This window comes from Oncorhynchus mykiss, chromosome 10 (assembly GCF_013265735.2).
Source record: "Oncorhynchus mykiss isolate Arlee chromosome 10, USDA_OmykA_1.1, whole genome shotgun sequence".
In the NCBI taxonomy this organism is placed as follows: domain Eukaryota; kingdom Metazoa; phylum Chordata; class Actinopteri; order Salmoniformes; family Salmonidae; genus Oncorhynchus; species Oncorhynchus mykiss.
The window spans coordinates 78,691,826-78,763,914 of record NC_048574.1 but is presented as its reverse complement, the minus strand read 5'-3'; the positions used below and the strand labels follow the sequence as shown (position 1 = coordinate 78,763,914).

At 42.8% G+C, this 72,089-nt stretch overlaps 1 protein-coding gene, 2 long non-coding RNA genes and 1 other non-coding gene across 7 annotated transcripts; 2 read left to right on the top strand and 2 right to left on the bottom strand.

Moving 5' to 3' along the window:
• The first annotated feature begins 7,174 nt into the window (after positions 1-7,174).
• On the top strand, positions 7,175-8,055 carry LOC118936785. Its single transcript, XR_005034238.1, has 2 exons — positions 7,175-7,374; positions 7,668-8,055. It is a non-coding gene; the product is annotated as an uncharacterized LOC118936785 (long non-coding RNA).
• A 4,941-nt stretch (positions 8,056-12,996) lies between these two features.
• LOC110497244 (C-type lectin domain family 4 member E) lies at positions 12,997-67,511 on the top strand. 4 transcript variants are annotated; one of them, XM_036934082.1, is made up of 6 exons: positions 12,997-13,454; positions 56,529-56,624; positions 60,896-61,312; positions 61,433-61,575; positions 61,676-61,779; positions 66,760-67,511. In XM_036934082.1, the coding sequence occupies exons 1-6, from the start codon at positions 13,352-13,354 to the stop codon at positions 66,917-66,919; spliced, it is 1,023 nt and encodes a 340-aa protein (XP_036789977.1). In that variant the 5' UTR covers positions 12,997-13,351; the 3' UTR covers positions 66,920-67,511. The 4 variants fall into 4 exon arrangements, with proteins under 4 accessions (XP_036789977.1, XP_036789979.1, XP_036789978.1 ...); XM_036934084.1 differs by lacking the exons at positions 56,529-56,624; positions 60,896-61,312; positions 61,433-61,575; positions 61,676-61,779; positions 66,760-67,511 and adding exons at positions 14,631-14,726; positions 21,951-22,073; positions 22,175-22,317; positions 22,455-22,555; positions 24,864-26,184 and having other exon boundaries at positions 13,016-13,454; XM_036934083.1 differs by lacking the exons at positions 56,529-56,624; positions 60,896-61,312; positions 61,433-61,575; positions 61,676-61,779; positions 66,760-67,511 and adding exons at positions 14,631-14,726; positions 21,951-22,073; positions 22,175-22,317; positions 22,452-22,555; positions 24,864-26,184 and having other exon boundaries at positions 13,022-13,454.
• Positions 33,755-36,916, bottom strand: LOC110497250. The gene is made up of 3 exons (XR_005034239.1): positions 36,881-36,916; positions 36,621-36,724; positions 33,755-34,085 (listed from the first exon to the last, which is right to left on the bottom strand). It is a non-coding gene; the product is annotated as an uncharacterized LOC110497250 (transcript).
• LOC110534505 lies at positions 36,913-39,857 on the bottom strand. Its single transcript, XR_005034240.1, has 3 exons — positions 39,783-39,857; positions 37,144-37,308; positions 36,913-37,026 (listed from the first exon to the last, which is right to left on the bottom strand). It is a non-coding gene; the product is annotated as an uncharacterized LOC110534505 (long non-coding RNA).
• Positions 67,512-72,089: the final 4,578 nt, after the last annotated feature.

Below are 72,089 nucleotides of genomic sequence, written 5' to 3'. Positions count from 1 at the left end.
GCTCTAGGAGAACCCATTCGGTTCCAGGTTGAAACCTTCTGGGTTCCCTGTACAACCCTTTCCACAAAGGGTTCTACATGGAACCCAGAATAATTCTACCTGGAACCTAAAAGGCTCTCATATGAGGACAGCAGCAGAACCCTTTTGGAACCCTTTTGTAATTTTTGGTGCACTTTTAACCCATTTTTTCTCCCCAATTTCGTGAGATCCAATTGGTAGTTACAGTCTTGTCCCATCGCTGAAACTCCCATATGGACTCAGTATAGGCGAAGGTCGAGAGCCATGCGTCCTCTGAAACACAACCCTTCCTAGCCTCACTGCTTCTTGACACACTGCTCGCTTAACCTGGAAGCCAGCTGCACCAATGTGTCGGAGGATACACAGTACAGCTGGCGACTGAAGTCAGTGTGCTTGCGACCGGCCTGTCACAAGGAGTCTCTAGTGAGCGATGGGACAAGGACATATCGGTCGGCGAAACCCTCCCCTAATCTGGAAGACACTGGGCCAATTGTGTGCCGCCTCATGGGTCTCGGACGGCTGCGACACAGCCCGGAATCGAACCCGGATCTGTAGTGACACATCTAGCACGCCTCTAGCACCTTAGACCGCAGCGCCAATCGGGAGGCCCCAGAACCCTTATTTCTTAGAGTGTAGGTTTGAGAAGTAGGATAGGAGATAGGTCAGGATTCTAGGACAGACCGATTGAGATGGAGCCTTGGTGTCACATGGAATGACGCTGGAGAGACGAAGCAGGTACAGGGAGTGGAAGGAGCCGGACATGGAATGAGACAACGTCAGCAAACTAATACAAAAGACAAAAACAATACAATGCAGAAGCCGGGAATAGCGCTAGGGAACTGACAAATATAGGGGAGGAAATAAACAGATGATAAGTGAGTCAAGGTGATTACAATTTCGCTCTTGTGCGTGATGAGTGACGCCAGGTGTGCATGATGGACTGCAGGAGTGTGTGATGCAGGGCAACCTGGCAACCTCAAGCGCCAGGGGCAGGGAAGAGTGGGAGCAGACGTGACACTTAGTGTCAGAGAGAACCGTAGAGGAGGAAGAAGACAACTGGAGAATGAGAAAGAGAGAAAAATTAAAGAAATAATGATGTTTAGATTTAGAGAAGAGTATGGAGACATACAGTACTGGAAATATATCAATCACTTAACAGCAACATGTCATGTGGTTTGCCATAGGCAAATGCTCAGCTAAATTATTTTCTTGCTTTTTTCATGGTTAATTATTAGCAAAAAAATCACTTTGTTCTTCTTCTTATTAAAGACACATAATAATAAATAAAGGAACAATGTCTACCAGCTTCCTGATTGAATGTGATTGGATATTAACCTCTTGAAGCTAGGGGGCACTATTTTTATGTTTGGAAAAATAATATTCCCAAAGTAAATGGCCTATTTCTCAGGACCAGATGCTAGAATATGCATATAATTGTCAGATTAGGATAGAAAACACTCTAAAGTTTCCAAAACTCTCAAAATATTGTCTGTGAGTATAACAGAACTGATATTGCAGGTGAAACCCTGAGGAAAATCCAATCAGGAAGTGCCTCTTATTTTGAAACCCTTCTGTTCCTATGCATGCCTATCCTCCATTTAAAGGGATATCAACCAGATTCCTTTTCTCTGGTTTCCCTAAGGTGTAAACAGTCTTTAGACATAGGTTCAGGCTTTTATTTTGAAAAATTAGCGTGAAAGGTCACATTGCGTAAGTGGATAGGTGGGGGCTCTCAGAGTGAGTTTTTGCGCTACAGAGTAAAGCTGCCGTTGTTCCTCCCGCTGTTATTGAAAAACCTACACACACGGTTGATATATTATCGAATATATATTTTTAAAACTACCTGAGGCATGATCATAAAAAACGTTTGACATGTTTCTGTGGACTATTTGGAATTTCCGTCTTCTAAAAACATGATTTCACTTCGTCACTGTGGGCCATTGTGTGGGTGGGCTATTGTGTGGGTGGGCTATTGTGTGGGTGGGCTATTGTGTGGGTGGGCTATTGTGTGGGTGGGCTATTGTGTGGGTGGGCCATTGTATGGGTGGGCTATTGTGTGGGTGGGCTATTGTGTGAGTGGGCTATTGTGTGGGTGGGCTATTGTGTGGGTGGGCTATTGTGTGGGTGGGCCATTGTGTGGGTGAGAGAAAAATAAATTCAATCCATTTTCAATTCAGGCTGTAAGTATAAATACTTTCTCTGTCCTCATCTCCTTCTCAAAACACATTGAAGAATACAAGCCTTGAATACACCTTTACATACTGGGTCATAATAGTTTGTAGGTCACACCATTCGGACACTACAGACGTTTTCATGGGAAGACCGATTTTCAGGATGTCTCATGGTCTGACAAACAATTCTTTAGCTCTGCCACCTTCCACCACAGATGCGGAAGGGGCAGATGTGGTGGATTGAGATGCAGCCAATGCAAAAATGTATGGATTTTGATGTTTTTTTTTATTATTATGTTGCTTAGATTGATGCACTGGTTCATAAATAGACTCTCAGGCTTTCTGTCTGTCACCCAGCGTAATTCTCTCTCTCTCTCTCTGGGTGATGTTGCCACCTAGTGGTTAAAGTGAGAGATGAACTCACCATAGAGGTATTACAGACATGCCCATGGGCTTTTCTCAACTCATCCTTCCTTGATTCCTCCTTGCATCCTCATGGTCTCTTCGCTTCCTTCTAAAAACACATTGTATAATATTGGCCAATTTGAAGGAATCTGGACTTTTTCCTCTATTAGGGAGAAGATGGGAGTAGAAGAGAGGAGACAGGAGAAAATGAGACAGGAGACCGGAGGAGAGGAGAGGAGACAGGAGGAGACAGGAGACGGGAAAAAAGGAGATGGGAGGAGAGGAGACAGGAGACGGGAGAAGAGGAGATGGGAGGTGAGGAGAAAGGAGCCTTAGTGTCAGAGAGAGACAGAGGAGGAAAAATACAATTAAGAGAATATCGGAAGAGAGAAAAAACAAGACACGTGATTGTTGTGTTTAGATTTAGAGGAGAGTATGTAGACAAACTGTACTCTGGAAAATGATTCTTCATTCTTTTTTAGCAACATGTCATGTGATTTGCCATAGGCTTATGCTTGGTAAAAAAAAGAAAAGGTGGGAGCAATTATTAACCTATGCTTATTTATCACTTCAATAAGAATAACAAAGTCACAGATGAATAAATAAAGGAACAAAGTCCTTCAACAAGGTCTACCAGCTTCCTGATTGAACGTTATTAGATAGTGAAAATCGTGTCACCTGCAGTTGGACACAGAAAGGGCAGAACAGACCTGAGAGGACATATGCATGCAGACACACACACACACACACACACACACGCACACGCACATGCACGCGCACGCGCACACGTAACGTTCCCCTTTTAAACCTCTTATAAAGATGCAGACATGGATTTCCCCCACCACCTCTGAATAACTCTTCACACTGATGTTACAGACAGAAAACATAGATAGAAAGAAAGGACCTTATATGGCCATCGATGGCCGGTCACAGAGTACAAGCCATAACTTCCTTATGAATGATACCCAAAAGTGATAGGCTGAAAGGCTGCACTCGTCACGACTTGTTGTCATGCAACTATCCTGTTATATCGCTGTGTTTAGATTATCCTGTCAGGTCTACCAACTTCCTGCTTAAAGGTGATTGGATACTTAAAACCTTCTATCAACTGCAGTGGATAACAGAGAGGTAAGTGGTGGAGACGCATATCAGACCAACTACTTGTCAGAGAAGTTCGAAATATAATAGATATTACCGTTAGGAGTCACTTGGAAAGGTAACTAACTATACAGTTAGTTAAGATGGATGACTACATCAATGAAGAGGTTATTGAAGAAAAAAAAGTTATTGTGCAAAATAAGAACAGAGCAAAGAAAAGAACAAAGACTGAAACCCATCGCTCAGGTAAAAACTAGGGAAGCTCTCTATCACACACATACCGTACACAGACAAAGACTTAAACACATGAACTAAAGCACAAGAAAAATGCTAACTGATAGCAACTTATAGTATTAACTGTGTTTTGAGGCTTCACATACAGTTTTTTTTACAATATTGTTTAGAAACAAGTAATTTAAAAGGGCATTTGTTGGGTTCTGATGGGGAATGACTGTTGACCTAAGATCATGAGGCTTTCATAAGTTACCATTTTTAAGAATGGATTGTTAGACTTTATGCCATAAAACAGCTGTGAGAAACAGTCCTATTGTGACTGATTATGCAACACCCACACCCTCTTAGACGTGTGTGTGTGTGTGTGTGTGTGTGTGTGTGTGTGTGTGTGTGTTCTCACATCAGTGTGTATCTCCTCAGGACCTGGGGATTCAGGGAGAAGACTCTACAGGATGGTTGCTGTGAGCTTTGGGATTCTGTGTGCTCTACAAGTCACTCTCAACATCTCCCTGAGACTAGTCTGTGAGTGTATTCTTGTCTAATCATCACACTATATCAGACTTTCACAAGGTCACAACTTCCCTAAGTTCATCCTCTGTTAAACATGTTTAAGGAACTTGCAATCCACAACCAAGATATTGCTGTATTTTTTCAGCAGACTATATAGACCAGTGTTTCTCAATACTGGTCAAGGGGAACCAAAAGGAAGCACATTTTTATTTTTGTCATAGCAGCACACAGCTGATTCAAGCTATCGACTCATCATACTGTTTTGAGGATTTGAATTAGGTGTCAAGGTCAAAAAACAAAAATGTGCACCGCTTCTATAATGGGACCCCCAGCTGTTCCATGTGTATTTCAGGGCTAGCACCTGATTCCAATTGTCAAGTAGTCATAAAGCCTTTGAATAGGTGAAATTACCTAGTTTAGAGCTACAACAACATGTAGAAATGTCTGGTGGTCCCCGAGGACTGTGTGTTTTTAATGCCTGTCACTTACAGTAGCCGTAACAAATAATGTTTTCACCAGTAGCTATATGTATCCATCCTTTCCAGATGACATAAGTATCGGAGACTCTACAAATAAGCATATCTCTCTTCATAAAATGAATATGACTAAAGAGAGAGACCAGCTGCAGATGAGTTACAACGGGCTAACTAAAGAGAGAGACCAGCTACAGACGAGTTACAACGGGCTGACTAAAGAGAGAGACCAGTTAGAAAGGGAGAGAGACAACTTTCAGAAGAAGTTTGAAGGCAAGTGAACTGAACTGGTATTCCTTTTGATGTCAATCCTCATCAAAATGGCAATCCTAAAGCCTTGAGAAACTGAAACAGGTTTTCTTCAATCATGTCAACAGTATAATACCTTTGGGTAAAACTTTTTGGATAGCCCCAAGTAATTGTATTTATTTATTGTGTTGTATTTTTCAACAGAGAAAACCTGTTGCTCTAATGGATGGATGAGGTTTGAAGGCAGCTGTTACTACATCTCTACTTTCTACATCTCCACTGTGAAGAACACCTGGGATTACGCCAGACAGGACTGTCTGAGCAGAGGAGCAGATCTGGTGATCATAGAGAGCAAAGATGAACAGGTAAAACAGAGAGATAGAGACTTTTGACTTGTTGTCAAAATGTCCTGTACTGCAGTACTGCATACATGTTCCATACTCACCTTGCCCTCTACAGCACATTACAAAACAACATCACACATCACACATCACAATAACCAAAACATCACCATTTCTACAACCATACATCCAACCGATCTTCCCCAGCTGTACAGACAGCACCCCCAACACACCATATAGTCTGAAACATCTCCACACTTTGTATCATTTTATAGAACTCAAATTCCACCCTAAGGCGCGCAGAGACCATCCCATTGAATAATAGTAAAGGGTCTGTTTCCCCCACCTTTGACCTTGTTCCTCCTTGTTAGCCAAATAGCCAACTTTTCCTGGGCAAACAGTTCAATTCAACAACACACATTTGGCCTTCTCCTTATTTAAATAACTGTACCCCATTATAAACATCCCAACAGTAAAACCCACCCACAACCTCTCACACAGACATTCCAACAGAGATCCCTGCAGTCTCCTGCATAGCAGGCCCAAAAAAGGCTCCATGGCTAGTGTATATAACTTCCCAGGTAGAGGACATTCTTGTCTAATACCCCAGCTCACCCAGACTGGCCTACTGAGCCCTCCTCACACCTTGACCATACATTATGCTCCAGCTTACAACATCCTCACACAGGCCGAAAACGTTGACCCAAACCCAAACACAGACATCACATTAAACAGATACTCATGGCCCACTCTATCAAAAACCTTCTCTTGATCTAGATAGACCAATTCAAAGTTCACATCAGAACCTCTCGATAAGTCCAACAATAACACGTTGTCCGTGACTGAGCGTGCACGGTGCACATTATGTCTGGTCCTTGTGTACTACAGAGTCCAGATAGGACTTCAGTCTTTTAGAGAGGACCTTGGCAAATATATTGTAGTCTGCACAGAGCAATGCCACAGGCCTTCAGTTCTTAAGTTCACACAAGTCCCCTTTTAGGGCAGGAGAGTCAGAGCCACCTGACGCCAGCTCACCAGTGTCTCCTCAGGCGCTACCTGTGAGAGTTCCTGTTTAACACCCCCAAATAGAAACATCCTCTCTCTCCCTGTGTTCGGCGCATACACATTTATAAAGACAAAACCCATGTTGTTAATTTCTGCTTTTACTACAAGCAGCCTACCTCTACATACCTACTTTGAGGAGCATATTTTTAGAGAAATACCAGGTACAAAAAGGACTGCTACCCCTGTAAAAAAAAAAGCCCAAAGTTTTGTCCATTCTGGAAAAATTATGTATAATTTCTGCTCCTACCTTTTCGCTGACCTCAAGCAGAACCTCCTCCACCTTAATTCCATTCTCAGGAACACAGCTGAATCGATGCCGTAATGACAGCGTCCCCTCCGCGCTAGGCTGTGAAGCCATCGCGCACACCCCACCGTTCAAACCCAGGAAAATAAAACTCTGTCCTATGCTACCCTAACTTTAAGAGAAAAAAAACTGTGGGCACTGCTAAAACAAACAGTGCATTAACCTTCCACCATAGGAAAGAAACATTTAAAGAAAAGACCAAGGAAATATTCAAGAAAAAAGTTAGGACAGAGCCCTCCACACCAAACACTCAAACTCCCAAAAATTGCCAGCATGCAAGAGAGGGAAAGAGAGACAGAGAGACAGACAGAGAGAGAGAGAGAGAGAGAGAGAGAGAGAGAGAGAATAGTGGTGGAGATATTGTATTAGCAATGTTGTTTTCTGTCACAATAACAGACGTTCATCAATGGGCTTAAATCAGTCAGTCATGTCTGGATTGGTCTGACTGACTCTGTTACTGAGGGGACCTGGAAATGGGTGAACGGAACCCCACTGACCACCCCAAGGTAAGAGACTACTGCTCTAATAACACTGACCACCCCAAGGTAAGAGACTACTGCTCTATAATAACACTGACCACCCCAAGGTAAGAGAATACTGCTCTAATAACACTGACCACAGTGGAAGAAGTAGGACTGATTCTCTGTGTTGTTCATACTCTAGGTTCTGAGAGAGTGGCCAGTCTAACTCTGTGTTGTTCATACTCTAGGTTCTGAGAGAGTGGTCAGTCTAACTCTGTGTTGTTCATACTCTGGGTTCTGAGAGAGTGACCAGTATATTTCTGTTGTTTCTACTGCAGGTATTGGAGGAGTGGAGAGCCTAATGGTGGTGGCGTGGAGAACTGTGTGGTGGTACCTTACTGGTCATCAGGCCAAGGAGATTGGTGGGACTATCAGTGTTCTAATCGAGAGTACTGGATCTGTGAAAAAGGCCTGTTGTAGGTACTGCTGTTTAAAGAACTCTGAAGACTGATTATAGATTTTGGGAAAATGGCACTATGAACAAGACGTTGGAGAGAGAGAGGCACGTACACACACACACACACACACACACACACACACACACACACACACACACGGAAGCATTCACACACAGAAAACAAATTAGGTATTTACACTACCAGTCAAACTTTTGGACACACCTAATCATTCCAGGTTTTTTTTTTATTCTACATTGTAGATTAATAGTGAAGACATCAAAACTATGAAATAACACATATGGAAACATGTAGCAACCAAATAAGTGTTAAACAAATCGAAATATATGTAATATTTCAGATTCTTCCAAGTAGCCACCTTTCGCCTTGATGACAGCTTTGCACACCCTTGACATTCTCTCAACCAGCTTCATGAGGTAGTCACCTGGAATGCATTTGTTAAAAGTGAATTTGTGGAATTTCTTTAGCCAATAGTTGTGTTGTGACAAAGTAGGGGTGGTATAAAGAAGATAGTCTTTTACCAAATAGGGTTAAGTCCATATTATGGCAAGAACAGCTAAAATAACAAAGAAAAATGGCAGACCATCATTACTTTAATACATGAAGGTGAGTCAATCCGGAACATTTCAAGAACTTTGAAAGTTTCTTCAAGTGCAGTCACAAAAACCATCAAGCGCTATGATGAAACTGGCTCTCATGAGGACTGCCACAGGAAAGGAAGACCCAAAGTTACCTCTGCTGCAGAGGAAAAGTTCATTAGAGTTAATTACACCTCAGATTGGAGCCTAAATAAATGCTTCCTAAGTAAATTAGTTCAAGTAACAGACACATCCCAACATCAACTGTTCAGAGGAGACTGTGTGAATCAGGCCTTCATGGTCGAATTGCTGCAAAAAAAACACTACTAAATGACACCAATAATAATAAGAGACTTGCTTGGGCCAAGAAATACGAGCAATTAATAATAGAATGTGGAAATCTGTCCTTTGGTCTGATGAGTCCAAATTTGAGATTTCTGGTTCCAACCGCAGTCTTTGTGAGATGCAGAATAGGTGAACGGATGATCTCTACATGTGTGGTTCCCATCGTGAAGCATGGAGGAGGAGGTGTGATGGTGTGTGGGTGCTTTGTTGGTGACACGGTCAGTGATTTATTTAGAATTCAAGGCACACTTAACCAGCATGGCTACCACAGCATTCTGGAGCAATACGCTATCCCATATGGTTTATGCCTAGTGGGACAATAATTTATTTTTTATTTTTTAATGTATGTTTTTTAAGGGGTGGATCAGCTTAATAATATTGCGGAAAGATTGTTGCTTCCATCAATGTAATTTTCTGCATCGTTTCCAATCCCCCATATATTTTTGGGGTAATTATATATACCACTGCTCAAAAAAAATAAAGGGAACACTAAAATAACACATCCTAGATCTGAATGAATGAAGTATTCTTATTAAATACTTTTTTCTTTACATAGTTGAATGTGCTGACAACAAAATCACACAAAAATGATCAATGGAAATCAAATTTATCAACCCATGGAGGTCTGGATTTGGAGTTACACTCAAAATCAAAGTGGAAAACCACACTACAGGCTGATCCAACTTTGATGTAATGTCCTTAAAACAAGTCAAAATGAGGCTCAGTAGTGTGTGTGGCCTCCACGTGCCTGTATGACCTCCCTACAACACCTGGGCATGCTCCTGATGAGGTGGTGGATGGTCTCCTGAGGGATCTCCTCCCAGACCTGGACTAAAGCATTCGCCAACTCCTGGACAGTCTGTGGTGCAACGTGGCGTTGGTGGATGGGGCGAGACATGATGTCCCAGATGTGCTCAATTGGATTCAGGTCTGGGGAACGGGCAGGCCAGTCCAAAGCATCAATGCCTTCCTCTTGCAGGAACTGCTGACACACTCCAGCCACATGAGATCTAGCATTGTCTTTCAGTAGGAGGAACCCAGGGCCAACCACACCACCATATGGTCTTACAAGGGGTCTGAGGATCTCATCTCGGTACCTAATGGCAGTCAGGCTACCTCTGGCGAGCACATGGAGGGCTGTGCGGCCCCCCAAAGAAATGTCACCCCACACCATGACTGACCCACCGCCAAACTGGTCATGCTGGAGGATGTTGCAGGCAGCAGAACGTTCTCCACGGCGTCTCCAGACTGTCACGTCCGTCACATGTGCTCAGTGTGAACCTGCTTTCATCTGTGAAGAGCAAAGGGCGCCAGTGGCGAATTTGCCAATCTTGGTGTTCTCTGGCAAATGCCAAACGTCCTGCACGGTGTTGGGCTGTAAGCACAACCCCCACCTGTGGACGTCGGACCCTCATACCACCCTCATGGAGTCTATTTCTGACCGTTTGAGCAGACACATGCACATTTGTGGCCTGCAGGAGGTCATTTTGCAGGGCTCTGGCAGTGCTCCTCCTTGCACAAAGGCGGAGGTAGCGGTCCTGCTGCTGGGTTGTTGCCCTCCTACGGCCTCCTCCACATCTCCTGATGTACTGGCCTGTCTCCTGGTAGCGCCTCCATGCTCTGGACACTACGCTGACAGACACAGCAAACCTTCTTGCCACATCTCGCATTGATGTGCCATCCTGGATGAGCTGAACTACCTGAGCCACTTGTGTGGGTTGTAGACTCCGTCTCATGCTACCACTAGATTGAAAGCACCGCCAGCATTCAAAAGTGACCAAAACATCAGCCAGGAAGCATAGGAACTGAGAAGTGGTCTGTGGTCACCACCTGCAGAACCACTCCTTTATTAGGGGTGTCTTGCTAAATGCCTATAATTTCCACCTGCTGTCTATTCCATTTGCACAACAGCATGTGACATTTATTGTCCATCAGTGTTGCTTCCTAAGTGGACAGTTTGATTTCGCAGAAGTGTGATTGACTTGGAGTTACATTGTGTTGTTTAATTGTTCCCTTTATTTTTTTGAGCAGTGTATATCTGTATACATACACGCATGCATACATATACACATATGTACATACACATACCTATATGGATATACATACTTTTTAAAGAATATACCTTTATCATTCCCCGCAAACCCTACCACACTCCCCCAATTGGAGTAAACTAATAAACACAAGGCTTCTACCTTTAGTTTATACATCTTATACACATTTTACAGACACAATCTATTTTACAATTGTTATATTTTGTTTGTTTTTAGTCCTTCCTCTATTTCTGATGTCCATCCAGTTTGATTTCTATTTGTAACTGTGCTATTTCACAAAATGTCTGAACCTAAACACATTTTACAGACCCCATATGTTTTAGTCTGTATGTCAATTCAGAACGGTGTTCTCCTTTTTAAGTTCATTCACTTTGTTTTCAATCTTATTGACTGTCTCTTTTAACTTGTGTGTTTCCTTCTCCAATGTCGCAGCTTTTTCATCACTCATCTCGAGGCCTTCAACTATTTTATATCCTTACTGACTAATTGACGTATACCCAGTTTGTCATTTATTGATTTTAACGGATCGGTTTCGACCTTTATCATTCCCGGTGGTGAAAATATTAAATCGTCTGTGTCTGTAGAAGAGTCACATTTCCGTTTTGAAATCGGTTCCCCTGTCTTACTCTCCGTCATGTTTGGGTGTTGCTTGTTTTCTTAATATTTGTCGATAAATGTCTCTAGTTTTAAGATTTGTATAGTATCATTATCCAGATTAATGGTTATCACCCACCAGATTGAGTAGTGCTAATATTTAGTCTAACTTGCCGATATTCAATATGACATTTTTATCTTGAGGTGCTCTACATAACTACGTTCAGTCTGTCATTACCTGTCTCAGTCCCGCCTTCCTATCATTTGTTTAGGACAATGATCCAACACACCTCCAGGCTGTGTAAGGGCTATTTGATCAAGAAGGAGAGTCATGGAGTGCTGCATAAGATGACCTGGCCTCCACAGTCACTTGACCTCAACCCAGTTGAGATGGTTTTGGATGAGTTGGACTGCAGAGTGAAGGAAAAGCAGTCAACAAGTGCTCAGCCTATGTGGGAACTCATTCAAGACTGTTGGAAAAGCATTCCAGGTGAAGCTGGTTGAGAGAATACCAAGAGTGTGCAAAGCTGTCATCAATGCAATGGTTGGCTGCTTTGAAGAATATAAAATATATTTAGATTTGTTTAACACTTTTTTGGTTACTACATGATTCCATATATGTTATTTCATAGTTTTGATATCTTCACTATTATTCTAAAATGTAAAAAATAGTAAAAATAAAGAAAAACCCTTGAATGAGTAGGTGTGTCCAAACTTTTGACTGGTACTGTCTATCACGTAATAGCTGTTGTCAATGTCAAGATTTATAGTTCATTATATAGCATTGCATGTAGGCTCTACACAAATATCTCTCTCTCTCTACCTCTAACTCTCCGTTGATGGTTGGATCCATGAATGGTTAAGTGATGATCCCCACCTAGTGGTTAAAGTGAGAGATGAACTCACCATGAACAACATAGAGGTGAAACAGTGGTATTACACACTTGTCTATGGGTTTTTTCTCAATTCATCCTTCCTTGGTTTATCCTCGCATCCTCTCTCCTCCTTCTCAAAACACATTGGATAATACAATCCTCGGGGAGGGACCTTGGACCTTCTCCTCTAATAGGGTTGAGCAGAAGGAGAGGAGAAAAGAGAAGAGGAATCAGACTATTGAGATAGAGCCTTGTCAGAGAGAGCCTTAGAGGAAGAAGAACATTTTAATTAGTGATGGACAGAGAAAAATAATGTTATGTTGAGATTTAGATGAGTGTGTAGACATACTGTGCTCTACAATGCTTGTATTCTGCTAAATGTATTCATAATTGTTCTAGATTTCTTTTCATTATCAATTATTACCATCAATCACTTTTATAATAAGAAGAACAAATGTACAGATGAATAAATAAAGGAACAGTGTCCTCTGAGGTCAACCAGCTTCCTGATTGAATGTGATTGGATTGTTAAAAAAGTGTGACCTGCAGTTGGACACAGACAGAAGGCAGCACAGAACTTAGGACACATACACATTCACAAAGGCACACACGTCTGTGAAGTTCCCCTTTAAAACCTCTGAAAAAGATGCAGACATAGATACCCTACACACACTTCTGAAAATTTCCTCACACTGATGTCACACACAGATGGCATAGACAGGAAAGAAGGCCCCTATATGGCCAGTGCAAGCCATAACGGGACTTCCTTATGAACAATGTTACGAACAGGCCTTGCGAAATATGACTTCCTGCTTGAATCTGATTGGATTCTATCAACTGCAGTCGACCTCAAACAGACTTCAGAGCGGTACCAGTGGAGACGCATATCAGAGTAACTACTCAGCTAATTGTAATTGAAGTTAGAATCATACAGTAGATATTACCATTAGGAGTCAGAAAGAAAGGTAATCATACAGTAAGTTAATACCGTAAGTACAAGTAAGTTAGAATCATAGATATTACAATATCAGGTCAGTCAGCCTGAATTAGTTCATTCATTGATTGATTGGGGAAATCATTGATATTCGGTACGGTTAGTTAAGATGGCCGACTACATCAACAAACAGGTGATTGAATTAAAAGCAGTTAATGAAGAAAACCGGAACGGAGCAACAAGGAGCGTGAAGACTGAGACCCATCTCTCAGGTAAGGACAAATAATTAGCTATTTTTCTCTCTCTCTCGCAATCACGGACGCACGCCCGCCTGCAGGCATAGACGAACCAAACACATGCACGCACACACACAAATACCACATAAAAGAAAAACATACATAACATGTATATTTTTGAGTGTTCTGTCACCTGGGTGGTTCAGTTGGTAAGGAGAGTGGGGATTACAACATGCTGGGGTCACACACTAAAATGCAGTAGTTTTTCCCCTTCAATTACTGGAACTATTTTAATAAGATCAATTAAAAATAACCTTTTAAAACAACAACAAAGTGGACACCCTGCCACTGTTTTTGGTAAACCGCTGAGGGGCTGGAGAAATGTAAGCACTCTCAAATTCATAGAGATCTGTATCTGATCTGGATCTGTCTCAGTGTAAGCTTGTTTTACTCTGGAATTGTAAATTATGGAATTGTACACTCTGTATTTTTGGGAGATCCGTCAAAATTCACATAGAGACGTGAGTTATAGATCTTTCATTCCCATTGAAAGCAAGTCGAAGAGGCGGTAGATTTGTTCTATGTGTTGTTTTTCTGTGCTTCCCTTTCTGAAGTTGCATTTCTACATCTTTTACTTTAGGTTTTGTGCAGCAACTTCAAACAGCAGATTATACAATATTTATTTTACACAACGACTGCTTGTTTTGTCACATAAACACATTAGAATTTTTGCAACCAGGAAATGGCGGAGCGATTTCTGCATAGTGCATCCTTAAATTGTCATTTTGAGCTCATAGATGGTCAGTCTTGGGTCCTGGTGGGGTTACATAGTTAAACTGAGCTCATGAGGCATTTACAAGTTACATTCATGAAGAATGAATGGGTAAATATTATACATTTCAAAGTCCCAAAAAATTGAGGCAGCAATCAAAGAGAGCCCTTTTAAATCATTCTTCAGCTATATTGTGCAATTTTGGCAATTTCTTCATACAGTAGCTTCCTGTTTATCTGATGTGAGGTGACCACAAGTTTGAGGAAAGTGTTGCTGCCTACCCTAAGTCAGAGGAAAACAAATGACGCAATGGAAATGTTTGGTTCTCAGAATTCTGATCACAATCATTAGTGATGTAGGATGATGTTGTTTCTTTGTGTGTGTGTGTGTGTGTGTGCGTGTGTGCGTGCGTGCGTGTGTGTGTGTGTGTTTCTCTGCAGATGGAAGACTAAGACTCTACAGGCTGGCTGCTGTGTGTTTTGGAGTGCTGTGTCTTCTACAAGTCACCCTCAACATCTCCCTGAGGCTGGCTTTCTGTGAGTGAGTCTGTGTCCCAAATGACACCCTAGTAGCTCTGTTCTTTTGATAGTGCACTATGTAGGGAATAGAGTGCCATTTGTGACCTTTTTCCATTTGGGTGTCTTTTCCATTTTATAACGGACTACATTTAAACAGGGTCGATGGGGCAGATACGTATTTTATCATCACACTAGTTCTGTACTTAAAATCAATGATCACAATTCCTGTAGTTTGTCAATGTTTTTGACGCACAAAAATAAACACACCTGTTGTAATTATGCAGTACAACGAAATGTGTGCTCTATTTACAGTAGTCTGTTCCTAGACTCTTTCAAGTTTGAGAAAGTTTACAATTTATCATTCCATTTCTACCGATCCGCGTGTCAATTATGATTTTCATAAACACGTTTTAGTGGAACATTTTCATTTAGTATCATTTTTGTTTTTCAAAATAATTGTGACATGGTTAATATTACAAACCGGAATTACATCATTTAGGAGACTTTCTTATCCAGAGCGATTTACAGGAGTAATTAGGAGTAAGTCCCTTAGTCAAGGGCACATTGACAGATTGTTCACCTAGTATACCGCCCCAACGCTCTAAACCGCTACGCAACCTGCCGCTTCAAACCAGAATTAAAATAATAAACATTTAAAAAATAGAAATTCCATTAATGGGAGAGCACCAGCCTCTGCCATATGGACACATTTATACACTGTGATTCATTGGCGTCTAAAGAAATGAGTGCACGAAGAGATATCCTCAGGCAATGTAGCAGTAGGCCAAGAACTTCCATTGTCAACTAGAACAAATAAAATCTGACAATATCCTGATGAAAATGTAGATTCTTTCAATCGCATTCATCTCTCTACTTCTCATGTCTGCCTCTCTTTCTACCTTGATCTATCATTAGTGATGTGCAACATTGTATTAAATCAATCAATTGTATCCAGCCCAGTCACTGTATATAGGAAGGTCCGTCCCAGAGCTAATGCTAGCGAACTTGCAACATTTTATCAACTAGCCTATTCCGGTCCTCAGAGTGTTTTGCTCCAGTGAGCTCAGGACAGACACAGCTGTTTTTGCTGGAAGGGAGATGTGCTCAGGTATTTTGCGAAATTTCCACTGGATATATGGGATCCTCAGAGCATGACATTTTGCTTTTTCACAGGAGGACTGGTGATTATCGAGGGGGAGAGTTTTGTAAAGATTTGTAAAATACTGTGAGGAACTAACATTCACAATGGATGTAAAGGTGAAGAAAAAATGACTTAGAAGCTCAGCTAATGTTGAAAATGTATTCTTTGGCCTCAATGCCAAGCGTCACGTCTGGAGGAATCCTGGCACCATCCCTACGCTGATGAATGATGGTGGCAGCATCATGCGGCAGGGACTGGAATAGTCAGGATCGAGGGATAGATGAATGGAGCAAAGTACAGAGAGATCCTTGATGAAATCCTGCTCCAGAGGGCTCAGGACCTCAGATCGGGGAAGAGGTTTACCTTCTAGCAGGACAATGTCCTTAGCACAAATCCAAAACAAAAAGGGAGAGGCTTCGGGACAAGTTTCTGAATGTCCTCGAGTGGCCAAGCCAGAGCCCGGACTTAAACCCTATTGAACACCTCTGGAGAGACCTGAAAATAGCTGTGCAGCGATGCTCCACATCCAACCTGACAGAGCTTGAGAGGATCTGCAGTGAAGAATGGGAGAAACTCCCCAAATACAGGTGTGCCAAGAATGTAGCGTCATACCCAAGAAATCTCAAGGCTGTAATCGCTACCTGCTTCAACAAAGTACTGAGTAAAGTGTCTGAATACTTATGTAAATGCAATATTTACGTTTTTTATTTATTATGAAGTTCCAAACATTTCTAAAACCCTGTTTTTGCCTTGTCATTGTGGGTTATTGTGTGTAGATTGATTAGGGGAGTAAATAATTCAATACATTTTTAAATAAGGCTGTAACATAACAAAATGTGAAAAAAGTCAAGGGGTATGAATACTTTTCCGATTGCACTGTATAAGCCTGGGATATCAACCACTCAAAGTTAGTGGGAGTGACCATAGAATTCTACGGGAGTGACCTTCTTGAGTAAAATATTTGCCATCAGGCTATGTCCTTTAGCAAAAACATTCCCCCTGGTCGTCGATAGTTAATACAACCACAAAGACTGTACATCCGGTAAGTTTTGTTACATACAGCCGGGAGGAACTGTTGGATATAAGAGCAACGTCAACTTACCAACATTACAACCAGGATTACGACTTTCCCGAAGCGGATCCTCTGTTTGGTCCAACACCCAGGACAATGGATTGGATCCCAGCCGACGACCCAAAACAACGGCACCGCAGAAGGGGCATATGGAGCGGTCTTCTGGTCAGGCTCCGTAAACAGGCACATCGCGCACCGCTCCCGAGTATACTACTCGCCAATGTCCAGTCTCTTGACAATAAGGTAGACGGAATCCGAGCAAGAGTTACCTTCCAGAGAGACATCAGAGATTGTAACATTCTTTGTTTCACAGAAACATAGCTCACTCGGGATAAGTTATCAGAGTCGGTACAACCAGCTGGTTACTTCATGCATCACGCCGACAGAAACAAACATCTCTCTGGTAAGAAGAAGGGCAGGGGTGTATGCCTTATTATTAACGAGATGTGGTGTGATCATAACAACATACAGGAACTCAAGTCCATTTATTCACCTGACCTAGAATTCATTACAATCAAATGCCGACCGCATTTTCTACCAAGAGAATTCTCTTCGATGATAATCACAGTTGTGTACATCCTCCCCAAGCAGACACATCGACGGCCCTGAAAGAACTTCATTGGACTCTATGTAAACTGGAAACCACAAATCCTGAGGCTGCATTTATTGTAGCTGTGGATTTAAACAAGGCTAATATGAAAACAAGGCTCCCTAAATTTTATCAGCATATCGAATGCGTGACCCGGGCTGGCAAAACCGTGGATCTTTGTTACTGTAACTTCTGCGACGCATACAAAGCCCTCCCCCGCCCTCCTTTCGGAGAATCTGACCACGACTCCATTTCGTTGCCCCCAGCCTACAGACAGAAACCAAAACAGGAAACGCCCATGCTCAGGTCTGTTCAACGATGGTCCGACCAATCGAATTCCACGCTTCATGATTGCTTCGACCACGTGGACTTGGATATGTTCCGCATAGCGTCAGACAATAACATTGATGAATACGCTGATTCAGTGAGCGAATTTATTAGCAAGGGCACGGCAACTGTTTAAACATTCCCCAACCAGAAACTGTGGATTGATGGCAGCAATCGCGCAAAACTGAAAGTGCAAACCACTGCTTTTAATCAGGGCAAGGTGACGGGTAACATGACCGAATACAAACAGTGTTGCCATTCCCTCCGCAAGGCAATCAACAAGCTAAGCGTGAGTATAGAGACAAAGTAGAGTCGCAATTCAATGGCTCAGACATGAGAGGTATGTGGCAGGGTCTACAGTCAATCTCGGACTACAAAAAGAAAACCAACCCCGTCGCGGACCTCAATGTCGTGCTCCCAAACAAACAAAAAAACTTCTTTGCTCCCTTTGAGGACAATACAGTGCCACCGACACGGCCCGCTACCAAAACCTACAGGCTTCCCTTCACTGCAGCCAACATGAGTAAAACATTTAAAAGTGTTGACCCTCGCAAGCCCCAGATAGCATCCTTAGCCGCATGCACAGACCAGCTGGCTGGTGTGTTTACGGACATATTCAAAAAATCCTTATCCCAGTCTGCTGTTCCCACATGCTTCAAGTGGGCCACCATTGTTCCTGTTCCCAAGAAAGCTAAGGCAACTGAGCTAAATGACTATCGCCCCGTAGCACTAACTTTCGTCATCATGAAGTGCTTTGAGAGACTAGTTACGGATCATATCACTTCCACAGTACCTGACACCCTAGACCCACTCCAATTTGCTTACCGCCCCAATAGGTTCGCAAATAACGCAATCGCAATCACACTGCACACTGCCCTAACCCATCTGGACAAGAGGAATACTTATGTAAGAATGCTGTTCGTCGTCTTACAGCTCAGCATTTAACACCATAGTACCATCCAAATTTGTCATTAAGCTCGAGACCTGGGTCTCGACCCTGCCCCGTGCAACTGGGTCCTGGACTTGCTGACGGGCCACCCCCAGGTGGTGAGGGTAGGAAACAACATCTTCACACCGCTGATCCTCAACACTGGGGCCCCATAAGGGTGCATTCTCAGCCCTCTCCTGTACTACCTGTTCACCCATGACTGCGTGTCCATGCACGCCTCCAACTCTATCATCAAGTTTGCAGATGACACTACAGTGGTAGGCTTGATTACCAACAACGACGAGACAGCCTACAGGGAGGAGGTGAGGGCCCTCGGAGTGTTGTGTAAGGAAAATAACCTCACACTCAATGTCAACAAAACAAAGGAGATGATCTTGGACTTCAGGAAACAGCAGATTTGGGAGCAGCCCCTGTCCACATAAACAGGACAGTAGTGGAGAAGGTGTAAAGTTTTAAGTTCCACGGCGTACACATCACGGACAAACTGAAATGGTCCACCCACACAGACAGTATGGTGAAGAAGGCACAGCAGCGCCTCTTCAACCTCAGGAGGCTGAAGAAATTAATCTTGTCACCAAAAACACTCACAAACATTTACAGATGCACAATCGAGAGCATCCTGTCGGGCTGTATCACCGCCTGGTACGGCAACTGCTCCGCCCACAACCATAAGGCTCTCCAGAGGGTAGTGAGGTCTGCACAACGCATCAGCGGAGGCAAACTACCTGCCCTCCAGGTCACCTACACCACCCGATGTCACAGGAAGGCCAAAAGGATCATCAAGGACAACAACCACCCAAGCCACTGCCTGTACACCTTGCTATCATCCAGAAAGTGAGGTCAGTACAGGTGCATCAAAGCTGGGACAGAGAGACTGAAAAAATGCTTCTATATCAAGTCCATCGGACTGTTTAAGAGCCATCACTAACATTGAGTGGCTGCTGCCAACATACTGACTCAAATCTCTAGCCTCTTTAATAATAAAAAATTGGATGAAATATATGTATCACTAGCCACTTTAAACAATGCCACTTTATATAATGTTTACATACCCTACATTACTCATCTCATATGTATATACTCTGCTCTATACCATCTACTGCATCTTTCCTATGCTGTTCATCCATTGCTCATCAATATGTTAGATATTACTGCATGGTCGGAACTAGAAGCACAAGAATTTCGCAACACTCGCATTAACATCTGCTAACCACGTGTATATGACAAATAAAATTTGATTTGATTATGGCTAAGCACATTTCCACAATTTCTATTCTTAAAATGTTATTTTAGATCTAAACCCTAAATCTAAGTTTGATGCGTTGGTCTACCAAACCTTCCGAGCAATTGGCCGGAAGTGTCTGGGAACAAGATTAGGTGTAATGTGACTAAAATGACTTAACTTTAGAGTGTGTTTCATACTTCAGCACAACATGTCACCCTTTATACATTTATATCATATTCAACATTGTGGGTCATGTCACATTTGACATGGGAGATTATGTTTTTAGTTATTTTTATTTCACCTTTATTTAACCAGGTAGGCTAGTTGAGAACAAGTTCTCATTTGCAACTGTGACCTGGCCAAGATAAAGCAAAGCAGTGCGACAGAAACAACAACACAGAGTTACACATGGAATAAACAAGCGTACAGTCAATAACACAATAGAAAAAAAGAACGTCTATATACAGTGTGTGCAAATGGCATCAGGAGACCGCCAGAGGTCCGGACAACAGGCCCTCCGATTTTACACACTGAACTCTATCTGCGAAGTAGTATGCGAACCAGGCGGTGCAGTCATTTGAGAAACCAAGGCTATTGAGTCTGCCAATAAGAATACGGTGATTGACAGAGTCGAAAGCCTTGGCCAGGTCGATGAAGACGGCTGCACAGTACTGTCTTTTATCGATGGCGGTTATGATGTCGTTTAGTACCTGAGGTGTGGCTGAGGTGCACCCGTGACCAACTAGGAAACCCGGATAGCACAGAGGAGAAGGTACGGTGAGATTCGAAATGGTCAGTGATCTGTTTATTATCTTGGCTTTCAAAGACTTCAGAAAGGCAGGGCAGGATGGATATAGGTCTGTAACAGGTTGGGTCTAGAGTGTCACCCCCTTTGGAGAGGGGGATGACCGCGGCAGCTTTCCAATCTTTAGGGTTCTCAGACGAAATGAAAGAGAGGTTGAACAGACGGGTAATAGGGGTTGTAACAATGGCGGTGGATAATTTTAGAAAAATATGGTCCAGATTGTTTAGCCCAGCTGATTTGTACGGGTCCAGGTTTTGCAGCTCTTTCAGAACATCTGCGATCTGGATTTGGGTGAAGGAGAAGCTGGGGAGGCTTGGGCAAGTAGCTGCGAGGGGTGCAGAGCTGTTGGCCGGGGTTGGGGTAGCCAGGAGGAAAGCATGGCCAGCCGTAGAGAAATGCTAATTGAAATGTTCGATTATCATGGATTTATCGGTGGTGACCGTGTCGCCTAGCCTCAGTGCAGTGGGCAGCTGGGAGGAGGTGTTCTTGTTCTCCATGGACTTCACAGTTATGACACATTTATGAACCCTTTATAAAGCATGACATACACTTATAGATGCTTAATAACACATTCATGTAGCACTTATGAATGCATTATGAAGGCTTTATGAACCCTTTGATAAGACCATTGACGATGAAATCACAATCAGTGAAAACATTATTGATCTAGCTAACTAGCAGATTTAGATCAATCATCAACATGAATGATCAGCTGATAGTCTGTCCTCTTTCCCCGATGTCAGTCATGTATTTTGATAGGCACTGCAACCAGTGGTGTAGTGATATTTGTCATCATTTCTCAATCAATGTTTGTACTGACACCTTTTGAATCTCTTTATAGAATATACATGACACGCATCCTCAGATTACAGCGTCTGACTATATCCATATCGTCTCTGAGAAAATGTTCTATGTCCTTCACCAAGTCAGGAACAGCTCATTTCAAAATAGACTAAACATCCATGTCAATCTTGAATGATAATTCATCACGTTTTACTGGTGAAATGTCCACACCGCATGCCAATCATCTCAGTCATTATCATGAGAAAATGGATGTTATTAGATGTTAGATGTTATTGAATTACTGTTACGTGAGTGAATTAACCAGGAGCTATATGTATCAATCCTTTCCAGATAACAGAGGCAATGTGACTGTGGAGAGAGACAAGCTACAGACCAGTTACAACACACTGACTGCAGAGAGAGACCAGCTTCAGAAGGAAAGAGATGATCTCATGAGAAATTTCTCTAATCTGAGTGAGTTAACCTGATAAATGATCATAACATCACATTTCTAATATGCAGTTTCAATAATAGGTGCAGAATAACAAGATGGAAATGAATGTTTTGTCATGTAGAACAAACCTGTCCTGATGGCTGGCAGAAGTTCAACTCCAGTTGGTACTTCCTGTCTACTGAGACTAAAACCTGGAAGGAGAGCAGAGAGGACTGTCTGGAGAGAGGAGCCGACCTGGTGATCGTAAACAGTGATATGGAACAGGTGTGTGTCTGTGTGTGAGAGAATGGGAGAGAGAGCGAGAGAATCAAGCATCTCTTTATCAGTAATGTGTCTTCCAGTATTTAACACATGTAGTCTATAGTAGTTGACCATATCAGTATCTTTCTCACCAACAGCAGTTTCTCTTAGGCCTCAATAAGGGAGCCTGGATTGGTCTGACTGACTCTGTTACTGAGGGGACCTGGAGATGGGTGGACGACACCCCACTGACCACCCCAAGGTAAGAGACTACTGTTCTATAATAACACTGACCACCCCAAGGTAAGAGACTACTGTTCTATAATAACACTGACCACCCCAAGGTAAGAGACAAATGCTCTATAATAACACTGACCACCCCAAGGTAAGAGACTACTGTTCTATAATAACACTGACCACCCCAAGGTAAGAGACTACTGCTCTATAATAACACTGACCACCCCAAGGTAAGAGACTACTGTTCTATAATAACACTGACCATAAGGTGTGAAAGAGATTTTTTAACAAATTACATATTGCTTCAAATCATTATCATGAAAAGTTTGTTTTCACTCATAGATGTCATTCCACGAACACTAATATATACATCGAAGAGACTAAGTACTATTAAATATGAAAATGCAATACAACAAAATGTATCTTTGTTGGTCTAAGCTAGATGAGGGTGTGCTAATATTAAAGCTGAAAAAACATGTCTATAATTTATGATGATGTTTTCTACCAGCGTCACACACACACACACACTGTTAATTATATATCCTGATTGTCTACTCACTTGTATCCCTACCTACATCAGCAAGTATTCACACCCCATTTTGTTGTGTTACAGCCTGAATTTAAAATGTTTTAAATACCGACATTGAATATCCCTTTGAGCTTTGAGGTGAAGTGAATAATTACACTTTGAATGGTGTACCAATACACCCAGTCACTACAAAGACATAAGCATCTTTCCTAACTAAGTTACTAGAGAGGAAGGAAACCACTGAGGAATTATAACACGAGGCCAATGTTGACATTAAAACAGTTACAGAGGTGAATGGCTGTGACAGGAGAAAACTGAGGAATTCTGTTTGCAACAAGGCACTAGAGCAAAAAAATGCTCAAACGGTTTGGACGCAACAGACAGAAGTTGGAAGATCAGGTTTAACGACTTCAGATGAGTCCCATGACAGTTGTGAGGGTCGTAGAGTGAAATAGAGAAAACCACCGTGTTTGTGAGAGTCTCGCCTTTCCAGAGATTGGTTTGTACAGATGTTTTTTATTGAGACAGCTGCATTTCAGGATGTCTCATGGTCTGGCAAACACCACTGTAGCTCGGCCACCTTCCCATGCAAAAACAACCCGGATATCTCTAGCTTAAATTGACTGATTGTTTTGGAGATGTTTTTATTACATTACTTAGATTGACGCACAGGTGTGTCAATGGACTCTTACTGATTTAAGGATGGAATGGAGCTAAGCACAGGCAAAATCCTAGAAGAAAACCTGTTCCAATCACCTTTCAGCAAGACAATAACCTAAAACACAAGGCCAAAACCGACACTAGAGTTCCTAACCAAGTGTAACGGTTCTCCTCTTCATCTGAGGAAGAGTAGTCAAGATCGGACCAATGCGCAGCGTGGTATGTGTCCATGTTAATATTTAATAAATCAACTGAACACTGAATAACAAAACAACAAAGCGAGTGAACGAAACAGTCCTGTAAGGTGCAACAACAGAAAACAGAAAACAACTACCCACAACTCAAACGGGAAAAACAGGCTGCCTAAGTATGGTTCTCAATCTGAGTCAACGATTAACAGCTGCCTCTGATTGAGAACCATACCAGGCCAAACACATAGAAAAACAAAACTAGAACAACACATAGAATGCCCACCCCAACTCACGCCCTGACCAACCTAAACAAGAAACATAACAAAGGAACTAAGGTAAGGACGTGACACCAAGAAGGCAGTGAATGTTTCGAGTTTTGAAAGTTTTGATTTAAATCTGCTTGAAAATGTATGGCAAGACCTAAAAATGGTTGTCTAGCAAAGATCAGCAATGACATTTGACAGAGCTTGAATCATTTTTTCTAAGAATAATGGACACATGTTGCACAACCCGGTGTGGTAAGCTCTTTAAAAAAAAATACCCAAAAAGACAAAGGGTGATTATAACATTTACTGGTTGAATACTTACGCAAATGTTCGAAGAAATGTTAGTATTTTTTGTCAATTATTGCCAAAAAATACTATTTAAGACAATATTGATCCCACTTTGTAACATAACTCTATTTGAAAAAGTCAATTTGTGTGAATATTTTCCGTATTAACTCAATTACCTCAACTACATACCTCGTACCCCTGCACATTGACTCGGCATTGGTACTCGTATATAGACTCGTTACTTTTTATTTGTTGTGTTACAATTTTATTTTCAATTGTTTGCACATTTTTTATTAATTTCTTAATTACTTAATTACTTTAACTCTGCATTGTTGGAAAAGGACCCGTAACTAAGCATGTGTTATTATTATTATTTTCTCTGTCTTGTTTACCCTGTAGTTACTGGCACTCACAGCAACCTGATAATGGTGGTGACAACCCAGCAAATGGGGAGGAGGACTGTGTTGAGCTGAACACAGAAACATGGCGTCCTGCAAAGGCATGGAATGACCAGTCATGTTTAGACCATCGTCACTGGATCTGTGAGAAAGTGGTTTAACATCACCATGACAACAGAGGAGGCTGGTGGGAGGACGCGCGGTGGGAGGACATACAGCACCTTACAGTGCTCACCACTTCATTCTCTCTCTCTCTCTCTAAGACACACACACGCACACACACCAACACACTGCTGGTACTGTACTGAGTGGCAAACAACCTGATAATGGTTGTGAACCAGGATATACTGTAACAAGGACTGTGCTGATGTTAATATTGGGTATTCTGAGCCTGTATATAAATATTCTGACATATCATTTACCTCTCTTCATAACTGGATTTGTGTTATATAGTAGCTCATTATATAGTAGTGCTACAGTGCTAATGCATCTCTCTCTAGTTAAACAGTGTGTAGACATATTGTCATCTGTAAAATGCTTGTATTCATTGTTTTAAATAGAAACATGTTATGTGATTTGCCATAGGCTTGTGCTTTTTTCATTATCAATTATTAGTACAAATCTCTTTAGTAAAAGATGAGGCTCAGAAAAGAAAGGCTCAGTAAGAAAGGAACCTAGCAATTGACCAGCTTCCTGATTGAATGTGATTGGATTGTTAAAACAATGTGACTTGCAGTTGGACACAGACGGTTGGCAGAACAGTACTGAGAGGATACACGCTGCACGCAGGCAGACACACACAGACACACAGACACACAGACACACACACACATTTAGAAAGGTAATCACATAGTTAGTTCAGATGTATGACTACTTTAACAAACAGGTTATTGAAGAACATGAGAAAAGAGCAACAAGGAGAGTAAATACTGAGACCCGTCGCTCAGGTAAGAACTAAGAAAATGATCTATTACACACATACACGCACATGTGCACACCTTGAATTTCGTGATTTTAGGCGCAAGGCTATTTGCCCTTCAAGAGGTTCCCAATCTGCCAGGGCACCAAGGCAATCTGCCAGGGCACCCTGTCCATGATCCACAATAACCTGTTAAATTGATTTGAAAAACACTAGCCATTCTGTTAAGAAAAACATTAGTCTATGTAAAGGTCATACATAATTACAATATTGGAACAATAGCGCTTTTAGCTTACTGCTGTGTGCATTGCTGTTGTTATAATGTGAAGAAATAGCCTAATAGTTCATTAACATTTTAAGCTAAATGTTCTGATCTGTTGCATCAGCCTCTTTGATTTTAAACGTTTTTTTTTATGTTGGTTGGTTGTATGAACCTGGGATCTATCGTCCCACAACTGTCCCAGAATCTAGAAATATTTATTTCTCAAACCGAACGATAAATGTACATCCACTTTTGTACTATACTAGATTGAAATAGGCAGGTGATTTTTCTATTCGTTACTCATCTTGGTGCCAGAGTCACCATTGCGTCCTTGGTCACCTCTCTGAGCAAGGCCCTTCTCCCCCGATTGCTCAGGCAAGGCGGTCAGCTCTAAGAAGAGTCTTGGTGGTTCAAACTTATTCCATTTAAGAATGATGGAGGCCACTGTGTTCTTGGGGATCTTCAATGCTGCAGAAATGTTTTGGTAACCTGTACCTCGACACAATGCTGTCTCAGAGCTCTAATTATTCCTTCCACCTCATGGCTTGGTTCTTGCTCTGACATGCACTGGCAACTGTTGAACCTTATGTAGCCAGGTGTGTGCCTTCCCAAATCATGTCCAATCAATTGCATTCCCAAAAGACTCCAATGAAGTTGTAGAAACATCTCAGCAATGAACAATGGAAACAGGATACACCAGAGCTCAATTTTGAGTCTCATAGCAAAGGGTCTGAATACTTTTGTAAATAAGGTGTCTGTGTTCTAATTTGTAATACATTTACAAACATTTCTAAAAACTTGTTTTCGCTTTGTCATTATGGGGGTGTTGTGTGTAGATTGATGAGGAAAACATTAATTATAGAATAAGACTGTAACGTAACAAAATGTGGAAAAGGGGTCTGAATACTTTCCGAATGCACTGTAATGCATTACATTTGACCAGAGCCCATAGGACAGATATGCATTTCATGATCACACAATCGTTCTGTACTCATAAAGCAAGGATGACAATTCAGACTTACAGACGTTATATGGCTTGTGGGACCAGTAGTTTGTCAAGAAAGAATGTCGACATCCTCCACAGAAAATTGAGATACAACTGTAACTGGTGCACTTGGTCTTGTATAAGTCACTGAACATGGCGACAATGTACACACCACAACCAGGACTGTGTCCCAAATAGCACCTTATCCTCTTTAAAGGGCACTGCTTTTGACCAGGGTACATAGGGCATTGGTCCATTGTACTGCACTATAGAAGGAATAGGGTGTCATTTGGGATGCTTCCCATGCAGGAACATCTTTGTTTTTAAGCACCGCTCTAAGGAAGAGAGAAACCAGTTCGAGACCTGATACAACACCACTGAACTGGAGCAAGACAGAGACCAGCCAGATACCAGTAGTGGTATCATTGAACTGTGTACTGTTGCATCCCTCGTTAAAGGAAGCGGGTTCTTTCTAGATATTGCAAAGAGAATCTCGACAGTATAAAGCATTTACATCATGAAGACTGTTCATTTCAAACATGACAGCAGATACAGATAAAATCGGACACAATGGGTAGATTAACAAGATGTTTATCTTTCATTTGCTGTTTTGGACTTATAAATATACCTAAAAAATATTTTTGAATTTCCAGCGCTGCCTTTTCAGCAGAATGTTGGGGGGTTCTGTTAGTGGAACCTGTGTCCTAGACAGGTTATTAAGGGTGTGTACTGGAGGCGAAGTCAGGTGTATGAGAGTAGATGTAGTGAGCAGGCACACTTTTTATTCCGGTCCACAAAAGTACATAAATGTGCCCAAACACGGAACATAGACAATAAGTATGGCGTGTAACAATACCCACATAACATAAATACAATTTCACACAAAGACATGGAGGGGAACAGAGGACTAAATACATGCAGTGTGATTAGGGAATGAAAACCAGGTGTGTATTGAACAAGACGAAACAAATGGAAATATGAAAAATGGAGCGGCGATGGCTAGAAAGCCGGTGACGTCGATCGCCAAATGCCGCCCGAACAAGGAGAGGAGCCGACTTCGGCGGAAGTCGTGACACAGATCACTTGGAGCATTGGCTACACGGCTGGAAATGGTTCAACTCAAAGTAATTAGTATCGAAGATTTGCTCTTATACTGTTGGAATCGTCCGTCTTTCTGCTGGAAAGTTCATCTGATCGTCTCTTTGCTTCCATGAAGTCTCTTGTGGTTAGAATGGATACGTCAGAGTACAATTCAGAAATGTTGTTATAGAATAGGTGTTTTGGCGGTTGTCGGTCCTCGCATCTCAGGTCGACAATTTCTAGTTGCAGACTAGTAATTAGTATCGAAGATTTGCTCTTATACTGTTGGTATCGATAGTATCGGAGTTTAAGACCCATTACAACCTTAGCTTATACTGAGGTTTTTGTGGTCTCTACTCAAACCTTTGTCCTCTCGGTGACCGAGATACGCGTGGTCTGAAGTGGGTTTCTTCAGGTGGAGGATTTATTCGTAACAGCAGAAAAGGGCTGTCACATGAGTCAAATCATGTCTGGCTCATGGGACTTAGTTAAACTTTGAAGGGAATACAATTCTCTCGCATTAACGGTTCAACATCACCTTACATAATTTCACAATTAATTTAATCTTCATCATTCATTTTATAAATAAATTAGACGGAAACCTCATCACGGAGGCTCCTGTATAAACAGAGTTATGGTAATGTGGCTGCATTGTCTTTCACAAGGTCACAACATGAAACAAAACGGACCGGGTCGTAGCGGGCTACTCCACCGACCGTTTACACATTCTCCAAAGTATGGATATTGTTCAGTTCTCAAGTTCTGTGATGTAGAAGTTCCTTTATTCTATGCTTGGCCATGAGGAGAGAGTCTCCTCTAGGAATTTACAACCTGAGTTAAAACCTGTTTAGGCTAGTGGGCAGCATTTTCACTTTTGGAGAGTAAACTGCCTGCTACTCAGTCCAACATGCTAATATATACATGTTATTAGTAGTATTGGATAGAAAACACTCTGAAGTTTCTAAAACTGTATGAATGATATCTGAATGATATCTGTGAGTATAACAGAACTCACATGGCAGGCGAAAACCTGAGAAAAATCCAACCAGGAAGTGGGAAATCTGAGGTTTGTAGTTTTTCAACTCTTTTCAACTCTTTTCCTATCGAATACACAGTGTCTATGGGGTCATCTTGCACTTCCTAAGTCTTCCACTAGATGTCAACAGTCTTTAGAACTTTGTTTGAGGCTTCTACTATGAAGGGGGGCTGAATGAGATTCCTGGGAGTGCATTCATATGAAGATCATCAAAGGTGTGTGAATATTTATAATGCTATTTTTGACTTCTGTTGACCATACAAAATGGCGGATATTTGTTTGGCTGTTTTGGTCCCCTGAGCGCTGTACTCAGATTATTGCATGGTATACTTTTTCCGTAAAGTTTTTTTATAATCTGACACAGCGGTTGCATTAAGGAGAAGTGTATCTATATTTCCTTGCATAATAGTTTAATCTTTTATCAATGTTTATTATGAGTATTTCTGTAAATTGATGTGACTCTGCAAAATCACTGCATGTTTTGGAACTACTGAACATAACACGCCAATGTAAAATAAGATTTTTGCATATAAATATGCACTTTATCGAACAAAACATACATATATTGTGTAACATGAAGTCCTATGAGTGTCATCTGATGAAGATCATAACAGGTTAGTGATTAATTTTTTTTATCTATTTCTGATTTTTGTGACCTCTCTTTGGCTGGAAAAATGGCTGTGTTTTACTGTTACTTGACTAACATAATCGTTTGTGCTTTCGCTGTAAAGCCTTTTTGAAATCGGACACTGTGGTTGGATTAAGGAGAATTCTGTCTTTAAAATGGTGCCCAATACTTGTATGTTTGAGAAATTTGAATTATGAGATTTCTGTTATTTGAATTTGGCACCTTGCAATTTCACAGGCTGTTGGCGAGGGGTACCTCGTTCCCCGACTGGATAACTGAACGTGGGTGTAATAGGGAGGGAGAGAAAGGGAGAGAGAGGTGGATGGTACTCGCTATACCCAAAGAGGGCCACATCATGACATAAGGCAGGTTCTCCTCAGACGTCACTGGCCACAACGTCGCCTATGGGCACAAACCCACCATCGCTTGACCAGATTGTACGGTCCAGAGACACTCCTTTGGTTATCTTTGGTCTCTTTGTTGCCTCTCTGATTAATGCTCTCCTTACCTGGTCCATGAGTTTTGGTGGGTGGCCCTCTCTTGGCAGGTTTGTTGTGGTGTCATATTCTTTCCATTTTTTAATAATGGATTTAGTGGTGCTCCGTGGGATGTTCAAAGTTTCAGGTACAATTTTTTTGTTGATCTGTACTTCTCCACAACTTTGTTCCTGACCTGTTTGGAGAGGTCCTTGGTCTTCATGGTGCATCTTGCTTTGTGTTGCCCTTTGCTTAGTGGTGTTGCAGACTCTGGGGCCTTTCAGAACAGATGTGTATATAAACTGAGATCATGTGACAGATCATGTGGCACAAAGATTGCACACAGGTAGACTGCAGTACTTAATGCATGCACCACTTTTCTGTTTTTTATTTCTTTGAAACAAGTACTTTTTTTAATTTCAATTCACCAATTTGGACTATTTTGTGTATGTCCATTACATGAAATCCAAATAAAAACCATTTAAATCACAGGTTGTAATGCAACAAAACAGGAAAAACACCAAAGGGGATGAATACTTTTGCAAGGCACTGTATAACATGAATTAACGGATACAGTGCCTTGCGAAAGTATTCGGCCCCCTTGAACTTTGCGACCTTTTGCCACATTTCAGGCTTCAAACATAAAGATATAAAACTCTCGATGTGCGAAACTGAGAGATATATCCCAAGCGACTTACAGCTTTAATCACAGCAAAAGGTGGCGCTACAAAGTATTAACTTAAGGGTGCTGAATAATTTTGCACGCCCAATTTTTCAGTTTTTGATTTGTTAAAAAAGTTTGAAATATCCAATAAATGTCGTTCCACTTCATGATTGTGTCCCACTTGTTGTTGATTCTTCACAAAAAAATACAGTTTTATATTTTTATGTTTGAAGCCTGAAATGTGGCAAAAGTTCGCAAAGTTCAAGGGGGCCGAATACTTTCGCAAGGCACTGTATGTGACATGAGGGAGAGGTCAGAGAGAGAGGGAGGGAGGAGACAGGGAGGGAGGAGAGAGGGGAGGGAGGAGAGAGGGGAGGGAGGAGAGAGGGAGGGAGGGAGGGAGGGAGGGAGGGAGGGAGGGAGGGAGGGAGGGAGGGAGGGAGGGAGGGAGGGAGGGAGGGAGGGAGGGAAAGGGAGAGAGGGAGACAGAGGGAGAAAGTAAGGGAGAGAAGAATGACCTGATATGTGACAAGAATTCATGCTAAAATTAAAGCTCTGCCCCACCTGACCTGAATGACGGGTCGCCGCTGCCTGTCCTTGAAAACTTCTGAGGGGAGGGACCTTGGATATTCTCTCCCAATGCGTGTTGAGAATGAGGCGAGCGGTGGTTTCCAATATTCAACATTTTCTCCAGAAGTGTGCGCTTGTTCACTTCCCTTTCTGGATTTGACAGGAAATCACCAGTATATGGGATTTCCCTCTAGCCCACATGCCTACACCGACCCAAGGCTTTTAGATTTATGGGAAATAGTAGATGAGCGTACACTTCAGCAGAAAGAAGAGATTATTGGAACGCAACCCAGAATCTGAATATCTGAAAACCAATATGGTGGACGCTGTGTGTGTGTTGTCTCTTGGTACTGAAAGAGTGGTCGGCGTTTTGGCCAACTTGAACGATGCACTGTGCAACCACATGATGCGCTGGATTTGTGAGAAATTACAGAAATATCTACATATAGGTCAAATCCACAACTTGTTTAAATGTGTTAATTATATTATCATCTACAACTGTTTGTTGTACATTAACATTTTCCCTAAAACTGGGTAATTAACTGTGAGTACATGCATTTACATGCTACATTTTGTATTATCATTTTGTTGTAATTCATTGATTGCCTATAGATTATTAGCAGCCTTTTGGATCAGTCACAAAACTGTATCAGTTTCAGCTTTGTCCAATTCCCTCTAAACAGTCTATTCATGTTAGGGATAGGCCTCCCGCTTGCGGGACAACTTCCGATTAAACTGGAGGGCGTGTAATTCAAATAAATTCTAAGAGTTAATATAGATTTTAAACATTTAGGTACATATAAGTGTCTTATGTTAGCTGAAAGCTTAATTAATGTGGTCAGTGTGAAAACGATGATTGATATCAGACCAGAAATATTGTTAGTAAGACTAGCTAAGCATTGGCACCAAGTGTAGAGTTTGCACATGTTTTTTCAGATTAGGGGATAAGAGTCCGAAAGCAAAGCTAAAACATTTACATATTACCTTAATGTTTTCTTCTTTCTGTTAACCTAAGTTTAAATGTTAATGTGTTATAGTCTCTATGGCCACTGCACAGAACACAACACAGAACACAGCATCCTCACAATGTTGAATTTATAGAAGCAATACCATGTCATAGTTTAGAAACAAACTAACTGTCTCCTAATGGTAATATCTACTGTATGATTACCTTTCTAACTGTCTCCTAATGGTAATATCTACTGTATGATTACCTTTCTAACTGTCTCCTAATGGTAATATCTACTGTATGATTACCTTTCTAACTGTCGCCTAACGGTAATATCTACTGTATGATTGATTACCTTTCTAACTTACTCCTAATGGTAATATCTACTGTATGATTACCTTTCTAACTGACTCCTAATGGTAATATCTACTGTATGATTGATTACCTTTCTAACTGACTCCTAATGGTAATATCTACTGTATGACTACCTTTCTAACTGACTCCTAATGGTAATATCTACTGAATGATAACCTTTCTAACTGACTCCTAATGGTAATATCTACTGAATGATAACCTTTCTAGCTGACTCCTAATGGTAATACCTACTGTATGATTACCTTTCTAGCTGACTCCTAATGGTAATACCTACTGTATGATTCTAACTTCAGTGACTAGTAGTTGAGTAGTTGCTCTGATGTGGATCTCCACCAGATTCCTCTCTGATCTCTGTCTGTTGTCCACTACGGTTGATATCATTTTCCAAGTATCCAATCACCTTCAATCAGGAAGTTATACATTACAGGATATTCTAAACACAGTGATGTAACATGATAGCTGTCTGCATCTTTATCAGAAAAGGGGAACTTCAAAGGTGTGTCTGTGTGTGTGTTTGCCTGCGTGCAGCATGTATCCTCTCAGTACTCTTCTGCCTTCTGTCTGTGTCCAACTGCAAGTCACATTGTTTTAACAATCCAATCACATTCAATCAGGAAGCTGGTAAACCTGATAGGTTCCTTTCTTACTTAATCTGAGCCTTAGTTCATCTTCTTACTGAAGTGATTCATGCTAATAATTGATTATGAAAAAAGAAGAAGCCTATGTCAAATCACATAACATGTTTAGATTTAAACAATGAATACAATCATTTTACAGATGACAGTATGTCTACACACTGTTTAACTAGAGAGAGATGCATTAGCACTGTAGCAATGCTATATAATGAGCTACTGTATAACTCTTCACAAATCCAGTTATGTTGAGAGGTAAATGCTATGTCAGAATATTTATATACAGGTTCAGAATACCCAATATTTCCATCAGCACAGTCCTAGTTACATCTTGATACACCACCATTATCAGGTTGTTTTGCCCCTCAGTGCAGTACCTACAGTGTGTTGGTGTGTCTTAGAGAGAGAGAGAATGAAGTTGTGTGCACTGTAAGGTGCTGTCTGTGTGCGCGTCCTCCCACCAGCCTCCTCTGTTGTCATGGTGATGTTAAACCACTTTCTCACAAATCCAGTAACGATTGAGTAAACATGACTGGTCATTCCATGCCTTTACAGGAAGCCAACTTTCTGTGTTCAGTTCAACACAGTCCTCCTCCCCATATTTTGGGTTGTCACGACCATTATCAGGCTGCTGTGAGTACCAGTAACTACAGGGTAAACAAGACAGAGAAAATAAAATAATAAAAATTGTATTTTGTCACATGCGCGAAATACAACAGGTGTACGTACACTTTACCATGAAATGCTTAGTTATGGGTCCTTCCCCAAAAATGCAGAGTTAAGCAGTAAAAAATATATTAATTAAACATTTACTATATAAAAAAAATGAAAATATTACCACAAAATAAAAAGTGACTTGGCAATCAGGATAGGTAATACACAGAGTAGCACAGTGAGTGTGAATAATGTGAAAGAGTGTAAAATACTGTGAAAGTGTGTGTGGACGTGTTAAATGCTATTTCTATGGAGTTTAGGGTTAAGGTTAGAATTAGTGTTAGGATTAGAATTACATTAAGGGTTAGGATCTATGGTTAGTTATAGGGTTATGGTTAGGTTTAGGGTTAGTTTTAAGGTTATTGTTAGGTTTAGTTTTAGTTTTAGAGTTATGGTTAGGTTTAGGGTTAGTTTTAAGGTTATGGTTAGGGTTAGGTTTAGAGTTAGTTTTAGGGTTATGGTAAGGAGCTAGAGTTAGATTTAGGAGCTAGGCTTAGTTTTAGGGTCATGGTTAGGGTTAGGGTAAGGAGCTAGGGTTAGGTTTAGGAGCTAGACTTAGTTTTAGGGTTATGGTTGGGCTAGGTTTAGAGTAAGAGTACGGGTTAGGGTTAGGGGTTAGGGAAAATAAGATTTTGAATGGGACTGAATTGTCGCGTCAATATACGTGTGTTGTGTGTACATGTATATGTGTGTTTGAGAATCAGTGTAAGTATGTGTGAGTGTGTGGGTAGAGTCTAGTGAGTGTGTGGATAGAGTCTAGTGAGTGTGTGGGTAGAGTCTAGTGAGTGTGTGGGTAGAGTCTAGTGAGTGTGTGGGTAGAGTCTAGTGAGTGTGTGGATAGAGTCTAGTGAGTGTGTGGGTAGAGTCTAGTGAGTGTGTGGGTAGAGTCTAGTGAGTGTGTGGGTAGAGTCTAGTGAGTGTGTGGGTAGAGTCTAGTGAGTGTGTGGGTAGAGTCTAGTGAGTGTGTGGGTAGAGTCTAGTGAGTGTGTGGTAGAGTCTAGTGAGTGTGGGTAGAGTCTAGTGAGTGTGTGGATAGAGTCTAGTGAGTGTGTGGGTAGAGTCTAGTGAGTGTGTGGGTAGAGTCTAGTGAGTGTGTGGATAGAGTCTAGTGAGTGTGTGGGTAGAGTCTAGTGAGTGTGTGGTAGAGTCTAGTGAGTGTGTGGTAGAGTCTAGTGAGTGTGTGGGTAGAGTCTAGTGAGTGTGTGGTAGAGTCTAGTGAGTGTGTGGGTAGAGTCTAGGGAGTGTGTGGATAGAGTCTAGTGAGTGTGTAGTAGAGTCTAGTGAGTGTGTGGTAGAGTCTAGTGAGTGTGTGGTAGAGTCTAGTGAGTGTGTGGTAGAGTCTAGTGAGTGTGTGGGTAGAGTCTAGGGAGTGTGTGGATAGAGTCTAGTGAGTGTGTGGATAGAGTCTAGTGAGTGTGTGGTAGAGTCTAGTGAGTGTGTGGTAGAGTCTAGTGAGTGTGTGGTAGAGTCTAGTGAGTGTGTGGTAGAGTCTAGTGAGTGTGTGGGTAGAGTCTAGGGAGTGTGTGGATAGAGTCTAGTGAGTGTGTGGGTAGAGTCTAGTGAGTGTGTGGTAGAGTCTAGTGAGTGTGTGGTAGAGTCTAGTGAGTGTGTGGGTAGAGTCTAGTGAGTGTGTGGTAGAGTCTAGTGAGTGTGTGGGTAGAGTCTAGGGAGTGTGTGGATAGAGTCTAGTGAGTGTGTAGTAGAGTCTAGTGAGTGTGTGGATAGAGTCTAGTGAGTGTGTGGATAGAGTCTAGTGAGTGTGTGGTAGAGTCTAGTGAGTGTGTGGTAGAGTCTAGTGAGTGTGTGGTAGAGTCTAGTGAGTGTGTGGTAGAGTCTAGTGAGTGTGTGGTAGAGTCTAGTGAGTGTGTGGTAGAGTCTAGTGAGTGTGTGGGTAGAGTCTAGGAAGTGTGTGGATAGAGTCTAGTGAGTGTGTAGTAGAGTCTAGTGAGTGTGTGGATAGAGTCTAGTGAGTGTGTGGATAGAGTCTAGTGAGTGTGTGGTAGAGTCTAGTGAGTGTGTGGATAGAGTCTAGTGAGTGTGTGGTAGAGTCTAGTGAGTGTGCATAGAGTCAGTGTAAAAAAAATATTTAAAAAAGGGGTCAATGTAAATACAGAAATGTTTTTTCAGCTTTCAATGGAGCACATACTTTTTTGAACTAAGATCCAACATTTTATTTGTATTTTTAAATGAAATTTTAAGATATATCTTTAGTGCCTTTGGAATGACATCTATGAACATGATTTGAAGCAACATGTAATCTGCTAAAGGTCTCTATCACACCTGGATGGTCAAATCTCACCTTGTAGTCATTGGATTATGAACAACACGGATAATCAGTCCTACTCATTACACTGAGGTCAGTGTTATTATAGAGCATTAGTCTCTTATCTTGGGGTGGTCAGTGATATTAGAGCAGTAGTCTGTCACCTTGGGATGATCAGTGTTATTATAGAGCAGTAGTCTCTTACCTTGGGGTGGTCAGTGGGGTGCCATCCACCCATTTCCAGGTCCCCTCAGTAACAGAGTCAGTCAGACCAATCCAGGCTCTCTTATTGAAGCTTAAGAGAAACTCCTGTTGTTGAGAAATATACTGAAATTGTCAACTACTATAGGCTACATGTGTTAAATACTGAAAGATACATTACTGACCAAGGCATGTTTGATTCACTCACTCACTCACTCACTCACTCGCACTCTCACTCACTCGCACACTCACTCACTCACTCACCTGTTCCAAATCACTGTTTATGATAACCAGGTCTGCTCCTCTCTTCAGACAATCCTGTCTGCTCTCCTTCCAGGTTTTAGTCTCAGTAGACAGGAAGTACCAACTGGATCCCAACTTAATCTGCCAGCCTTCAGGACAGGTTTGTTCTACAACACAAAAACATATATTTCCATCTTGTTATTCTGCACCTATTATTGTAGAATACGAACACTGCATATTAGATACTGTATGTGATGTTATGATCATTTATCAGGTAAACTCACTCAGATTTGAGAACTTTGTCATGACATCATCTCTTTCCTTCTGTAGCTTGTCTCTCTCTTTAGTCAGGATGTTGTAACTGGTCTGTAGCTGGTCTCTCTCTTTAGTCAGGGTGTTGTAACTGGTCTGTAGCAGGTCTTTCTCTACAGTCACATTGCCTCTGTTATCTGGAAAGCATTGATACATTTCCAGTATGTCACAAAAGTGAGTACACCCCTCACATTTTTGTAAATATTTTAGTATATATTTTCATGTGACAACACTGAAGAAATGACACTTTGCTACAATGTAAAGTAGTGAGTGTACAGCTTGTACAACAGTGTAAATTTGCTGTCCCCTCAAAATAACTCAACAAACAGCCATTAATGTCTAAACCGCCTGCAACAAAAGTGAGTACACCCCTAAGTGAAAATAGTCCGGCTGCTATTCTTGAGCAAGCTCTGCACTGGTGATGCCCTGATCCCGCAGCTGAATCAAATTTAGGAGACGGTCCCAGCGCTTGCTGGACTTAATTGGGTGTCCTGAAGCCTTCTTCACAACAGTTGAACCTCTCTTCTTGAAGTTATTGGTGATCCGATAAATGGTTGATTTAGGTGCAATCTTACTGGCAGCAATATCCTTGCCTGTGAAGCCCTTTTTGTGCAAATCAATGACGACGGCACATGTTTCCTTGCAGGTAACCATAGTTGGCAGAGGAAGAACAATGATTCCAAGCACCACCCTCCTTTTGAAGCTTCCAGTCTGTTATTTGAACTCAATCAGCATGACAGAGTGACATGCTGACATGATGTCAGCTGGTCCGTTTGTGGCAGGGATGAAATGCAGCGGAAATGTTTTTGGGGGATTCAGTTCATTTGCATGGCAAAGAGGGACTTTACAATTCATCATACCCCATAATGACAAATCAAAAACAGTTTTTAGAAGATTTTGAAACTTTATTAAAAATAAAAAACAGAAATATTCCATTTACATAAGTATTCAGACCGTTTACTGGTTACTTTGTTGAAGCACCTTTGGCAGCGTTGAGACTTATTGGGTATGATGCTACAAGCTTGGCACACCTGTATTTGGGGAGTTCTCCCATTTTTCTCTGTAGATCCTCTCAAACTCTGTCAGGTTGGATGGGGAGCATCACTGCACAGCTATTTTCAAGTCTCTCCAGAGGTGTTCGATCGGGTTCAAGTCTGGGCTTTGGCTGGGCCACTGAAGGACATTCTGAGACTTGTCCCGAAGCCATTCCTGCGTTGTCTGTCATGTGACTTTTACTGAGGAGTTGCTTTTGTCTCGCCACTCCACCATAAAGGCCTGATTGGTGAGTGCTGCCGAGATGGTTGTCCTTCTGGAAGGTTCTCCCATCTCCACAGAGGAAATCTGGAGCTCTGTCAGAGTGACCATCGGGTTCTTGGTCACCTCCCTGACCAAGGCCCTTCTCCCCGGATTGCTCAGTTTGGCCAGGCGTCCAGGTCTAGGAAAAGTCTTGGTGTTTCCAAACTCCTTCCATTTAGGAATGATGGAGGCCACTGTGTTCTTGGGGACCTTCAATGCTGCAGAAATGTCTTTGTACCCTTCCGCAGATCTGTGCCTCTACACAATCCTGTCTCAGAGCTCTATGGACAATCCCTTTGACCTCGTGGCTTGGTTTTTGCCCTGACATGCACTGTCTACTGTGGGTGTCACGACTCCTGCCGAAGTTGGCTCCCCTGCCTGTTCGGGCGGTGCTCGGCGGTCGTCGTCACTGATCCCTTTTTCCTTTTTCTGTTTGTTTTGTCTTAATAGTTGCACCTGTGTCTAATTGTGTTTTCCTGATGTGCTTCCTTATTTAAGCCTTATTTAAGCCTAGTCTACCCGCCATTGTTTTGTGCGGGATTATTTTTGTGTTATGTGTGATGTTGGGTGTGTTAGTGCTCCGGACCGTATACCCTGTGTTTTGGGTTGATCAGTGTTTTTCGCGCCCTGTGTTTAGGCCATTGCATTTTGGTGCCAAATTAAAGTGCACTTCTTCCCTTGAAACTCTCTGCTCTCTGCGCCTGATTCTTACCTCACACACTCCGTCCCGCGTGACAGTGGGACCTTATATTGACAGGTGTATGCCTTTCCAAATCATGTCCAATCAATTGAATTTACCACAAGTGGACTCCAATCAAGTTGTAGAAACATCTCAATGATGATCAATGGAAACAGGTTCCACCTGAGCTCAATTTCGAGTCTCATAGCAAAGATCTGAATACTGATGTAAACAAGGTATATATGTTTATATATATATATATATATATATATATATATATACAGTATACAGATTTGGAAAAAAAATACTAGCCTGTGTTCCCTTTGTCATTATGCGGTATAGTGTGTAGATTGATTCAATATTTTCTTCTCCTCATCAATTTTAGAAAAAGGCTGTAAAGTAACAACATGTGGAAAAAGTGTAGGTGTCTGAATACTTCCAGAATGCACTGTAGACATGGTTTGTGTCCTCAAGTAGAGCTGATGCAGTTCTTTTGTTTTTGTTGTCACATTATTGGCAGTGCTTGACTTTGACTGAAATAGGTTTCAGTACGCAGTCCCAAATGGCACCCTATTCCCTACATAGTGCACTGTCAAAAGTAGAGTGCTAATAGGGAGTCATTTGGGCCTCACTCACAGAAAGCCAGTCTCAGGGAGATGTTGAGAATGACTTGTAGAACACACAGCACTCCTAAACACCCAGCAGCCAGCCTGTAGAGTCTTAGTCTGCTATCTGCAGAGAAACAGACACAGACACACCATCCTACATTATGATTACAAACAGAACAAACATCAAACCCCCCCCCCCAGCGAACGTTTGCTCAGGAGTGCTGTCATCTCAATTCTGATAAACAGGAAGCAACTTGATGAAGAAAATACCAAAATTACACAATATAGCTAAAGAATGACTTAAAGAGGATATCTGCGATTGCTGCTTACATTTTTGGGACTTTGAAATTTATAATATTTACCTATTCATTCTTTATGAATGTAACTTTTAAATGCCTCATGAGCTTAGTTTAACTATGTAACCCCATCAGGACCCAAAATATAAGCTTGTTCTACCATGGAATTGATAACAAACACTGTGTAATCTCAGATGGGTAAAACTATAATTTTGATCTCATGGATGGTCCGTCCTTGCATACATAATGTAGCTATGAATTACATACAGTACCAGACATACATACTGTAGCTATGACTTACATACAGTACCAGACATACATACTGTAGTTATGTCTATGAATTACATACAGTACAAGTCATACATAGCTCTGTCTATGAATTTGAGAGTGGTTACATTTCTGCAGCGTAATTGTTATTGAGAGTGGTTACGTTTCTTGAGGAAAAAATGGGCAGGTCACCAGGTGCACAGAGACTGTTTCAGGTTACTAGACCCTCAGCTGTTTACCAAAAACAGTGGTGGGGTATCCGCTGTGTTGTTGTTTACATTTTTTATTTTCAATTGATCTTTTTAAATAGTTGTACATAGTTCCAATAACTGAAGTGAAAAATAATATTGAATTGATGCATTTTAGTGTATGAGACCCCAGCAGGTTGTAAACCTCAGGCTCTGTACCAGCTGTACCACACAGAAGACAGAACAATAAAACATGTACAAGTGTTTTTCTATGATATGCTATTAGTTTGTGTCCACGTGCCAGAATACGTGTGTGGTTTCGGTTTGTGCGTTCATACCTGTCTGCATCTGTGTGTGTGTGTGTGTGTGAGAGAGAAAGATAATTCTTTGTACCTGAGAGATGGGTCTCAGTCTTCACGCTCCTCGTTGCTCTGTTCCGGTTTTCTTCATTAACTTCTTTTAATACAATCACCTGTTTGTTGATGTAGTCGGCCATCTTAACTAACCGTACCGAATATCAATGATGACCCCAATCAATTTATTAATCAACTAATTCAGACTGTCTGACCTTTTATTGTGGTATATATGATTTTAACTTTTACTTATAGTATTATCTTACTAATGATTACCTTTCTAACTGACTCCTAATGGTAATATCTACTGTATGATTCTAACTTCAGTGACTAGTAGTTGAGTAGTTGCTCTGATATGCGTCTCTGTTGGTGTCTCTGTTGTCTGTCTGTGGTGCACTGCAGTTGAAAGAATCTTTTAAGTATCCAATCACTTTTAAGCAAGATGTCATATTTCGCAATAACTGTATGTGACATTGTTCGTAAGGATGTGAAATTATGGCTCGCACTCCGTGACTCACATTCAATTAGGAAGCTGGTAGAACTCAGAGGACATTGTTCCTTTATTTATTAATCTGTGCCTTTGTTCTTATTATAAAAGTTATTTATAATAATTGATAATGAAAAAAATGTCATTGGAAGTCATATGACATGTTGCTAATAAAAAGAGGTAGAGGGAGAGAGATGTGTGCACAGTCTACAAGAAATGATACATAATGAACTGTACATTTTAACATTGACAACAGCTATTGAGTGATATATTCCTAATTTGTTTTGTGTGTGTGTGTGTGTGTGCGCATGCCTTTCTCTCCAACTTCTCGTTCGTACAGCCATTCTACCAACATATATGATCATTCTTCAGATACAGTAAAGAGTTCCTTCAACAGCAGTACCTACAAAGAGCCTTTTTCACAGATCCAGTACTGTGGATATGAACACTGATAGTCCCACCCTTCCACGTAGCCTGGTGACCAATAAAGTACCACCACACAGTTCTACACTGCACCACCATTAGGCTCTCCACTCCTCCAATACCTGCAGTAGAAACAACAGAGTTATATTGGCCACTCTCTCAGTATGAATAACACAGTTAGCCTGACCACTCTCTCAGAACCTAGAGTATGAACAACACAGAGTTAGACTGGCCACTCTCTCAGAACCTAGAGTATGAACAAACTGACAGACTGACTCTGTCACTAAACCGGTCCCTTTCTTTAGTCAGGGTAATGTAACGCTCCTCTAACTGGTCTCTCTCGTTTTGCAGCTGGTCACTCTTTCTCTAACTGTTCTCTCTCAGCTCAGTAACTGGTTTCGGTTCATCCGGGACTGGTATCTGTCTGTACACAGGTCAATGATACCTCTACTGGTATCTGTTTGGTCTCTGTCTTGCTCCAGACCAGTGGTGTTGTAACAGGCCTCTAAATGTTTTCTTTCTTCATTAGAACGGGCTAAAGAAAGAGAAGTTCCTGTTATGTGTTCCAAATGACACTATATTCCTTATATGGTGAGCTGATTTTGACCAAAGCCTTAAGTGCCCGTGTTAAAAGTAGTGTACTTTAAAGAGGATAGGATTGTTACGGTGCGTGAATGAGGACCCAAAAGCGAATTAACTTAAACAGAGCTTCTTTAATTACCAAACATAGGTAGGCTCAGATGGACCGGCAGATTCCGACAGGACAGGACAAGGTTACAGCAAACATGACGACAGTCTGGTTCAGGCATGAAACACAACAAACAAGAATCCGACAAGGACAGGAGCAGAAACAGAGAGAGATATAGGGACCTAATCAGAGGGAAAAAGGGAACAGGTGGGAAAAGGGGTGACGAGGTGGTTAGGAGGAGACAAGGCACAGCTGGGGGAAAGAGGGGGAGAAAAGGTAACCTAACAACGACCAGCAGAGGGAGACAGGGTGAAGGGAAAGGACAGAGACAAGACACAACATGACAGTACATGACAGTACCCCCCCACTCACCGAGCGCCTCCTGGCGCACTCGAGGAGGAAACCTGGCGGCAACGGAGGAAATCCTCGATCAGCGCACGGTCCAGCACGTCCCGAGAGGGAACCCAACTCCTCTCCTCAGGACCGTACCCCTCCCAATCTACGAGGTACTGGTGACCACGGCCCCGAGGACGCATGTCCAAAATTCTACGGACCCTGTAGATGGGTGCGCCCTCGACAAGGATGGGGGGGGGGGGGGGGGAAGACGAGCGGGGGCGCGAAGGACGGGCTTGATGCAGGAGACATGGAAGACCGGGTGGACGCGACGAAGGTATCGCGGAAGAAGAAGTCGAACTGCGACAGGATTAATGACCCGAGAAATACGGAACGGACCAATGAACCGCGGGGTCAACTTGCGAGAAGCCGTCTTAAGGGGAAGGTTCTGAGTGGAGAGCCAAACTCTCTGACCGCGACAATATCTAGGACTCTTAGTTCTACGCTTATTAGCAGCCCTCACAGTCTGCGTCCTATAACGGCAAAGTGCAGACCTGACCCTCTTCCAGGTGCGCTCGCAACGTTGGACAAAAGCCTGAGCGGAGGGGACGCTGGACTCGGCGAACTGAGATGAGAACAGCGGAGGCTGGTACCCGAGGCTACTCTGAAAAGGAGATAGCCCGGTCGCAGACGAAGGAAGCGAGTTGTGGGCGTATTCTGCCCAGGGGAGCTGTTCTGACCAAGACGCAGGGTTGCGAAAAGAAAGACTGCGTAAGATGCGACCAATAGTCTGATTGGCCCGTTCTGCTTGACCGTTAGACTGGGGGTGAAAGCCGGAAGAGAGACTGACGGAAGCCCCAATCAAACGGCAAAACTCCCTCCAAAATTGAGACGTGAATTGCGGACCTCTGTCCGAAACGACGTCTGACGGAAGGCCATGAATTCTGAAAACATTCTCGATGATGATTTGTGCCGTCTCTTTAGCAGAAGGAAGCTTAGCAAGGGGAATGAAATGAGCCGCCTTAGAGAACCTATCGACAACCGTAAGAATAACAGTCTTCCCCGCTGACGAAGGCAGTCCGGTGACAAAATCTAAGGCGATGTGAGACCACGGTCGAGAGGGAATAGGAAGCGGCCTGAGACGGCCGGCAGGAGGAGAGTTACCGGACTTAGTCTGCGCGCAGACCGAACAAGCAGCCACGAAACGACGCGTGTCATGGTCCCGGGTGGGCCACCAAAAACGCTGGCGAATGGAAGCAAGCGTACCCCGAACGCCAGGGTGGCCGGCTAACTTGGCAGAGTGAGCCCACTGAAGAACGGCCAGACGAGTAGGAACGGGAACGAAAAGAAGGTTCCTAGGACAAGCGCGCGGCGACGGAGTGTGAGTGAGCGCTTGCTTTACCTGCCTCTCAATTCCCCAGACAGTCAACCCGACAACACGCCCCTCAGGGAGAATCCCCTCGGGGTCAGTGGAGGCTACTGAAGAACTGAAGAGACGAGACAAAGCATCAGGCTTGGTGTTCTTAGAGCCCGGACGATAAGAAATCACGAACTCGAAACGAGCGAAAAACAGCGCCCAACGCGCCTGACGCGCATTAAGTCGTTTGGCAGAACGGATGTACTCAAGGTTCCTATGGTCAGTCCAAACGACAAAAGGAACGGTCGCCCCCTCCAACCACTGTCGCCATTCGCCTAGGGCTAACCGGATGGCGAGCAGTTCGCGGTTACCCACATCATAGTTACGTTCCGACGGCGACAGGCGATGAGAAAAATACGCGCATGGGTGGACCTTGTCGTCAGAGAGGGAGCGCTGAGAAAGAATGGCTCCCACGCCCACCTCTGACGCGTCAACCTCGACAACGAACTGTCTAGAGACGTCAGGTGTAACAAGGATAGGAGCGGATGTAAAACGATTCTTGAGGAGATCAAAAGCTCCCTGGGCGGAAACGGACCACTTAAAGCACGTCTTGACAGAAGTAAGGGCTGTGAGAGGAGCTGCCACCTGACCGAAATTACGGATGAAACGACGATAGAAGTTCGCGAAGCCGAGAAAGCGCTGCAGCTCGACGCGTGACTTAGGGACGGGCCAATCAATGACAGCTTGGACCTTAGCGGGATCCATCTTAATGCCTTCAGCGGAAATAACAGAACCGAGAAATGTGACGGAGGAGGCATGAAAAGTGCACTTCTCAGCCTTCACAAAAAGACAATTCTCTAAAAGGCGCTGGAGGACACGTCGAACGTGCTGAACATGAATCTGGAGTGACGGTGAAAAAATCAGGATATCGTCAAGGTAAACGAAAACAAAGATGTTCAGCATGTCTCTCAGGACATCATTGACTAATGCCTGAAAGACAGCTGGAGCGTTAGCGAGGCCGAAAGGAAGAACCCGGTATTCAAAGTGCCCTAACGGAGTGTTAAACGCCGTCTTCCACTCGTCCCCCTCCCTGATGCGCACGAGATGGTAAGCGTTACGAAGGTCCAACTTAGTGAAAAACCTGGCTCCCTGCAGGATCTCGAAGGCTGAAGACATAAGAGGAAGCGGATAACGATTCTTCACTGTTATGTCATTCAGCCCTCGATAATCTATGCAGGGGCGCAGAGACCCGTCCTTCTTCTTGACAAAAAAAAACCCCGCTCCGGCGGGAGAGGAGGAGGGGACTATGGAACCGGCGTCAAGAGCTACAGACAAATAATCTTCGAGAGCCTTACGTTCGGGAGCCGACAGAGAGTATAGTCTACCCCGGGGGGGGGGTGGTTCCCGGAAGGAGATCAATACTACAATCATACGACCGGTGTGGAGGAAGAGAGGTGGCCCTGGACCGACTGAACACCGTGCGCAGATCGTGATATTCCTCCGGCACCCCTGTCAAATCACCAGGCTCCTCCTGTGAAGAAGAGACAGAGGAAACAGGAGGGATAGCAGACATTAAACATTTCACATGACAAGAGACGTTCCAGGAGAGGATAGAATTACTAGACCAATTAATGGAAGGATTATGACAAACTAGCCAGGGATGGCCCAAAACAACAGGTGTAAAAGGTGAACGAAAAATTAAAAAAGAAATGGTTTCACTATGATTACCAGAAACAGTGAGGGTTAAAGGTAGCGTCTCACGCTGAATCCTGGGGAGAGGACTACCATCCAGGGCGAACAAGGCCGTGGGCTCCTTTAACTGTCTGAGAGGAATGTCATGTTCCCGAGCCCAGGTCTCGTCCATAAAACAGCCCTCCGCCCCAGAGTCTATTAAGGCACTGCAGGAAGCTGACGAACCGGTCCAGCGTAGATGGACCGACAAGGTAGTGCAGGATCTTGAAGGAGAGACAGGAGTAGTAGCGCTCACCAGTAGCCCTCCGCTTACTGATGAGCTCTGGCCTTTTACTGGACATGAAGTGACAAAATGACCAGCGGAACCGCAATAGAGACAGAGGCGGTTGGTGATTCTCCGTTCCCTCTCCTTAGTCGAGATGCGGATACCTCCCAGCTGCATGGGCTCAGCACCCGAGCCGGCAGAGGAAGATGGTAGTGATGCGGAGAGGGGGGCAACGGAGAACGCGAGCTCCTTTCCACGAGCTCGGTGACGAAGATCAACCCGTCGCTCAATGCGAATAGCGAGTTCAATCAAGGAATCCACGCTGGAAGGAACCTCCCGGGAGAGAATCTCATCCTTTACCTCTGCGCGGAGACCCTCCAGAAAACGAGCGAGCAAAGCCGGCTCGTTCCAGCCACTGGAGGCAGCAAGAGTGCGAAACTCAATAGAGTAGTCTGTTATGGATCGATTACCTTGACATAGGGAAGACAGGGCCCTGGAAGCCTCCTCCCCAAAAACAGATCGATCAAAAACCCGTATCATCTCCTCCTTAAAGTCCTGATACTGGTTAGTACACTCAGCCCTTGCCTCCCAGATTGCCGTGCCCCACTCACGAGCCCGTCCAATAAGGAGAGATATGACGTAGGCGACACGATCAGTGCTCCTGGAGAAAGTGTAGGGCTGGAGAGAAAACACAATATCACACTGGGTGAGGAACGAGCGGCATTCAGTGGGCTCCCCAGAGTAACACGGCGGGTTATTGATTCTGGGCTCCGGAGATTCGAAAGCCCTGGAAGTGGCCGGTGGATCGAGGCGGAGATGGTGAACCTGTTCTGTGAGGTTGGAGATTTGGGCGGCCAGGGTCTCAACGGCATGTCGAGCAGCAGACAATTCCTGCTCGTGTCTGCCTAGCATCGCTCCCTGGATCCCGACGGCTGAGTGGAGAGGATCCGAAGTCGCTGGGTCCATTCTTGGTCGGATTCTTCTGTTACGGTGCGTGAATGAGGACCCAAAAGCGACTTAACTTAAACAGAGCTTCTTTAATTACCAAACATAGGTAGGCTCAGATGGACCGGCAGATTCCGACAGGACAGGACAAGGTTACAGCAAACATGACGACAGTCTGGTTCAGGCATGAAACACAACAAACAAGAATCCGACAAGGACAGGAGCAGAAACAGAGAGAGATATAGGGACCTAATCAGAGGGAAAAAGGGAACAGGTGGGAAAAGGGGTGACGAGGTGGTTAGGAGGAGACAAGGCACAGCTGGGGGAAAGAGGGGGAGAAAAGGTAACCTAACAACGACCAGCAGAGGGAGACAGGGTGAAGGGAAAGGACAGAGACAAGACACAACATGACAGTACATGACAAGGATGATATTTGGGACACTGTGGTTGTGTTATTTTCATAATTTCTTTGTGTGTCAGCAATTTTGAAACACTGCTGGTCCCACAAATTATGTAACGTCTGTAAGTCCGAATTGTGATCCTTGCTTTGTGTGAACAGAACTATAGTGTGATAATAAAATACATATCTATCCTATCGGCCAGGGTTAAAGTAATCCACTATACATGGAATAGGGTCCCAAATGACACCCTAGATTTCCAAATGGCACGCTATCCCCTATATTAGTGTACTACGTTTGACCAGTGCACTAATGGAGTGTCATTTGGGACACAGGCTCACACACAGAAAGCCAGTCTCAGGGAGATGTTGAGAGTTACTTGTAGAACACACAGCACTCCTAAACACACAGCAGCTAGCCTGTAGAGACTTAGTCTTCCATCTGCAGAGGAACAGGCACACACACACACACACACACACACACACACACACACACACACACACACACACACACACACACACACACACACACACACACACAGTTACAGAAACACACACACCATCATCCTACATCACTAATGATTATGATTATTCTGAAAGCAAAACATTTCCATTGCGCCATTGGTTTTCTTTCGATTGAGGGTAGGCAGCAACAGTTTGCTCAAGCTTGTGGTCACCTCACATCAGATAAACAGGAAGCTACTGTATGAAGAAATTACCAAAATGACACAATATAGCCAAAGTATGAATTAAAGGGTCTATCTGTGATTGCTATATCACATTTTATTTTCTACTTTTAAATGAATAATATTTCCCCATTGATTCTTGTATGTGGCTTATTCTGTAAATGCCTCATGAGATACGTTTAACTTTCTAACCCCATCAGGACCCAAAATATAAGCTTGTTCTACCATGGAACTGTTAACAAACACTGTGAAGCCTCAGATTGTTGAAACTATCATTTTGAACTCGTGGAGGATCAGTCCTTGCATGCATAGTTCTGTCTCTGCATTTAAGAGTGGCTCCATTTTTCCAGCCCCGGCAGGGTGTACACTGTGCTGTTTAAAAATGTTATTTTCAATTAATCACATGTAAATAGTTCAAATTAGTTTCAATACCTGAAGTAAAACAATTTAATTGATACATTTTAGTGCATGTGACACTAGAAGGTTTTGAACACCATGCTCCACACCAACCCATACCAAACATATCTATATAGAGTACAGGGAACATAATCACTAGGTTGTAGTGCTGTTCCATTTCACTCTGGCCATTGTTGTGGGCCTGCCCTCCCCTCAACAGCCTCAAAAAGGCTATTTCATGTGGGGAGGGGTGGAGCGGCAGACACACGCATCTCGGCCATGCTCCCTCTAATCCACAATATGTTGATTGAGTGGAGGAAGCATGGTCGCTGTGTTGAGATGTGTGGGTTTGCTGTTACATTCTACTCCATTTATATATATATATATATATATACAGTATATCACAAAAGTAGGTACACCCCTCACATTTTTGTAAATATTTGAGTGTATCTTTTAATGTGACAACACTGAATAATTGACACTTTGCTACAATGTAAAGTAGTGAGTGTACAGCTTGTATAACAGCGTAAATTTGCTGTCCCCTCAAAATAACTCCCTTTGACCGGATGTTGTCGACTACTCTATAATAACACTGACCACCCAAAGATAAGAGACTACTGCTCTAATAACACTGACCACCCCAAGGTAAGAGACTACTGCTATATAATAACACTGACCACCCAAAGATAAGAGACTACTGCTCTAATAACACTGACCACCCCAAGGTAAGAGACTACTGCTCTAATAACACTGACCACCCCAAGGTGAGAGACTACTGCTCTATAATAACACTGACCACCCAAAGATAAGAGACTACTGCTCTATAATAACACTGACCACCCCAAGGTAAGAGACTACTGCTATATAATAACACTGACCACCCCAAGGTGAGAGACTACTGCTCTATAATAACACTGACCACCTAAAGATAAGAGACTACTGCTCTAATAACACTGTCCACCCCAAGGTAAGAGACTACTGCTATATAATAACACTGACCACCCAAAGATAAGAGACTACTGCTCTATAATAACACTGTCCACCCCAAGGTAAGAGACTACTGCTATATAATAACACTGACCACCCCAAGATAAGAGACTACTGCTCTAATTACACTGACCACCCCAAGGTAAGAGATTACTGCTATATAATAACACTGACCACCCCAAGGTAAGAGACTACTGCTCTATAATAACACTGACCAACCAAAGGTAAGAGACTACTGCTCTAATAACACTGACCACCGCAAGGTAAGAGACTACTGCTCTAATAACACTGACCACCCCAAGGTAAGAGACTACTGCTATATAATAACACTGACCACCCCAAGGTAAGAGACTACTGCTCTAATTATACTGACCACCCCAAGGTAAGAGACTACTGCTATATAATAACACTGACCACCCCAAGGTAAGAGACTACTGCTCTATAATAACACTGACCAACCCAAGGTAAGAGACTACTGCTCTAATAACACTGACCACCGCAAGGTAAGAGACTACTGCTATATAATAACACTGACCACCCCAAGGTAAGAGACTACTGCTATATAATAACACTGACCACCCCAAGGTAAGAGAATACTGCTCTATAATAACACTGACCACTCCAAGGTAAGAGACTACTGCTATATAATAACACTGACCACCCCAAGGTAAGAGACTACTGCTCTATAATAACACTGACCACCCCAAGGTAAGAGACTACTGCTATATAATAACACTGACCACCCCAAGGTAAGAGAATACTGCTCTATAATAACACTGACCACTCCAAGGTAAGAGACTACTGCTATATAATAACACTGACCACCCCAAGGTAAGAGACTACTGCTCTAATAACACTGACCACCCCAAGGTAAGAGACTACCGCTCTAATAACACTGACCACCCCAAGGTAAGAGACTACTGCTCTATAATAACACTGACCACCCCAAGGTAAGAGACTAATGCTATATAATAACACTGACCACCCCAAGGTAAGAGACTACTGCTCTATAGTAACACTGACCACCCCAAGGTAAGTGACGACTGATCTATAATTACACTGACCACCCCAAGGTAAGAGACTACTGATCTATAATAACACTGACCACCCCAAGGTAAGAGACTACTGATCTATAATAACACTGACCACCCCAAGGTAAGAGACTACTGATCTATAATAACACTGACCACCCCAAGGTTAGAGACTACTGTTGTCACGTTCGCCGTAAGGAGGAGACCAAGGCGCAGCGTGGTAAGCGTAATTCTTCTTTAATTAATTATAGAAATAACACTAAACAAACTATCAAAAAAACTAACCGTGACGCTAATATGCGTCGTGCAGACAGGCAACTATACATAGACCAAGAACCCACAAAAGGACTAGGCAAAATGGCTCCCTGAATATGATCCGCAATCAGAGACAACGATAAACAGCTCCTAGATCTACAAAAAACCCTAGACAATACAAAAACTAACATACCCAACCTCGTCACACCCTGATCTAACCAAAATAACAAAGAAAACAAAGATAACTAAGGTCAGGGTGTGACAACAGCTCTAATAACACTGACCACTCCAAGGTTAGAGACTTCTGCTCTAATAACACTGACTACCCCCAAGGTAAGAGACTCCTGCTCTAATAACACTGACCACCCCAAGGTAAGAGACTACTGCTCTAACACTGACCACCCCAAGGTAAGAGACTTCTGCTCTAATAACACTGACCACACCAAGGTAAGAGACTACTACTCTAATAACACTGACCACAGTGGAAGGAGTAGGACTGATTCTCTGTGTTGTTCATACTCTAGGTTTTGAGATAGTGGTCAGTCTAACTCTTTTGTTTCTACTGCAGGTATTGGAGGAGTGGAGAGCCTAATGGTGGTGAAGGTGAGAACTGTGTGGTGGTACCTTACTGGTCATCAGGCCAAAGAGAATGGTGGGACTATCAGTGTTCATATCCACACTACTGGATCTGTGAAAAAGGCTCTTCATCACACACACACACACACACACACACACACACACACACACACACACACACACACACACACACACACACACACACACAGAATCATGTACGCACACAAAACAAACTAGGTATATAATACTCAATACCTATTGTCAATCTTAAGATGTACAGTTAATTATGTAACATTTCTTGTAGACTGTACACAAGTCTCTCTCTCTTTCCCTCTTTTTATTAGCAACATGTCGTGTGACTTTATTTTTTTATTTTTTTTCATAATCAATTATTATAAATCACTTTTCTAATAAGAAGAACAAAGGCACAGATGAGTAAATAAAGGAACAATTTCTGAGGTCTACCAGCTTCCTGATTGAATGTGAGTCACGAAGTGCGAGCCATGATGTCACTTCCTTACGAACAATGTCACATATAGTTATTGCGGAATATAACATCTTGCTTGAAAGAGATTGCATACTTTAAACGTTCTTTCTACTGCAGTCGACCACAAACAGACAGAGGCACCAATGAAGAGGCACATCAGACAACTTGTAATTGAAGTTAGAATCATACAGCAGATATTAGTCTGTTAGAAAGGTAATCATACAGTAGAAGTAAGTTAATACTATAAGTAAAAGTAAAAATCATATATATTACAATAAAAGGACAGACAGTCTGAATTAGTTGATTAATTGATTGGTTGGGTTCATTGATATTCGGTACGGTTAGTTAAGATGGCCGACTACGTCAACAAACAGGTGATTGAATTAAAAGAAGTTAATCAAGAATACCAGAATAGAGCAACGAGGAGCGTGAAGACTGAGATCCATCTCTCAGGTACAAATAATTATCTTTCTCTCTCACACACACACACACACACAGATGCAGACAGGTATGAGCGCACAAACCGAAAGCACACATGTATGCTGGCACGTGGACACACACTAATAGCACATCATAGAAAAACACTTGTACATGTTTTATTGTCTTCTGTGTGGTACAGCTGGTACAGAGCCTGAGGTTTACAACCTGCTGGGGTCTCATACACTAAAATGCATCAATTCAATATTATTTTTTACTTCAGTTGTTGGAACTATGTACAACTATTTAATAAGATCAATTGAAAATATTATTTTTAAACAACAGCAAAGTGGATACCCCACCACAGTTTTTGGTAAACAGCTGAGGGTCTAGTAACCTGAAACAGGCTCTGTGCACCTGGTGACCTGCCTGTTTTATCCGCTCAGAGAAACGTAAAAAAGAAATGTACGTTGCAGAAATGTAACCACTCTCAAATTAATAGACAGAGTTATGTATGTAAGACTGGTACTGTATGTAATTCATAGACAGAGCTACAGTATGTAAGACTGGTACTGTATGTAATTCATAGACAGAGCTACAGTATGTATGACTGGTACTGTATGTAATTCATAGACAGAGCTACAGTATGTAAGACTGGTACTGTATGTAATTCATAGACAGAGCTACAGTATGTATGACTGGTACCGTATGTAATTCATAGACAGAGCTACAGTATGTATGACTGGTACTGTATGTAATTCATAGACAGAACTATGTATGATTGGTACTGTATGTAATTCATAGACAGAGCTACAGTATGTATGACTGGTACTGTATGTAATTCATAGACAGAGCTACAGAATGTATGACTGGTACTGTATGTAATTCATAGACAGAGCTACAGTATGTATGACTGGTACTGTATGTAATTCATAGACAGAGCTACAGTATGTATGACTGGTACTGTATGTAATTCATAGACAGAGCTACAGTATATATGACTGGTACTGTATGTAATTCATAGACAGAACTACAGTATATATGACTGGTACTGTATGTAATTCATAGACAGAGATACAGTATGTATGACTGGTACTGTATGTAATTCATAGACATAACTATGTATGATTGGTACTGTATGTAATTCATAGACAGAACTACAGTATGTATGACTGGTACTATATGTAATTCATAGACAGAGCTACAGTATGTATGATTGGTACTGTATGTAATTCATAGACAGAACTACAGTATATATGACTGGTACTGTATGTAATTCATAGACAGAGCTACAGTATATATGACTGGTACTGTATGTAATTCATAGACAGAACTACAGTATATATGACTGGTACTGTATGTAATTCATAGACAGAACTACAGTATATATGACTGGTACTGTATGTAATTCATAGACAGAGCTACAGTATATATGACTGGTACTGTATGTAATTCATAGACAGAACTACAGTATGTATGACTGGTACTGTATGTCATTCATAGACAGAACTACAGTATGTAAGACTGGTACTGTATGTAATTCATAGACAGAACTACAGTATGTATGACTGGTACTGTATGTAATTCATAGACAGAACTATGTATGACTGGTACTGTATGTAATTCATAGACAGAGCTATGTATGACTGGTACTGTATGTAATTCATAGACAGAACTATATATGACTGGTACTGTATGTAATTCATAGACAGAGCTACAGTATGTATGACTGGTACTGTATGTAATTCAGAGACAGAACTACAGTATGTATGACTGGTACTGTATGTAATTCATAGACAGAACTACAGTATGTAAGACTGGTACTGTATGTAATTCATAGACAGAACTACGGTATGTAAGACTGGTACTGTATGTAATTCATAGACATAACTACAGTATGTATGACTGGTACTGTATGTAATTCATAGACATAAATATATATGACTGATACTGTATGTAATTCACAGACAGAACTACAGTATGTAAGACTGGTACTGTATGTAATTCATAGACAGAGCTACAGTATGTATGACTGGTACTGTATGTAATTCATAGACAGAGCTACAGTATGTATGACTGGTACTGTATGTAATTCATAGACAGAACTATGTATGATTGGTACTGTATGTAATTCATAGACAGAGCTACAGTATGTATGACTGGTACTGTATGTAATTCATAGACAGAGCTACAGTATGTATGACTGGTACTGTATGTAATTCATAGACAGAGCTACAGTATGTATGACTGGTACTGTATGTAATTCATAGACAGAGCTACAGTATGTATGACTGGTACTGTATGTAATTCATAGACAGAGCTACAGTATATATGACTGGTACTGTATGTAATTCATAGACAGAACTACAGTATATATGACTGGTACTGTATGTAATTCATAGACAGAGATACAGTATGTATGACTGGTACTGTATGTAATTCATAGACAGAACTATGTATGATTGGTACTGTATGTAATTCATAGACAGAACTACAGTATGTATGACTGGTACTATATGTAATTCATAGACAGAGCTACAGTATGTATGATTGGTACTGTATGTAATTCATAGACAGAACTACAGTATATATGACTGGTACTGTATGTAATTCATAGACAGAGCTACAGTATATATGACTGGTACTGTATGTAATTCATAGACAGAACTACAGTATATATGACTGGTACTGTATGTAATTCATAGACAGAACTACAGTATATATGACTGGTACTGTATGTAATTCATAGACAGAGCTACAGTATATATGACTGGTACTGTATGTAATTCATAGACAGAACTACAGTATGTATGACTGGTACTGTATGTCATTCATAGACAGAACTACAGTATGTAAGACTGGTACTGTATGTAATTCATAGACAGAACTATATATGACTGGTACTGTATGTAATTCATAGACAGAGCTACAGTATGTATGACTGGTACTGTATGTAATTCAGAGACAGAACTACAGTATGTATGACTGGTACTGTATGTAATTCATAGACAGAACTACAGTATGTAAGACTGGTACTGTATGTAATTCATAGACAGAACTACGGTATGTAAGACTGGTACTGTATGTAATTCATAGACATAACTACAGTATGTATGACTGGTACTGTATGTAATTCATAGACATAAATATATATGACTGATACTGTATGTAATTCACAGACAGAACTACAGTATGTAAGACTGGTACTGTATGTAATTCATAGACAGAACTACGGTATGTAAGACTGGTACTGTATGTAATTCATAGACATAACTACAGTATGTATGACTGGTACTGTATGTAATTCATAGACAGAACTACAGTATGTAAGACTGGTACTGTTTGTAATTCATAGACAGAACTATATATGACTGGTACTGTATGTAATTCATAGACAGAGCTATATATGACTGGTACTGTATGTAATTCATAGACAGAACTACAGTATGTAAGACTGGTAATGTATGTCATTCATAGACAGAACTATGTATGACTGGTACTGTATGTAATTGATAGACAGATCTACAGTATGTATGACTGGTCCTGTATGTAATTCATAGACATAGTTATGTATGTCTGGTACTGTATGTAATTCATAGACAGAGTTATGTATGACTGGTATTGTATGTAATTCATAGCTACAGTATGTATGACTGGTACTGTATGCAATTCATAGCTACAGTATGTATGACTGGTACTATATGTAATTCATAGACAGAGCTACAGTATGTATGACTGGTACTGTATGTAATTCATAGCTATAGTATGTATTCAAGGACTGTCCATCCATGAGATCAAAATGATAGTTTTACCCATTTGAGTCTACACAGTGTTAACAGTTCTGTGGTAGAACAAGCTTATATTTTGGGTCCTGATGGGGTTAGAAAGTTAAACTAAGCTCATGAGGCATTTACAGTAGAAGTTACATTCATGAAGAATGAATAGGTAAATATTATGCATTTCAAAATCCCAACAATGTAAGCAGCATCACAGATAGCCTCTTTACGTCTTGCTTTAGCTATGTTGTGTAATTTTGGCTTCCTGTTTATCAGAATTGAGATGACAGCACTCTTGAGCAAACGTTTGCTGCCAACCCTAAATCGGGGGGAGGGGGGTTTGGTTGTCAGAGTTCTAATCATAGTCAGTAGTGATGTTGTATGTTGTTTATTCTGTTTGTAATCATAATGTAGGATGGTGTGTGTGTGTGTGTGTGTGTGTGTGTGTGTGTGTGCCTGTGTTTCTCTGCAGATGGAAGACTAAGACTCTACAGGCTGGCTGCTGTGTGTTTAGGAGTGCTGTGTGTTCTACAAGTAACTCTCAACATCTCCCTGAGACTGGCTTTCTGTGAGTGAGGCTTTGTCCCAACTGATACCCCACTATCACAGTACTTTTGATATTGCACTATATAGGGAATAGGGTGCCATTTGGGACTGCGTACTGAAACTTTTTTTCAGTCAAAGTCAAGCACTGCCAATAATGTGACAACAAAAAGAAAATAACTGCATCAGCTCTACTTGAGTACACAAACCATGTCTACAGTGCATTCTGGAAGTATTCAGACATCCTCACATGTTGTTATGTTACAGACTTATTATAAAATTGATGAGGAGAAGAAATTATTGAATCAGTCAACACACAATGAAAATTCCGCATAATGACAAAGTGAAAACAGGTTAATAGAATATTTTCCAAATGTATAAAAAAACAAAAACATAAATACCTTATTTACATAAGTATTCAGACCCTTCGCTGTGAGACTCGAAATTGAGCTCAGGTGCATCCTGTTTCCATTGATCTTCCTTGAGATGCTTCTACAACTTGATTGGAATCCACCTGTGGTAAATTCAATTGATTGGACATGATTTGGAAAGGCACACACCTGTATATAGAAGGTCTTACAGTTGACAGTGCATGTCAGAGCAAAAACCAAGCCATGAGGTCAAAGGAATTGTCCATAGAGCTCTGAAACAGGATTGTGCTGAGATACAGATCTGGGGAAGGGTACAAATACATTTCTGCAGCATTGAAGGTCCCTAAGAACACAGTGGCCTCCATCATTCCTAAATGGAAGGAGCTGGGAAACACCAAGGCTCTTGCTATAGCTGGCCGTCAGGGACGTGACGCCCAGGTGCTTCAACAAAAGTACTCTGACAGAACTCCAGAGTTCCTCTGTGGAGTTTGGAGAATCTTCCAGATGGACAACCATCTATGAAGCACTCACCAATCAGGCCTTTATGGTGGAGTGGCCAGACGGAAGCCACTCCTCAGTAAAAGGCACATGACAGACAACGCAGGAATGGCTTCAGGACAAGACTCTGAATGTCCTTCAGTGGCCCAGTCAAAGCCTGGACTTGAACTGAATCGAACACCTCTGGAGAGACTTGAAAATAGCTGTGCAGCAATGCTCCCCATCCAACCTGACAGAGGTTGAGAGGATCTACAGAGAAACATGGGAGAAACTCCCCAAATACAGGTGTGCCAAGCTTGTAACCAATAATCATACCCAATAAGTCTCGAGGCTGTAATCGCTGCCAAAGGTGCTTCAACAAAGTACTGAGTAAAGGGTCTGAATAATAATAGTAAATTTGATATTTCTGTTTTATTATTTTTAATCTTGGAACTACCCATCCCGGATCCAGGAGAATTGTCAGCAACTACACTAATTAGCATAGCGCAATGGTCAAATAATCTTAATAGAAAATATTCATATTCATGAAAATCACAAGTGAAATATATTGGAACACAGCTTAGCCTTTTGTTAATCACCCTGTCATCTCAGATTTTCAAAATATGCTTTACAGCCAATGCTAGACAAGCATTTGTGTAAGTTTATCATAGACTAGCATAGCATTATGCCTTGCTAGCAGCAGGCAACCTTGTCACGAAAATCAGAAAAGCGATCAAATTAAATCGTTTACCTTTGATGAACTTCGGACGTTTTCACTCACGAGACTCCCAGGTAGATAGCCAAAGTTCATTTTCTCCCAAAATATAATTTTTGGTGTCGAAATAGTTCCGTTTGTTCTTCACGTTTGGCTGAGAAATCGCCCGGAAATTGCGGTCACGACAACGCCGAAAAATATTCCAAATTAGCTCCATAATATTGACAGAAACATGGCAAACGTTGTTTAAAATCAATCCTCAAGGCGTTTTTCTAATATCTATTCGATAATATATCCGTCGGGACAATTCGTTTTTCAGTAGGACCGATTGGAGTAATGGCTACCTCTGTATTTTACGCAAGAATCTCTCTCGGAGCCACCATGAGACCACTTACGCAATGTAGCCGCCTACGGCTATTCTTCAACATAAATGAGTAAAACTACGTCACAATGCTGTAGACACCTTGGGGAATACGTAGAAAGCGTAAGCTCGTCGATGACACATTCACAGCTCAATAGGGACTCATTGGAACGCAGCGCTTTCAAAACCTGGGGCATTTCCGGATTGGATTTTTCTCAGGCTTTCGCCTGCAACATCAGTTCTGTTATACTCACAGACAATATCTTTACAGTTTTGGAAACGGTAGAGTGTTGTCTATCCAAAGCTAGTCAATTATATGCATATTCTGGCATCTTGTCCTGGCAAAATATCCCGTTTAAAACGGGAACGTCAAAAAATGAAAATACTGCCCCCTAGTACCAACAGTGATAGCAAGACAAGAGTTTGTGTAAGTTTATGGATAGCCTAGCATAGCGTTATGTCCAGCTAGCAGCAGGAAGCTTGGGCACGAAAATCAGAAAAGCAATGAAATTAATCGTTTACCTTTGATGATCTTCGGATGTTTTCACTGACGAGACTCCCAGTTAGACAGCAAATGTTCCTTTTGTTCCATAAATATTATTTTTATACCCAAAATACGTTTTTTTGTCACGTTATGTTCAGAAATCCACTGGTCACGACAACGCCGAAAAAAAATCCAAATTATATCCATAATATCGACAGAAACATGCAAACATTTTTTTGCAATCAATCCTCAAGGTGTTTTTCAAATATCTATTCGATAATATATCAACCGGGACAGTTGGCTTTTCAGTAGGACCGGGAGGAAAAATGGCTACCTCTTTCTTTCACGCAATAATCACTCTGAGAGCCATCAGCTGGCCACTTACGCAATGTGTTCGTTTACGCTCATTCTTCAACATAAAGGCGTGAAACTACGTCTAAAGGCTGTAGACACCTTAGGGAAGACGTAGAAAAAGGAATCTGGTTGTTTTCCCTTTCAATGGGCAATAGGGATGCATAGAAAGACAGGGGTTTCAAAATAAGGGTCACTTCCTGATTGGATTTTTCTCAGGATTTCGCCTGCAATATCAGTTCTGTTATACTCACAGACAATATTTTTACAGTTTTGGAAACTCTAGATTGTTTTCTATCTTTCTATATGCATATTCTAGCATCTGATCCTGAGAAATAGGCAGTTAACTTTGGGAACGTTATTTTTCCAAAAATAAAAATATTGCCCCCTAGCTTAAAGTTGCACAAATACCATTATGGGGTATTGTGTTTAGATTGATGAGGGGAGAAAACAATTTAATACATTATAGAATATGGTTTTCAGAAAGTCAAAGTGTCTGAATACTTTCTGAATGCACAGTATAAGCCTAGGATATCAACCATTCAAAGTTGGCCTTAGTTGGAGTGACCATTGAATTCTATAGGTATGTAAGTGACCTTACTGAGTAAAATATTTGCCTGCCATTAGGCCATGTCCTTTGCTAACCTAACATAACTAATGAAAGCCAAGTTTGATGTGTTTATCTTCTGACCATTTGGGCAGAAGTGTCTGGGAACGAGATTAGGTGTCATCTAAACTTAACTTTAGAGCCTGTTTCTTCCTTCAGCACAGCATGTCTCCCTTTATATGTTTATATCATATTCAACATAGTGGGTCATGTCACACTTGACATGGGAGATATTGTCACACAGTTATGCCATGTTTATGAACCCTTTATAAAGCATGACATATACTTATAGATGCTAAATAACATATTTATGTAGTGTTTATGAAAGCATTACGAAGGCTGTATAAAATCCTTCATAAGCTGAAGGTAATTTAAAGCGGGACCATGAAGGTCAGGCTATGTTATGAAGTTATTATTTGTGAGTGTTAAAGATTACATCCCAATCAGTGAAAGAATGATTGATCTAGCTAACTAGCAGATTTACATCAATCATCAACGTCAATGATCAGCTGATAGTCTGTCCTATTTTCCTGATGTAAATCATGTCTTTGTAACCAGTGGTGGAGTGATATTTGTTTATGACATCATCATGTCTCAATCAAGTTTGTACCGACAGATGTCCCCTTTTGAATATCTTTATAGAACATACATGACACGCATCCTCAGATTACATCTGACTATATCCACATCGTCTCAAAAACGTGTTATATTTAACACCTTCCTACACCACGTTAGGCAATCCTCATTTCAAAATAGTCTCTAAACATCCATGTCAATCTTGAATGATAATTCATCACGTTTTACTGGTGAAATGTCCACGCTGCATGCCAATCATCTCAGTCATTATCATGGGAAAATGCATTTAGAAATTATTGAATTACTGTTTTGTGAGGGAATTAACCAGGAGCTATATGTATCAATCCTTTCCAGATAACAGAGGCAATGAGACTGCAGAGAAAGACCTGCTACAGACCAGTTACAACACCCTGAGTGAAGAGAGAGACCAGCTACAGACCAGTTACAAAACCCTAACTGAAGAGAGAGACCAGCTACAGACCAGTTACAACACCCTGACTGAAGAGAGAGACCAGCTACAGACCAGTTACAAAACCCTGACTGAAGAGAGAGACCAGGTAAAACCCATTTACAACAATCTGACTAAAAAGGGAAAGCAGCTACAGACCAGGTACAACACCCTGACTAAAGAGAGAGACCAGCTACAGACCAGTTACAACACCCTGACTAAAGAGAGAGACCAGCTACAGACCAGTTACAACACCCTGACTAAAGAGAGAGACCAGCTACAGAAGGATAGAGATGATCTCACGTCAAAGTTCTCTAATCTGAGTGAGTTAACCTGATAAATGATCAAAACAACACATATCTAATATGCAGTAAACTTATGTTTGTATTCTTCAGTAATAGGTGCAGAATAATAAGATGGAAATTCATGCTTTTGTCTTGTAGAACAAAAATGTCCTGAAGGCTGGCAGAAGTTTGAATCCAGTTGGTACTTCCTGTCTACAGTGAAAAAACCCTGGAGGGAGAGTAGACAGGACTGTCTGAAGAGAGGAGCAGACATGGTGATCATAAACAGTGATAAGGAACAGGTGAGAGAATCAAACATGCCTTGGTCAGTAATGTATCTTCCAGTATTTAACACATGTATTCTATAGTAGTTGAAATCATCAGTATCTTTCTCACCAACAGGAGTTTCTCTTCAGCTTCTTTAAGAGAGCCTGGATTGGTCTGACTGACTCTGTTACTGAGGGGACCTGGAAATGGGTGGACGGCACCCCACTGAAAACCCAAAGGTAAGAGACTACTGCTCTAAAATAACACTGACCACCCCAAGGTAAGAGACTACTGCTTTATAATAACACTGACCATCCCAAGGTAAGAGACTACTGCTCTATAATAACACTGACCACCCCAAGGTAAGAGACTACTGCTCTATAATAACACTGTCCACCCCAAGGTAAGAGACTACTGCTCTATAATAACACTGACCACCCCAAGGTAAGAGACTACTGCTCTATAATATCACTGTCCACCCCAAGGTAAGAGACTACTGCTCTAATAACACTGACCACTGTTAGGGAAGATTCAGAATTGGTTGGTAACATATGTAAGATGTTTTATATTTATCAATGTGTGTAAGTTAATTCTCATCAGAATGGTATTTTGTATAATACTGTGGGCAGGGTTGCAGTATCTGTTCTATGTCAAGACTAAGTTGCATGGCCGCTGAGAGGGGAGAGGTCAAAGTGTCATCATGTGTAAGCATATCTTTTGCTCCACTGTGTGTGTGCCAGTTCACTCCCTAGTTTTCCCATCGGAGATGGCAGTGTCTGGAATCATTCTCCTCTCCGTGAGCTTGTCCAGGATTGGTTGTATTTTGAGTTGGTTGTATCTAAATGACAATTTGATATATGCCTGTTGATTTGGAGGATTGGTTTATAGTTCTGGGGTTTGGGAAAGGAGACAAAGCTGAACGATGAATTATGTCTATGCTGTCTTATCCTGTGTGTGTGTCTTTACTATAAAGGACCTCATTTACAATGTGGAAGGGGCTCTCAGAGAATTCACTGAGAGACACTGAATTTATCTGAGAGTCACAGGGTTGTGATAGAGCTCATATAATTAAAGATGGACTTTTATAACTAACTCTGACTTGTGTGTGTGGTTTGCTCCCATGATTTGGTAAATAGAGGAAATTTCCACGACACCACCCCAAGGTAAGAGACTACTGCTCTATAATAACTCTGACCACTCCAAGGTAAGAGACTACTGATCTATAATAACACTGACCACCCCAAGGTAAGAGACTACTGCTCTATAATAACACTGACCATCCCAAGGTAAGAGACTACTGCTCTATAATAACAATAACCACATTGTAATGAGTAGGACTGATTATCCGTGTTGTTCATAATTCAAAGAACACAAGGTGAGATTTGACCATCCAGGTGTGATAGAGACCTTCAGCAGATTACATGTTGCTTCAAATCATGTTCATAGATGTCATTCCAAAAGCACTAAAGACATATCTTAAAATATAATAAAAAAAATACAGATAAAGTGTTGGTTCTTGTTCCAAATTAAGGCAATGCTCCTTTTAAATCTGAAAAAACATGTCTGTATTTACATAGACACCTTTTTTTGTTTTTTACACTGACACTCTTGCACTGAGTCTACCCACACACTCACTAGACTCTACCCCCACAACACTCACTAGACTCTACCCCCACAACACTCACTAGACTCTACCCCCACACACTCACTAGACTCTACCCACACACTCACTAGACTCTACCCCCACAACACTCACTAGACTCTACCCCCACACACTCACTAGACTCTACCCACACACTCACTAGACTCTACCCCCACAACACTCACTAGACTCTACCCCCACACACTCACTAGACTCTACCCACACACTCACTAGACTCTACCCCCACAACACTCACTAGACTCTACCCCCACACACTCACTAGACTCTACCCACACACTCACTAGACTCTACCCCCACAACACTCACTAGACTCTACCCCCACACACTCACTAGACTCTACCCACACACTCACTAGACTCTACCCCCACAACACTCACTAGACTCTACCCCCACACACTCACTAGACTCTACCCACACACTCATTAGACTCTACCCACACACTCACTAGACTCTACCCACACACTCACTAGACTCTACCCACACACTCACTAGACTCTACCCACACACTCACTAGACTCTACCCCCACAACACTCACTAGACTCTACCCCCACAACACTCACTAGACTCTACCCACACACTCACTAGACTCTACCCACACACTCACTAGACTCTACCCACACACTCACTAGACTCTACCCACACACTCACTAGACTCTACCCACACACTCACTAGACTCTACCCACACACTCACTAGACTCTATCCACACACTCACTAGACTCTACCCACACACTCACTAGACTCTACCCACACACTCACTAGACTCTACCCACACACTCACTAGACTCTACCCACACACTCACTAGACTCTACCCACACACTCACTAGACTCTACCCACACACTCACTAGACTCTACCCACACACTCACTAGACTCTACCCCCACAACACTCACAAGACTCTACCCCCACACACTCACTAGACTCTACCCACACACTCACTAGACTCTACCCACACACTCACTAGACTCTACCCACACACTCACTAGACTCTACCCACACACTCACTAGACTCTACCCACACACTCACTAGACTCTACCCACACACTCAGAGAACTCTACCCACACACTCACTAGACTCTACGCACACACTCACTAGACTCTACCCACACACTCACTAGACTCTACCCACACACTCACTAGACTCTACCCACACACTCACTACTCTACCCACACACTCACTAGACTCTACCCACACACTCACTAGACTCTACCCACACACTCACTAGACTCTACCCACACACTCACTAGACTCTACCCCCACAACACTCACAAGACTCTACCCCCACACACTCACTAGACTCTACCCACACACTCACTAGACTCTACCCACACACTCACTAGACTCTACCCACACACTCACTAGACTCTACCCACACACTCACTAGACTCTACCCACACACTCACTAGACTCTACCCCCACAACACTCACTAGACTCTACCCCCACAACACTCACTAGACTCTACCCACACACTCACTAGATTCTACCCACACACTCACTAGACTCTACCCACACACTCAGAGAACTCTACCCACACACTCACTAGACTCTACGCACACACTCACTAGACTCTACCCACACACTCACTAGACTCTACCCACACACTCACTAGACTCTACCCACACACTCACTACTCTACCCACACACTCACTAGACTCTACCCACACACTCACTAGACTCTACCCACACACTCACTAGACTCTACCCACACACTCACTAGACTCTACCCCCACAACACTCACAAGACTCTACCCCCACACACTCACTAGACTCTACCCACACACTCACTAGACTCTACCCACACACTCACTAGACTCTACCCACACACTCACTAGACTCTACCCACACACTCACTAGACTCTACCCACACACTCACTAGACTCTACCCCCACAACACTCACTAGACTCTACCCCCACAACACTCACTAGACTCTACCCACACACTCACTAGACTCTACCCACACACTCACTAGACTCTACCCACACACTCACTAGACTCTACCCACACACTCACTAGACTCTACCCACACACTCACTAGACTCTACCCACACACTCACTAGACTCTATCCACACACTCACTAGACTCTACCCACACACTCACTAGACTCTACCCACACACTCACTAGACTCTACCCACACACTCACTAGACTCTACCCACACACTCACTAGACTCTACCCACACACTCACTAGACTCTATCCACACACTCACTAGACTCTACCCACACACTCACTAGACTCTACCCACACACTCACTAGACTCTACCCACACACTCACTAGACTCTACCCCCACAACACTCACTAGACTCTACCCCCACAACACTCACTAGACTCTACCCACACACTCACTAGACTCTACCCACACACTCACTAGACTCTACCCACACACTCACTAGACTCTACCCCCACACACTCACTAGACTCTACCCACACACTCACTAGACTCTACCCACACACTCACTAGACTCTACCCACACACTCACTAGACTCTACCCACACACTCACTAAACTCTACCCACACACTCCCTAGACTCTACCCACACACTCACTAGACTCTACCCACACACTCACTAGACTCTACCCACACACTCAGAGAACTCTACCCACACACTCACTAGACTCTACCCACACACTCACTAGACTCTACCCCCACAACACTCACAAGACTCTACCCCCACACACTCACTAGACTCTACCCACACACTCACTAGACTCTACCCACACACTCACTAGACTCTACCCACACACTCACTAGACTCTACCCACACACTCACTAGACTCTACCCACACACTCACTAGACTCTACCCCCACACACTCACTAGACTCTACCCCCACACACTCACTAGACTCTACCCACACACTCACTAGACTCTACCCACACACTCACTAAACTCTACCCACACACTCCCTAGACTCTACCCACACACTCACTAGACTCTACCCACACACTCACTAGACTCTACCCACACACTCAGAGAACTCTACCCACACACTCACTAGACTCTACCCACACACTCACTAGACTCTACCCACACACTCAGACATACTTACACTGATACTGAAATACATGTACACACAAAACACTCACATGTATATTGACGCCACAAATCAGTCCCATTTAAAATCTTATTTTCCCTTACCCGTCCTCTTACCCTAAACTTAAACCTAAAACTAACTCTAACCACAACCTTAACCCTAAAACTAACCCTAACCCTATACTAATTCTAACCTTAACCCTAAACCCCCTAGAAATAGTATTTAACACGTCCACACACACATACACTTTCACATTCTTTCACATTCTTCACACTCACCCTGCAACTCTGTTTATTATCTATCCTAATTGCCTGGTCACTTTTTATTTTGTGTTTAATATTTTCATTTTTTTATTTAGCAAATGTTTTATTAATTTATTTCTTACTATTTAACTCTACATTGTTGGGGATTGACCCGTAACTAAGCACGTCATGGTAAATTCTACACCAGTTTTATTCAGCGCATGTGACAAATAAAAATGTTTATAAATTATTTTCTCTGTCTTGTTTACCCTGTAGTTACTGGCAATCACAGCAACCTGATAATGGTGGTGACAACCCAGCAAATGGGGAGGAGGACTGTGCTGAGCTGAACACAGAAACATGGCGTCCTGTAAAGGCATGGAATGACCAGTCATGTTTTAACAATCGTTACTGGATCTGTGAGAAAGTGGTTTAACATCACCATGACAACAGAGGAGGCTGGTGGGAGGACGTGCACACATACAGCACCCTACAGTGCACACAACTTCATTCTCTCTCTCTCTAAGACACACCAACACACTGCTGGTACTGCACTGAGGGGCAAAACAACCTGATAATGGTGGTGTACCAAGATGTAACTAGGACTGTGCTGATGGTAATATTGGGTATTCTGAGCCTGTATATAAATATTCTGGCAAATCATTTACCTCTCTTCATAACTGGATTTGTGAAGAGTTATACAGTAGCTCATTATATAGTGGTGCTACAGTGCTAATGCATCTCTCTCTAGTTAAACAGTGTGTAGACATACTGTCATCTGGAAAAGTATTGTATTGATTGTTTAATTAAATAGAAACATATTATGTGATTTGCCATAATGTGATTTTTTTCATCGTCAATTATTAGCATAAACGACTTTAGTAAGAAGATGAACTAAGGCTCAGATTAAGTAAGAAAGGAACCTATCAGGTTTACCTGTCACGTTCTGACCTTCATTTCCTTTGTTTTGTATTTATTTAGTATGGTCAGGGCGTGAGTTGGGTGGGCAGTCTGTTTGATTTTCTATGATTTGGGGATTTCTATGTTTCGGCCTAGTATGGTTCTCAATCAGAGGCAGGTGTCATTAGTTGTCTCTGATTGAGAATCATACTTAGGTAGCCTGGGTTGCACTGTTTGTTTGTGGGTGATTGTCTATGTTAGTGGCTTGTGTCAGCACAGGTCTCATTTGTAGCGTCACGGTAGTCATTGGTTTATTGTTTTTGTATAGTGTTGCAGTGTTCAGTGTTTTCTTTATTAAAATTCACTATGAACACATACCACGGCGCATTTTGGTCCTCTGATCCTTCTCGCCTCTCCTCTTCAGATGAAGAGGAGGACGACCGTGACAGAATCACCCACCAACCAAGGACCAAGCGGCGTGGTAAAGGACAGCGACGACAGCAGCAGCAACAACAGCGGCCGGTATCACAGGACTCCTGGACATGGGAGGAGATATTGAACGGAGAGGGACCCTGGGCACAGGCTGGGGAATATCGCCGCCCCAAAGCAGAGCTGGAGGCAGTGAAAGCTGAGCGGCGGCGATATGAGGAGGCAGCACCGCAGTGCGACAGGTAACGAGAGGCAGCCCCCCCCCCAAAAAAATTGGGGGGCACACGAGGTGTGGAGCTAAGCCAGGTAGCAGACCTTATTATAAGCAGCGCGTTACTGGTCAGGCACCGTGTTATGCGGTTAAGCGCACGGTGTCGCCAGTACGTGTCCATAGCCCGGTGCGCTATAGGACAGCCACCGAGAGTGTCGTGCGGGCATCGAGCCATGGCGTATGGTGCCTGCTCAGCGGGTCTGGTCGCCGTTACGCAGTTTTGGTCAAGGGTATCCTGCGCCGGCTCTGCGTGCAGTGTCTCCGGGGCGCTGGGAGGGTGCAGTGCGTCCTCTGCCTGCGCTCCGCTCGTGCCGGGCAAATGTGGGAGTGTAGCCTAAGGAAGAGGTGCGCGTAGTAAGCACTAGATCTCCCGTGCTTACCCACAGCCCGGTTCAACCTGTGCCTGCACTCTGGAGGGTCCGGGCTAGAGTAGTTGTCCAGCCTGGGGAAGTGGTGGCAAGGTTGCGCACCAGAGCTCCAGTGCTCCCCCACAGCCCGGTCCTTCAGGTGCCTCCTCCTAACACCAAGCCTCCTGAAGGTCTCCCCAGCCTGGTGGTTCCTGTGGCAGCCCCATGCACCAGGCTGTCTCTGTCTCCTCCCTGCAGGTGGTCCCGCCTGTCCAGCGCTGCTGCCGGAGTCTCCCGCCTGTCCGGCGCTGCTGCCGGAGTCTCCCGCCTGTCCGGCGCTGCTGCCGGAGTCTCCCGCCTGTCCGGCGCTGCTGCCGGAGTCTCCCGCCTGTCCGGCGCTGCTGCCGGAGTCTCCCGCCTGTCCTGCGCTGCTGCCGGAGTCTCCCGCGCTGCTGCCGGAGTCTCCCGCCTGTCCGGCGCTGCTGCCGGAGTCTCCCGCGCTGCTGCCGGAGTCTCCCGCCTGTCCGGCGCTGCTGCCGGAGTCTCCCGCGCTGCTGCCGGAGTCTCCCGCCTGTCCGGCGCTGCTGCCGGAGTCTCCCGCGCTGCTGCCGGAGTCTCCCGCCTGTCCGGCGCTGCTGCCGGAGTCTCCCGCGCTGCTGCCGGTGTCTCCCGCCTGTCCGGCGCTGCTGCCGGAGTCTCCCGCGCTGCTGCCGGAGTCTCCCGCCTGTCCGGCGCTGCTGCCGGAGTCTCCGGCGCTGCTGCCGGAGTCTCCCGCCAGTCCGGCGCTGCTGCCGGAGTCTCCCGCCTGTCCGGCGCTGCTGCCGGAGTCTCCCGCCTGTCCGGCGCTGCTGCCGGAGTCTCCCGCCTGTCCGGTGCTGCTGCCGGAGTCTCCCGCCTGTCCGGCGCTGCTGCCGGAGTCTCCCGCCTGTCCGGCGCTGCTGCCGGAGTCTGAGGCGCCAGAGCCCCTCAGCCTAGAGCCCCTCAGCCCAGAGGCCCCTAGAGCCCCTCAGCCCAGAGGCCCCTAGAGCCCCTCAGCCCAGAGGCCCCTAGAGCCCCTCAGCCCAGAGGCCCCTAGAGCCCCTCAGCCCAGAGGCCCCTAGAGCCCCTCAGCCCAGAGGCCCCTAGAGCCCCTCAGCCCAGAGGCCCCTAGAGCCCCTCAGCCCAGAGGCCCCTAGAGCCCCTCAGCCCAGAGGCGCCAGAGCCCCTCAGCCCAGAGGCGCCAGAGCCCCTCAGCCCAGAGGCGTCAGAGCTTCCGCCCCTCTGTCCCGAGCTTCCGCCCCTCTGTCCCGAGCTTCCGCCCCTCTGTCCGAGCTGCCGCCCCTCTGTCCCGAGCTGCCCCTCTGTCCATTGAGAAGGGTTGCCATGGTTAGGAAGCCACGGAGGCGGACAATGAGGCGGACTAAGACAATGGTGAAGTGGGGTCCGCGTCCCGCGCCAGAGCCGCCACCGCGGACAGACGCCCACCCAGACCCTCCCCTATAGGTTAAGGTTTTGTGGCCGGAGTCCGCACCTTTGGGGGGGGGGGGGGGTACTGTCACGTTCTGACCTTTATTTCCTTTGTTTTGTATTTATTTAGTATGGTCAGGGCGTGAGTTGGGTGGGCAGTCTATGTTTGATTTTCTATGATTTGGGGATTTCTATGTTTCGGCCTAGTATGGTTCTCAATCAGAGGCAGGTGTCATTAGTTGTCTCTGATTGAGAATCATACTTAGGTAGCCTGGGTTGCACTGTTTGTTTGTGGGTGATTGTCTATGTTAGTGGCTTGTGTCAGCACAGGTCTCATTTGTCGTCATTGGTTTATTGTTTTTGTATAGTGTTGCAGTGTTCAGTGTTTTCTTGATTAAAATTCACTATGAACACATACCACGGCGCATTTTGGTCCTCTGATCCTTCTCGCCTCTCCTCTTCAGATGAAGAGGAGGACGACCGTGACATTACCAGCTTCCTGATTGAATGTGATTGGATTGTTAAAACAATGTGAATTGCAGTTGGACACAGGCAGAAGAGTACTGAGAGGATACATGCTGCACGCAGGCAAACACACACACAGACACACACAGACACACACAGACAAACACACACACAGACACACGTGTGAAGTTCCCCTTTTCTGATAAAGATGCAGACAGATGTCCCACACACGCCTCTGAATAACTCTTCACACTGATGTCACACACAGACAGCATAGATTAAATAAAAGGGCCCCTATCAATGGCATAGAGAGAGAGTCATAATGTGAACTCCATTTGAAGGCTGGAGAAGCCACAAACAGAACAGTCAAAGTGATAGGATCAAAGACTGCGCTCCTCACTACTTGTTGTCATGCAGCTATCATGTTATATCACTGTGTTTAGAATATACTGTAATGTACAACTTCCTGATTGAAGGTGATTGGATACTTTAAAAACTAGTGGACAACAGACAGAGATCAGAGAAGTAACTGGTAGAGATGCACATCTGAGCAACTACTCAACTACTAGTCACTGAAGTTAGAATCATACAGTAGATATTACCATTAGGAGTCAGTTAGAAAGGTAATCATAAGTAAGTTAATACTGTAAGTAAAAGTTAAAATGATATATACTACAATAAAATACAATAAAGAATTAATTAGTTGATTAATAAATTAACTATTAAATTGATTGGGGTCATCATTGATATTCGGTACGGTTAGTTAAGATGGCCGACTACATCAACAAACAGGTGAATGAATTAAACAAAGTTAATGAAGAAAACCAGAATAGAGCAACGAGGAGCGTGAAGACTGAGACCCATCTCTCAGGTACAAAGAATTATCTTTCTCTCTCTCACACACACAGATGCAGACAGGTATGAGCGCACAAACCGAAAGCACACACGTATTCTGGCACGTGGACACACACTAATAGCACATCATAGAAAAACACTTGTACATGTTTTATTGTTCTGTCTTCTCTGTGGTTCAGCTGGTACAGAGCCTGAGGTTTACAACCTGCTGGGGTCACATACACTAAAATGCATCAATTCAATATTATTTTTCACTTCAGTTGTTGGAACTATGTACAACTATTTAATAAGATCAATTGAAAATAATATTTTTAAACAACACAGTGGATACCCCACCACTGTTTTTGGTAAACAGCTGAGGGGATGGTAACCTGAAACCTGAAACAGGCTCTGGTTTTTTGGAAATAAACGATCCACATCTTTGTACTACCCTGCTCTTTGCGCCTGACTCCTCCACCCACTACTTCTAGAAGCCGTTACAGTCATGCTTTAGCTATATTGTGTAATTTTGGTAATTTCTTCATAAAGTAGCTTCCTGTTTATCAGAATTGAGATGACAGCACTCTTGAGCAAACGGTCGCTGCAAACCATAAATCGGGGCGGGGGGAAGGGATTGGTTCTCAGAGTTCTAATCGTAGTCAGTAGTGATGTCGGATTATGTTTATTCTGTTTGTAATCATAATGTAGGATTGTGTGTGTGTGTGTGTGTGTGTGTGTGTGTGTGTGTGTGTGTGTGTGTGTGTGTGTGTGTGTGTGTGTGTGTGTGTGTGTGTGTGTGTGTGTGTGTGTGTGTGTGTCTGAGTTTCTGTGTCTATGTGTCTGTGTGTCTGAGTGTGTATGTATGTTTGTGTGTATGTATGTTTGTGTGTGTGTGTGTGTGTGTTCCTCTGCGG

Coding starts and splice junctions, on each gene's coding strand:
- LOC110497244 (XM_036934082.1), top strand. CDS start 13,352: ATGGCCGACTACATCAACAAACAGGTGATTGAATTAAAAGCAGTTAAT. Junction 61,576..61,675: donor TAAACAGTGATAAGGAACAG/GTGAGAGAATCA, acceptor TCTCACCAACAG/GAGTTTCTCTTCAGCTTCTT. Junction 61,780..66,759: donor ACCCCACTGAAAACCCAAAG/GTAAGAGACTAC, acceptor TTTACCCTGTAG/TTACTGGCAATCACAGCAAC.